The sequence below is a fragment of the Xenopus laevis genome, chromosome 3S (genome assembly GCF_017654675.1).
Source record: "Xenopus laevis strain J_2021 chromosome 3S, Xenopus_laevis_v10.1, whole genome shotgun sequence".
In the NCBI taxonomy this organism is placed as follows: Eukaryota; Metazoa; Chordata; class Amphibia; order Anura; family Pipidae; genus Xenopus; species Xenopus laevis.
In genome coordinates, this window is record NC_054376.1 from 24751986 (window position 1) to 24812933 (window position 60948).

Below are 60948 nucleotides of genomic sequence, written 5' to 3' on the forward strand. Positions count from 1 at the left end.
ACACACACACACACCTCAGCCCTTATACCACTGAGTCCAGCTGGTTTTGGTTTAAGGGAGCCTGATCTGTCCTCTCAGTTCTTCCCTCTCTCTCTGTTCAGAATTGAATCCCCCTTTTTACCACCAAAGTCGGCTGGTCATGCTCCTGGCCACAAAGTCTGTAATGGACCTAGGAATGGAAGCTTTGTCCCACCCAATGCTCTACAAAGCCTCCGGACTCCAGGACCCAAAACAGAAATTCTAAAAATAACTCGAAGAAAGCCCATAAGCTGGTTTTTCTCCCTATACCTATTCCATGGAGTCCCTTACCATGTATAGGTAAGAAACCTAGGTGAAATATAAACACCTAGACATGTATTACTTTTCCAGCCGGTGTCTCACATACCCTCCCCCTCTGCTCAGCCCTGTGGGGTAGAGCACTTTTGACCAACAAACAGTGGACTCATGGTAAAGCATCAGCAAATGCTTGCTGAGACCTGGGTATGTGCTCTACAGAGAACCTAAAGTCTTTTAAGGCCAGAAACCATCTCATAACCCTTCAATTATTCCATTTATTTCTAGACATCCTTCTTAAGGGAGAATGGTCAGACATCAATTTAAACTGTCTGCCCAACAAACAATACCTCAAGGAGTCCAAAGCCTATTTGACTGCTAGACACTCCCTTTTTACTATGGAGTAGTTCTTTTCTGCTAGAGTTAACTTTCTGCTGATATAAACTACAGGGTGCTCTTCTGAATTATCTGCCTGTGATAGGACTGCTCCTAGCCCAACATCAGAGGCATCTGCCTGTACCACAAACTCTTTATTGAAGTCTGGTATAATTAATACTGGCATTTTTCATAATATTTCTTTTAACCTTTGAAAGGCTTTTTCTGCTTCCATTGTCCACTTGACTTTTGCCTTTTGTAAGGTCCGAAAGTGGGGCGGCTGTAGTAGCAAATTTGGGCACAAATCTTTTGTAATAACCTGCAATCAAGGCTCTAACTTGCTTTTTTTAAATAGGCTGCAGCCAGGTTTATTTGCCACAATCTTATCTATTTGGGGTTTTGATCACTGGAACAATAACACTGGAACAAGGATTTCAGGAATACAGGAACAACGAATGCAGGTCATCCAGGAACAAACAAAATACATTCAATGACTCAGCCCTGAGCAAGGCGTTTATAAAGGGATGTGATTAGGCATGGGAGACACATGAAGGAAACGAGGTGGGTGGAGAACAGGGAGGAGACATACTGGAAACAGGCAGATATACAGGAACAACAATGACAAGGTGAGGACCAGCCCCAAGAGCCTCCAGTGGCTCACTTGGTAAGTGCAAGAGTCCTGGACAGTGTATACCAGAGTTCAAGTCTGGGCTAATCCTGACCGGATGATTGAAACAAAACTATTTTTCAATAAGAACAATTCATTTTACAATCATGTTCTCTTGGGAAGGGAGAATAAAAGTAATTATGGGAATTCCTGGGTAGATAAAACCTGGGGCCCACTTCGCTGGCAAAAGGGACTGCCTGATTAAAACTATTTTAGCAGGCACCTACACCATGATCCTAACAACCGTTCTACGTCTATAGAATGCCTACTTCTCTCAGAACTATAAGCTTTACCAATAAATCTTTCATGTGATTCTTAGGGGTCTATTTATCATGCTATATAAGAACTGGAGTGAAACATTACAGGTGATACTGCTCATAGCAGCCAAGCAGATCTTTTGTTTTCTAGCTGTCAAAATCTACTGATTGGTGTTGGCCCTCAGATATTTTGGAGGTAGATTATAGTAGAACTATACTTCTCAGATATATTTCAATAAATGGATGCTTGTGGTTCTTGAACTTAAACAGTTAGGATTTTATTAAAAAATCTACAAAGGAGTCTTGATAGATTTATGCAGGAGAACAAGATACAATGGATAGGCATATGACCCAATACAGCTTCAAGTATTTAGGGCTTTGCCCCCTCAAGGTCAATCAATGAACAGAGGACTTTTCAACTCAGAAGTGTTGCCCCCCGCTTTTAGGATTCCTCTCTGTCTGTATACTTGGTCCCTACAGTAGAGAACCCATGATTCTAATCCTTATTAATCTCCTTGGTGGAGCTTCAGGCTGCTCATATAGCTAGTCCTACTCCCATCTGTCACACCTAGTATTACCAATAGCAGAGTACATCCTAACACACCCACTAGGTCGGACTTAACTTGAGTTTGACTCTGGATTCACCTGCCTGCTCAGATGAAATTCCTCAGAAAGAACCCAGAGTACATGTGTGCTCCAGCTGATACTAAAGAACAGTGGCACCCTCTGGACATCTATGGAACTGCAAAGGTCACACTTTGACACAGAAAGGGGAACCTACAGTATTTGTACATACACACCAAATTTTAATTTATGTGGCTGCCGTGTGATGTGTTCTACTGCCTGACTCCAAGGGGCCGATTCACTAACTCTGAGTGAAGGATTAAAAGTTAAAAAACTTCGAATTTCGAAGTTTTTTATGGGCTACTTCGACCATCGAATGGGCTACTATGACCTTCGACTACGACTTCGAATCGAAGGATTCGAACTAAAAATCGTTCGACCATTCGATAGTCGAAGTACTGTCTCTTTAAAAAAAACTTCGACCCCCTAGTTTGCCATCTAAAAGCTACCGAAGTCAATGTTAGCCTATGGGGAAGGTCCCCATAGGCTTGGCTAACTTTTTTGATCGAAGGATATTCCTTCGATCGTTGGATTTAAATCCTTCGAATCGTTCGATTCGAAGGATTTAATCGTTCGATCAAAGGAATTATCCTTCGATCGTTCGATCGAACTATCTGCGCTAAATCCTTCGACTTCGATATTCGAAGTCGAAGGATTTTAATTCCTAGTCGAATATCGAGGGTTAATTAACCCTCGATATTCGACCCTTAGTTAATCGGCCCCCAAATGTATTAATTCTGTCTCATTTATCCCTTTGTTTGGGGTACATAAAATTCACTAAAAATAAATCAAGGCCTGTTATCATGCATTATTTATTCTACAGCAACATACAACAGCATATAACCCCACTCCTCTCATTCTGACAATTGTATTCTTAAAGGATTCTTTAAAATAAGTGAATGTAAAAGTGACGAGACTACTCTTCTAAGCACTTTTGTATTGACATTCATTATTTCTTTATTTTTATTCCAATGAATTTTGTTTGAACAGTGCCACCTGCAGGTCAGTTTCTGAGCAGTCTGACCACCAAGTAGTCAAGGAAGTTGTCAGGAGAAAGAAAGAGGCTGCTCTGATGTTCTTCTGGTTAGGAAAATAATTAGAAACCTTTCTCAAATCTTTCCTAAGCAGAATAACATCAGAGCAGCCTCTTTCATTCTCCTGATAACATATCTTGGAATAAAAAAATAAATAATGAATGTCAATGACAAAAGTGTAGCACCCTCGTCAATTTTACAATCACTTTTTTTAAACGTTTACTTGTCCTTTAAGGTAGTGACATCCTGATGCAGACAGACTGGATTGTGTTGTTATTTGGTTTGTGATTGTTGTGTGCTCTCTGGTGGTGAGTTCAGTGTATCGCAGTCACAATTTTAATCATTTACATGGAAACTCAGCCCCATCTGCTGGTCCATTTCTAGAATTGTAGACTGAAAATTAAAAATCACTATACCAAGGTGGACGCTTGATTGTACCTCTCTGTAAAAGCACAGCACAATAAATACTCAGTTTTATAGGAAAGTTATGACTTTATTTTTTTTACATATTAGTTACAGTGATGGGTGAATTTATTTGGCAGGCATGGACTTGCAGCGAATTTCCGAACTTTGTCACCTGTAAATTTAATGCAGTTGGACAAAAGAGTAGCATGTGTAAAAATCAGCGCATGCATAAACATTTTCGAGCATCAAAATCTTGACGCCCATTGTCTTTAATGCTTTTGAACAAAAGAGTTGCGCGTGTAAAAATTTTGCGTGCGTAAAAATAGCTGCGTGCGTAGGATCTGTTAGCTGGAATCCCATTATTCAGACTTCATTTTAATCAAATTGTTAAAATTTTCAAGAATTATTGGTATGTCATAAAAACAAAGACTGTACCCCATACTGTATTCCAATTTAAATATAATTAATCCTTATTGGAGGCAGAATAATACTCCTTTACTGTAAGTGAACATAACAGTATGATTAATTAAGAGTGATTAGAGTACACAGCACACACCTGGCGTTAATAAGATAATAATTTTTCCTGTAACTGGCAGATATATATATATATATATATATATATATGTGAGTTTCCAGAAGGTTTGGACAGCCCAGCCCATTGCTATAAAGAAGACAGAGCAGATAGACAGATAAAGTAATCCAGTAGCAACCAGAGGGAGTTGAATAATGGATGCCAACCTTTCTTTCGTTCTAGTAACCCATAGCAACCAGTCTGATATTTACTGATGATGTTGTAACAACAATGAGAAACCTACTAATTTCTTCCACTGCTGTGTGACATCTCTTCTTTATTTTACATGGAAGGGCTGAACTTGATACATCTTCATACAACCTAAGTTTTATATTTCTAACATCATCCATCAAAATCCAGACAACTTGCTTGTTTGTCAAGAAAAACTTTTATCAAGCAAGTAATAAGCGCAACATTTCGAATCTTCCGCTTCTTTATCAAGCAATAAACTATTAAATGACATCACATCCTTTTAAAGCCATACAGTAAGTATAAGCCACACCCATAAGTGGAATGTGGACTAGTATTACCATGTAATATGTACATAGACCAATACCCTTAAACATAGACAGTATAACACAATTGTGCAAGCAAAACATAGTATTAATAGTATTCAGTAATCAGAAAAAAACATATTGGTCAAAGTTAACAATGTAATAAGCAGAAAATAAGATATAAAGAATGTGTAGAATGTCATATTTAAACAGTCCCAAACACAACCCAGTGGAAATGTGTCATAATGTTTTTCCTTTATATGAAAGCATATAGATCATATTCTCTGTTGAGCCCCTTAGGGGACAAAGTTTGCAATGTATGTATCCAACACAAGAAATCTGAGGGTTGCAATGGGATGTCGTGCTGAGTGAAAATGGGCTGGTATAGGTAATTTTAATATCTCTTTCCTGATTGTGGATTTATGTTGACTGATACGATCCCGTATCGGTTGGACTGTCTCCCCAATATAAGCAAGTCCACAAGGACACTTGAGCATATACACCACATATTCTGTATCACACGTAAAGTGGCCTCATAACTCAAACTTCCTCCTTGTATATGGATGAGTAAAAGCATTGGTGCGAATAACACTGGAGCACCGATTACACCTACCACAGGGGAATATGCCATTTGTAAAGGGTGCCAGGACCCTTTGTGTGCTACCTCGTTGGGTACCCAAGCCTATCCCTAAGGTTCCGTGGACGCTTATAGGATAGTAGTGGAGGTTCTATCGATCTCTATTCATTATCTATCTATCTATCTGTCTATTTATCTCTGTCTGTCTCTCTATCTATCTATCTATCTATCTATCTATCTATCTATCTATCTATCTATCTATCTATCTATCTATCTATCTATCATCTATCTGTCTATCTCTGTCTGTCTCTCTATTGATCTATCTGTCTGTCTCTCTATTGATCTATCTATCTATCCATCCATCCATCTATCATCTATCTATTTATCTATCTATCTATCATCTATCTATCTATCTATCTCTCTATTCTTCTATCATCTATCTCTCCCTCTCTCTCTCTCTTCTTCTTCTATTTACCTATCTTTTTATCTATCATCATCATCATCTATTTAGCTATGTATCTATTAAGCTGGCCATAGATGCAAAGATCTGATTGTTCAAATCCTCAAACGATCGGACTTCCCCATCTCCCGACCTGCCACTAATCATTGAGATCAAATAAATTAGTAAAAGAACAGATCAGCCGATGTTCTGCCCCTGACAGCAATCGTATGAAAGTTATGTCCAACCAAAGCTAGTGACAGTCTCCCTCTGAAAATCATACGATCGTCAATACACGCAGAGATATTACCCGCAGCCGACAGAAATCTTCTAACCTGTCCGACCGAGCAAACGACCGATCTCCACCGAACGAAAAATGTCGGGACTCTCCACACACGGTCCGAAAATTGTACAAATCCTCGATTCGTACGATCAGATCTTTGCGTCAATGGCCAGCTTTATCTATCATCTATCTGTATATCTATTTATCTATCTATTATCTCTCTCTCTCTATTCTTCTATCTATCTATATATCATCTATCTATCATCTCTCTCTCTCTCTATTCTTCTATTTATCTATCTCTCTATCTATCTATCATCTATCATCTATCTATCATCTATCTATCATCTATCTATCTATCTATCTATCTATCATCTATCTATCATCTATCTATCATCTATCTATCTATCTATCTATCATCTATCTATCATCTATCTATCATCTATCTATCTATCTATCTATCATCTATCTATCATCTATCTATCATCTATCTATCATCTATCTATCTATCTATCTATCATCTATCTATCATCTATCTATCATCTATCTATCATCTATCTATCTATCTATCATCTTTCTATCATCTATCTATCATCTATCTATCATCTATCTATCTATCTATCTATCTATCATCTATCTATCATCTATCTATCATCTATCTATCTATCATGATTAGCTCATCTTTCGCATTGCAGTGTGTGCAGCACAAGTGGATAGTTTGCATAGAATTGAACGTCCAGTAGCACCTACGAACAACACTGTTTAAGGAAGAGGAGCTCTCTGTTAGAAGATAAGATATAGATAACCCATTTTATATGTAAATAACATTCTGTGGCCAGCATTAGCAGGGAGAATGACAGCAAGGGAGACTTGAGAAAGTATGGGGCAAAGAAAAATGGATGAAAGATATTGGGGCTAAACAAGGCATTAATGAGGGAACACAAAGAGAAATAAAGAGAGAAGAAAAGAAAAGCACAGAATGAACAGAAAATAAGAGAACCAAAAAAAGTAGACAGGTGACCAGCATTTTAGTATGATCAAGAATGCCCTATTTTTTACCCACTATATTTATTGATTTTTTTTATCTGATGTTTAAATGTTTTGGAAAACATTTTTACATTTCTAGCAACATTGCAATTGGTCGTTAAAATGGGGGTCACTGACTCAGGCAACAAATTCTTTTTTTTTAATGAATTTATCTGAATGGTGTATGATGCATGGATTTACTGGCTAACCTTATTATTGGAATTACCTCTAGCATCTTCCCTTTAATAGCTGATTTACTAACAGATGCTAAACTGCACCAGAGTGGTTCCTCATAACAGCCATTTGGACATTTACTTTAATTTTCAAGCTGTTGATTAATTTATTTAGGCAGCTGCACTGATAAATTATAGCACCTATGCTATATTTATCAGTACTGCTATTTTTTATTATTTTCAGTATTTTGAGGATTATTTTTGTCTGCATGCATGGAGGGTGGACAAACCCCACTAATTGGACACTAATATACAAGTTTTTACCAAATATACAAGTGTGGCTGAGTACAAGACCATTGTGTTTTTACATGTGGCCTGCTTTGATTTCTTTTTTTTTTTGCCGGGCTGCTTTTTACTCCCAGTCTGATTACCTGGTATCAGGTAATGTATCTATCTCTCTCTATCTATCTATTATCTATCTATCGATCTATCTATCATCTATATCTATCTATCTATCATCATCTATCTATCTGTCTATTATCTATCTGTCTATCTCTATTTATCTATCATCATCATCATCATCTATTATCTATCAATATCTATCTATTATCTATCATCATCATCATCTATATATCTATCAAATATCTGTTTATCTATGTATCTATCTATCTATCATCTCTCTGTCTATTGTTTTCTTCTCAGGTTGGGTTGCCATCCTTCCTGCAGAGCAAGAGCTCCCAGACATGTAAAAGAGCACAGGCAGGCCTTCAGGAATTACAACACTCTATAAGCCCACCTACCGGCCATTGGCAAATATGCCTGATCCAAACCCTTTATCCACATCTGACCAAGCGCAACCACCTAGTCCATTCACTGAACATGGGTCCTCCGACCTTACCCCCCCCCCACACACACACACTGCAAATATAATGTAGATTTGTTGCACTGCTATCCCAATATTTATCAATAAAGTGGTGTCCATTAGATGTGCTGTGATGGGTTTGTCCAGAAGTTGCTGACTCTACTCAACTACACAAGAGCAAGTTCAAGTGGTTACACTGCCTTCATTTCTTTGGAAGATTTTGGAAAAATGGAGTGCTGCATAGGTTTTCCCCCATTATTATCAGTGGGAATGAGTTTAGAGAAGATTTACCAATAGTGACTAATCCCTTTGTCTGTCATTGCCTTTAGGGTCACCAACATCAGAGTCTGGAGTGAATGAGGGCCCCTGGTTCCAGAGGAAACAAACCTTAAAGGAGATGTAAACTTTTCAACTGCTTAATACCTAAAACTTAATGCACTTAGTATAAACCCAAGATTTGGTGTATTTAGCTTTCCAGAGCACCTCTCTCTCCCACCTGACAGGGCAGCCATGAAGGAAGTCTCTCTACTTGGCATCTGTATTCTCCTTCCCATGTGTGACATCACCAGGCAGGCTTGCCTTTAATAGGTTTGAGCTTGCCAAATTCATCAAGAGAATGGATCATCTCTGGCAGCAGGACTTTTCAGGCATGCTCAGTAAAGACCTCTTTGCCTCAGAAAACTAAAAGGGGTTGGAGCTTCATGCGGGTACAGGAAGTAGAGGAGATTTGTGTTTGTGTGCTTGGAAAAGAGTTAGACTGAACGTCGAGGGTGAAGTATGTGATTTTGGGGGATTGATAAGAGTAATTTTAAACATTTTTTTATACAAATGTTTACTTATTCTTTAAGGCCACCGCCTAGAAGTGTTTCAGCATGATAATTTCCCCATGCGTTAAGTGGGTTTTCTATAAAATTCATTTGTTGAGCTGGGAATGGAAGAACTAGCCTGCCCTGCACAGATCCCTGACCTCAACCCAACTGAAACACCTGTGGGGTCAAGTGGAATTCCAATGTGAGACAGACCTTATTGCCCAACGTCACTAATAGTGTTATTCCTGAATGGAAGCATATACATTTAACATCTAGTGGAAAGCCTTCACAGAGGCGTAGCGGCTCTTATAGCAGCAAACCGAGGACCAACTCCATATCAATCTTTTGATTTGGGAATGGGATGTTGGACAGGCGGGTGTCCATTACATTTGGCTATATAATGCATTTTCTGACAATGATATCCTTGCAATCACATAATAACTTAAAGCAAAATAATTTAATGTTTTAAACCTGACCACTTGTTAGTCGACAAAGTGTCAAGTGAGGGTGGGGCCAAAACACTAAAAAACAGCGGAGATATGACTTAGGACTACGGAGCCATTTTTAACAAAATATAAAGAATGATATGGGGTGTACACATAGCGAACTACTGTATGTATCTGCATAACCCTGGATGGTTTCAGGAAGGCCCAGACTGGCAATCTGTGTGCTCGGGCAAATGCCCGGTGGGCCGTTGTATTTACGGGTGAAACAGGCCGTTTTGTGCAGTTTATCTCTAACCAGGTATGGTAGCGGCACCAGTAGCCTTTAATCTGCCTGCTAACTTTCTCAAGGCTCCCTTGTTGTCATTCTCCCTAGTCACAGAATGTTATTTATATTTATAAATAGCTTATCTTCTAACAGAGTGCTCCTCTATCACATTGCAGTGCGTGCAGCACGAGTGGATAGTTTGCATAGTATTGAATGTTGAACCTCTGTGCTCACCATCCAGTAGCACCTACAAACAACACTGTGTAAGGAGGAGGAGCTCTCCGTTAGAAGATAAGATATAGATAACCCATTTTATATGTAAATAACATTCTGTGGCCAGCTTTAGGGTAAGGTCACACTGAGCGTTTTTGGGAGATTTAGTCACCTGGCGACTAATCGCCTCATCTTTGCGGCGACCAATCTCCCCGAACGCCTTCCCTCACTCTTCAGACGACTTTGGAAAACGAATCGACGCATGTGATTGGCGCCGGCGATTTTTCATTTTAGCCAGCGCAGAGTGAGGGAAAAGCGCTCGGGGAGATTGGTCGCCGCAAAGACGCTCAGTGTGACCCGGCCCTTAGCAGGGAGAATGACAGCAAGGGAGACTTGAGAAAGTATGGGGCAAGTTTGCATAGTTGCAAAGAAAAACGGATGAAAGCTATTGGGGCTAAACAAGGCATTAATGAGGGAACACAAAGATAAATAAAGAGAGGGAAGAAAGAGGGAAGCACAGAATGAACAGAAAATAAGAGAACCAAAAAAGTAGACAGGTGGTCAGCATTTTAGTATGATCAAGAATGCCCTATTTTTTACCCACTTTATTTATTGCTTTTTTTTATCTGATGTTTAAATAGTTTTGTAAAACATTTTTACATTTCTAGCAACATTGCAATTGGTCTTTAAAATGGGGGTCACTGACACAGGCAGCAAATTGTATTTTTTTTTAATGAATTTATCTGTATGGTGTATGATGCATGGATTTATTGGCTAACCTTATTGGAATTGCCTCTAGCATCTTGCCTTTAACAAATACACTGGGGCTGATTTACTAACAGATGCTAAATTGCACCAGAGTGGTTCCACATGACAGCCATTTGGACCTTTACTTTTATTTTCAAGCTGTTGATTGATTTATTTAGGCAACTCCACTGCTGAATTATAGCACCTAAGATATATATCAGTACTGCTATTTTTTTTTTTATTATTTTAAGTATTTTAAGGATTATTTTTGTCTGCATGCATGGAGGGTGGACAACCCCCACTAGGTGGACACTAATATACAAGTTTAACCCAATATATAAATGTGGCTGAGTACAAGACCATTGTGTTTTTACATGTGGACTGCTTTGATATTTTTATTTGCCCGGGCTGCTTTTTACTTCCAGTCTGGTTCTGGTCTCAGGTAAAGTACAACAATCCTAAATCCCAAAGGGGAATAGGCAAACCATGAACCGTTTGGAAAACATGGCGTATTAGGAGAGTTTGTGTGACTCTGTGTATGGCCAAGTCAGATCAGGGGAGGGGCTTCAAATGTCCTGATTTTTTGTTTTCTACTGTTGCTATATATGAGCTAAGCTTAATAGTACCCAAGCCTGTAGGTTACTTAAGTGAGTGCCTTAAACTGCTGCCCCAGGGAATATTTTGGGTAGAGAAATGAGCACCTTGGTTGAAAGCACAATAGTTTATTATTGGATCCTGTGAAAAGAAATCAGAACACAAAGTGTTTACAGGGAAAAGACACAAAACTTCCGCAGGACATCAGAGAGAGCACATTTTCATTCTAGATACATTTATTAGCACCAGCACAACATCTCCTGCACTTAGGAACACAACCACAAATCTCACAATGGGTTAAAAACAGATTGAATGGAACATCTATCATTTCATGTCAGCACCCGGATCCCCTCTCCAAATCCTTCCTCTCAGTAAACTGCAATGTTTGAAGACACCAGCCATACTGTTCCCACCTGCACATGGAACGCTGTTTCTCAGTCTTTTTCAATCATTCCCCAGTTAAAGGAAAACTTTACCTTCACTTTTAGTACCTTATGAACCAGGCATGGGCTTACTATGGGCATTCAGAAGCAGCCATACGACAACTCACAGCATACAAACCGATGGGAGTTGTAGATCGAGAACATCTCAGTTGTCCATTCCTGATTTGAGCATCTTAAAATGATGCTTTCTAGTTCAATTCAAATCAACTTTTCCTTTAAAGGGCATGTAAATTCTAAAGTAGACTAAGGCTAGAAATGCTGTATTTTGTATACTAAATATAAACATGAACTTTCTGCACCACAAGCCTAATCAAACAAATAATGTATGCTTTCAAAGTTGGCTACAGGGGGTCACCCTGCTCCCCCTGCTGTTCATAAGTATGATTGTTTCCCTGCTCAGCAGTTAGGGACCATCTGACAATTCCTATCCACAGCAGTAAATGAAGGGAGAATTTCACTGCATACAGTCAGGTTTCTTATAAAAACGGTACACATTTTATAATTAAAGTATATTGGAGATAGGTTTATTTTTCATTAAAGAAAGTAAAAATGGGATTTTATTTTTTTGCCATTACATGCCCTTTAAAGCAGCCTTACCTACACAAAGAGCTCTGCATACACTGTAAAGATGTCAACCCACAGACGACAACAGTTAGGGGAAACTAGGGCACAACGTGGCAGAACAAGTGCTCAGTCCGAAGTTGTCTCACTGACAGACTGAATAGAGAAGTGAGGGACTAATTGTTATTAGAATGGTCAGTTGTTCAATGTCATAGTCCCACCTGTCTTCGGGGCTGGTCTGTCTTGTTGTCATTGCAGTGTCCAATCAATGTAAAATGCTCTGCTACTACGGGTCACAGCCACTGAGTGACCTGGAGACAACTCCAATGCACGGTGCCTACTCCTAAATGTGTCTGTGTCTTTCTCTGAGAACCATTGTAATGTCTTTTCTTTCACATCTTTAATTCATTACTAAATCCTTATCCATCGACTCCGATTCCTAGCCCTAATATCCTAATCACAATCGGCTTTATCCAGTATAAGTGAGCAGTACCTAATCTGGTCTTCCACTCTGGTGCTAGGCTTGTCAACATCACTCTGTAGGGCAAAGGGGGGTGCCAGGGAATCCAGAGAAGGAGGGGTTGGCAATAATGAACAGGGTGAAGGATGGGGGTCTTCAGTTCAGTGCAGTAAAACTCAGATTGCATGCGTGTGTATAAATACATGGATATATAATACACACACATACACTAAGCCACGATACACTAATATAATTAGCATGTAGCGCTCTGAATGTATAAGTGTGGCTTTTTCCATGAGCACATAGTAACAGGCACACTTATATAAATGAGTGTTGATTCCTCTTATGAAGTCTGTTTTAAAGTAGTCATCCCCATAGCTAGAGAAAATGTGGAGAACTGGTAACCCTTCGGAATGATTTAACGAAAGGAGAGGCCGGGGGGCAGTGTTAAAGTAGTTTGGGATTAGCCGAGGCTGGTAATGTTGGCACGGCCACCAGGGGGAGCAACGATACGTTGAGTAGGGCGACGAGGGATGTTGTCATCAACCTGGGCCCCTGCAAAACAAAAACACTGTGCATGAGGCAAGAAAACCCATTGGTGATTGAGAAGATGGGAGGAAGTGGGTGTTATATTTACTGGGAGGGGATCACTGAGCATTTTGTTATATTTTTTTATCAACCACATTACAAAGGGGCTTGTACCTGACAGGCTGAATCCAGACTGGTGCAGGTTCCGTACAGGCTGTGCTGGCTGTTTGGCTGGTGATGTCTTGGCAGAAGATGCTGGTGTGACAGCTTTAGGGGTAACAGAAACTTCACAGACAGGACCATCATACAGGCCACGGGGGACTCCTCGCAGCTCAGCAAGCTGGAAATATACAAAGTGTTACTATGGGTCAGATTATCTGTAATTTACTGTACAATGACATTTCAGCCCCTTGGTCCTAATATTTTCCTGTTCCCCTCTTGTCTCACCCTGCTCCTGGCTTTGATCCTCTTGTATACATAGTCTGGGAATGGTTTCCTTGGAATGTATCGCCCTGATCCCTCAGTAGCATGGAGAGTTCCCTCCTCCAGTACAATCTTTCCTTGGCTGATTACCACAAGGGGACTCCCACGGGACTCCATGCCTTCAAAGATATTATACTCCACATTCTGCATTGAGATACAGAGCACAAGACAAATGTTAGTCAAACCAAACTGCTAAGCCTAATACACTTAGTTGTCCTGCCGACACAAACAGAAGAGTTACAGATCATTTCCCGTCATTCCAAAAAAGTGACCAGATCACCAGGCTCTTCCAGCACTTACACTATTGTGTGTCTTGGCTGAGATTGTCCTCATACTGTCTGGGTCCCATATCACCAGGTCAGCATCAGATCCCACAGCAATGCGTCCCTTGCGGGGATACAGGTTGAAGATCTTTGCAGCATTTGTACTGGTGACAGCCACAAACTGGTTTTCATCCATCTTCCCAGTCACCTAAGTAATAGCCAAGAGCAGAGTTAAGTATTGACTGCTCTACCAAACCCCACATCCTCCTCAAGAGTGCCACCATCCAGGCAGGTCTCATTAATTGTCTAGGCTGGCCCCTCATGGGACGCTATATCAGTGCATTGGGTGAGGGACAGTATGAAGACCACTTATGGATGGTAATATCTGTGGTACACATATATTTAATGAACTACAACTATATTAATATGACAGTAGTCTCATCGCTTCAACTGTAAACTGTAGGAGGTAGGGATTTCCTTCTGGGTCTGTACTTATTCATAGCCATAGCTGTTCTCCCTGTCCATACTATTAAAGGAATTCTTCAGTATAAAAACTGTGCAAAATAAAAAATGTTTCTAATATAGTTAGTTAGCCAAAAATGTAATGTGTAAAGGCTGGATTGACTGGATGTCTAACATAATAGCCAGAACACTACTTCCTGCTTTTCAGCTCTCTTGGTTTCCACTGATTGGTTAGCAGGCACTAAGGGTACATGGGTCATAACTAGGCTTGGGCGAATTTGACCCATTTCATTTTGCCAAAAATTTGCTGCTGGTGAAATGTTGCCGACCGCCATTAAAGTCTATAAGCGTAAAAAAAATGTTGAAGCGCGGCACAATTCACCCATCCCTAGTCATAACTGTTGCTTTTGAATCTGAGCTGAATGCTGAGGATCAATTGCAAACTCACTGAACAGTTATGTCCCATGTGGCCCCCCTTAAAGTCGCTGACTAAATAAGAGTTATAGAGCTGAAAAACAGGAAGTAGTGTTCTGGCTATTATGTTAGACATCCAGTCACTCCAGCCTTTATACATTACATTTTTGGCTAACTAACTATATTAGAAACATTTTTTATTTTGCACAGCTTATCTAGTTACCCAGTTTTTATCTTTACACTGAACTGTTCCTTTAATGTATTGTCAAAATGTCATACAATTTCATAAATACATGTTTAACTTTAATATGAGTAAGGGTGGCCCAGACGATATTTTGGGGAACTTCAACTGAAAGCTACCTTCTGAACTTTCATTATACAGGTATGGGAACCATTTTTCAGAAACCTATTATGCAGAAAAATGTTTTCCTTTTCTCCTTATTGGAGGCAACGCAATCCTACTGGCTTTATTTAATGTTTAAATTAGTAGGCATAACGTATGGTGATTATGGAAAGATCCCTTATCCAGAAAACCCCAGGTCCAGATCATTCTGGATAACAGGTGCCATACCCGTATATTTATATCTCCCCAAACGTTGTCAAAACTTGGCTAGTTGCACATGAATATAGCAGCTGAGATTCAAAAATGAATCACGGTAATCCATGTTATTTAAACCATGCCCCCAAAGGTCATCTTGCCAAGCTTGTTACGCTAACACGCACCACAGCTCGGTCCCACACGATGCTCATCCTCTCTTCCACTCCATTGGTTCCCTCTGGGATTAACGTGAAATTGTCTTTTCCAACAGCTTTCTGAGCTGTGTTAAAGGTGCAATGTGCACTGCCGCACACCTGAAGGTCACCACTAGGAGAACAAGGCAGGAAAAACAATTTAGAGAGTGTGTGTGTGTGTGTGTGCACACCCTGGGAATTCTTACTACACTAATATCCACCAGTAACCCAATCCTTCAGTAACTTACTTACTCGCTACAGTAAGTACTCACCAGGACAGCAAAGCGTTTAGAAAATCTGGGGTGCTGGGGTCCGGACTGAGAGGTGGAGAGGTGACAAAGGCTGCAGCTTTCGCCCAGTTTTTGCTCCAGTAGTGTGAACCATCAGTTCCCAGACTGGCTGTGATTGGTTCTCCGTAAACCACCGCACCTACAGGAATAACCGGGCTTTAGTCTGAGAGCCTTAATATTATACCAGTAATGCATTCATTGGGGAAAATTCACTAAAGGGCGAATTTTCGCCTTAGAAGGCTCCACCGCACTTCACGCCACTTTGTCAGGCGCAAATTCACTACTTCATTAAAATGCGAAGTTGCGTCTCTGCAGCCTAATGCTGGCGAAGTTTTGCTAGTGTTAATTGGGCAGCGCAAGCATTTCATAGCGAACTTTAGTTCGTTTTTGCCTAGCCATACTTCGTTAGTACTCTTACACTTAGGTCATTTTGAATAGGGTGGGTACATATAGGTCGTATATATGTCTTTATTAGAGATGTTGCAAATGCTTGAAGTGGCCACTTATTATCACAATTGCCCAAGGAAGAAGACAAAAGAGCTCACCCTAAAACAAATGCCCCCCCCCTGAAATGGTGGGAAAAAAATGTTAACACAAACATTTTTAATAGTTAGAACTTTTGAAGGCAATCCCACTTTAAAATATAAAAAAAACGCCAGCGTTTTTTTTTAGAACTTTTATGACTTTTTTGCATACAGGATATGATGTCACTGACATATGATTGAGGAGGATGTAGCTTTACCATGTCAGTTATCCAGGTCTAAGCTGGTGAAGGAAACTCTGGTGAAAGAGGTAACGTTCTATAGAATTTGCACTTTAGAGAATTTGCGGAGTAACTATCGTTCACCTGACCGAAAATGCACCTGACAATAGGCACGAAACTGTGCTAGTGACGGTCTCTTTCGCTAGCGTATTGTCTTCTACACCTGTTAGTAAATTGGTGATGTCCCTGCAGGTGGGATTTCTGCCAAATTTTCGCGAGCAATGGACACTTTAATAAATCTGCCCCATTGTGTGTGCCCCATTGTGTCTAAGAAGGAGCCATATACTTTTATTCCAATGTGTCACAGTGCTATAACTGATGAATAAATAATTCAGAAGCTGCCTCCAAACCCAATGTATATCATTCACCTTTCTTCCTGGCCTGAGCAATGACCTCAGCAGAACTCTTGCTCATCACTTTAGTGACATACAAGGGGCAGTTGGTCTGGTTGGAAATAGTGATAGAACGATTCACAGCTTCTGCTTCCACCTGCACATGGAATAAAAACCACATTATTATGTATAACTTATGGCACCATCAATAATCAATTCATGTATCAACTGCATGACTTAATCATTTACTCCTGGTCTTGAAATGCTAAAAATCTTACTTCTTCTGGTCGACTTAAAACATGACCTTCTGGGCCAGTGATTCCTTGTTCCAGAATCCTTAGTTGCTCCTGAAATACAAATTATGTACATATTTAACATTTGGAGCCAATGAACTTTCTCAGCATCCCCTATGCCACTGAACATTTACCCAATAATCTATTAAAGGAAAAATAAGATGCGCTGCCTAAGAGGGAAAAAAGTATATTTCTAAACCCTTTTACTGCCACCCACTGTAGAATTTCAACATAAATGTGGTCCATCTTATGGTCCTGTGTCATGTTTAATGTCAAAACACAATGCAAGGAATGTAGAAGAACAAGGGTACAAGCAGGCATAGTAACATTCAACAACCAATCAGATGTATGCTTTCATACAGCAAACTGTGTATGCTACAAGATGTTTGGTTGCCAATAGAGCTGGAACAAATTCTGCACTTATTCCATTATACATGATAGTATTATACTGATATAAAGTTTACATGTGGTGCATGCATACTAACTGGAGTGCCATCAAAAGCCCACTTCTTTTTATGGGACCATTATATGCACCTAATAATATCAATAATTGCTTATTGTGGGGCCCAAAAACAATAGGGCCCAGTAAATGTGCATCCCTGCTATGACCAAATGCCTGTCTTGTTAACTGGGATTCAATATACCCAGTCGCTAGGCCTCCACAACCAGGATTATTACTATAATATATTGTATATTGTATACGATGTTACAGGTATTACAGGTAAGGGACCTGTTATCCAGAATGCTTGGGACATGGGGTTTTCCGGATAAAGGATCTTTTCGTAATTTGGATATTCATACCTTAAGTCTACTACAAAATCATATAAACACTAACTAAATCCAAAAGGCAGGTTTTGCTTCCAATAAGGATTAATTATATCTTAGGTGGGATTTATTATTACAGAGAAAAGGAAATCATTTTTAAAAAATTGGATTATTTGGATGAAATAGAGTCTATAGGAGACGACCTTTCCGTAATTCGTAGCTTTCTGGATAACGGATCCCATACCTGTAACATATTAACTGAAGGGTAAAATACCATGAAATACCTAGAGATGTATGACACAATTAATGAGCCACCAACAAGCAGTTTCTGGACCATGTCAGCAATTGAAAGCATCAAGCTGAACCCAATAACACACATACCTCAGCGATAACATCCCCATTTTCCGCATGGACCTCTGCAATGGCACCAATATCACGGATCACGCTAAATACCTCGTAAATCTGTAAACAAGCAGAAAGAGTTGAGTTTTGCCATAGGGATTGCCTGGCATTACTCTGTATAATACTAAGGGGCAGATTTATCAAAATCCAATGTTTTCAGATTTTTTTAAGTAACAAAAAGTCTGACCAAACTAGAATCCACGATTTGACCTTATTTATCATTGAAAAAACTCGATAAAATCGGGTCTGATAAAGACTCGAAATTGCTTAAAAAAACCCAGATTTTTCCAGGTTTTATGCCTGAAATGCTCAAATTTTTCCTTGAAATTGCTCAAAACCGCCAATTTTTTCGGATTTTTGGCCGAGATTCTGCACAGACCATGATATCATCCAATTTGCCATTGACTTCTACAGGACCCTAACAGCTTGGAGGTGGAGTATTTTTGGAATCAGACTGTTAGCACCCTCGGGATATAATAAAAATTCGGATTTTATAGTAAGAAAAAATGTTTTCGAGTTTTTGGCATTCGGATTTTAATAAATAACCCCCTTAGTGTAATTTTAGGTTCGGGCTCTCCATCTATTGCAAGACTAGAAATCCTTACATCTCTCCAACCACTGAATTAATATTTGAAACAGCAACAATGCATAGAGCTGCCATATATCTGCGATGCAGGGGTGTAGCTGGAGGTGGCAGAATAGTGCACCAAGTTGTGATCCAGATAATCAGTTCACAATGCATTTGGTCCAAATTGGCCGTCCATGTGAGCTCCTAAAATCCATTTTCTGTTGAATTTAAGGGAAAAAAGCAGTTCATCTGCGTTGAGTGCTCTCCTCCTTACATCTAATGCTGGTATTTTGGATGTTCGGTAAATCTATTCAAAGAGGATTGGAGCATTCACCACAAGTTACAATTGGCTGTGTGCAGATTCTTCTACTTTCTTGTTTTTTAAAATGGCAATTTTCTATTTATGATTACCCAATGGCACATATTACTAAAAAAGTATATTATTATGAAAATAGTTTATTTACATGAAGCAGGGTTTTACATACAGTATGAGCTGTTTTATGCAATATCTTTTTATAGAGACTTGCATTGTTTCGGGTATAGTTTCCTATCAAATACTTAACTTGAATTCTCGAATTTGTTTTAGATGTCGAAATTCACACATTCAACTTTTAATCCCCATATTTGAATGTAAATTAGAATGTGAGATTCGACCATGGAAAAAGTTCTAATTCGAATATTCGCCACCTAAAACCTGGCAAGTTCATTTACAGGTCAATGGCAGAGGTCCATTGAGTCATTTGAATATGGTATTTGTCTTCCTGATATTCATATTTCAAGGGTAAATTTGTTTCAAATTCGATTTGAATTATCGGGATGGGACTATTTGATTGAATATTATACGTTTGAATTAAGCTCTAGCACTAAATGTATCTAGTGCTTGTGAGACCAATTTTGTTATAAAGGTAAATCAAGTTTATTATCAGTATAATAATAATCAGAAGACATTTTTGGGGGGTTCTGGAGCACACAGCAATATACCAGATGCCTCCCTGCCCACCCATGCACCTACAGCAGTGCACAATTTTTCAGGGACTAAAGTAGCTATAGAGGAAGCAGATCCCCTGTTCCCTGGGAAACCCTGGTGACCACGGTTTTTGCTTCCTCTATGGTTACTCCTCTGGTACATAGCCTATTTTGTTATGGAACGGAGGAGACAACCCTTATATAGAAATAAAAATTTCAATGCCCAATTTAAAAAAAGAGGGGGTTAGGATGTTTGACACGGCAAAGGAAAGTATCAATACACTGAAATACCACACAGTAAGCAGGTTACTGGCACCTCCTATAGAAAAGCTATAAAAACGCTTCCATTGCATTCCAGTGTGTTGGGCCAACTGTTCTTCTATGTTAGCACTCTCCCTCCTCCTCAAGCTGTGGCGACAGAGCCTCTGCAGCCAGATCCATCATTTTACCAGGTCAGTCCTTAACCCAAAGTTACCTCCTGGCACAGAATTCTCTTTCTATCAGTGGCGTAACTATAGAGGAAGCAGACCCCGCAGTCGCAGGGGGGCCAGAGGAACAGGGGGACTGTGGGGTCTGCTTCCTCTATAGCTAATAAAAAAAACCTCCTCCCCAGCCACTTTCTTACCTGCGGCGAGGAAGGGGCAGAGTCAAGGTAGGCAGAGGCAGGACAGGAAGTGGGCAGGATTATTGGGGATCGGAGTGCACCGGCCCCTCTGAAGATTTTGGAACCTACAGTATGCACTCTAGTTACACCACTGAGGATTCAAACATTCCCTTTGTGTCCCAAATAATGGGCAATAACTGTATAAAATATACCATAATTGAAAAACAGTAATTACCTGTGAGTCGGTAAGCTGGTACTGGTCCTTATAAGCCATGTAAACCAGGAAGGAGTTCACTCCTAAAGGGATGGCAGATAAGAATGAAACACAACCTACACTTCAGCACAATGTCTATACAGCAAAATGCACTGCCTGATGCCTCATGTACTGGTTTTGTCATGTTACCCCACAAGATTTAGAAGAATTTGTAATCATACAGGGGATGGAACCTACGGCACACTGTCATTCACAAACCCTGGTATCTAATTGCAATGCATAAAGATGCATAAAAGCTGGGTCCCGAGCCTTGAAAAAAAGCAAAATGTCTTATAATTCGTTGATTCCATTTTTTGCTGTATCCAGGTGTGTTTATTTTTGGAGAATCCTTTCAATCCAGATGGTCTGTTGATAAATGTTTAATGCTGAGATGAATCCATAATGGAAAAGGCAGCCATCTTATCAGAGAAATTAGGTCTCATGATTCTAGCTGTAATAGTATAGGTGGTTATGTTCTATTTCGCAATTCTATTATATTCAGCAGTTCCTCACCATGATCCTTTACAAGAGCTTCCATCTCCTCTTGAACACCCTTGTGCCATTCAGTGATATCTACATGCAAGGAGTAGTCGCAGCATGATTTGGCCTCTGCCCATTCCCGCCACTGATCAAAGGCGCTGAGCAGGCTGGAGCCAGGTTCGGGCACAACATGATCAACTGTCAACATCAAAGGAAAGAAAAAGAAAGATGAATCGAACCATAGGGTTCCATTAATCCAACACATTCTCACGCAGAGGTGTGATTAGAAAGACACTGAAAGAACGTTCACGCCTGATAAGGAATCACGTTGATTTTCAAGTTATTTAATTATTCAGCATCATTTAATTTTATAGCACTGATTCTGATGGTCCAAATAAGTGAAGCTTAAAGGAGACGGAAAGCTACCAAAGCAATTTACTGACAATATAATAACCACAATAGTGCAAGCTATAAGACTATATTTATTCTGCAGAATGCTTTAACATACATAAGTAAACAGCTCTAGAAACTCTCTCTGTTTGTTTAGGATAGCAGCTGCCATATTAGCTTGGTGTGACATCACTTCCTGTCTGAGTTTCTCGTTGCTCGCTCATAGTTCTTGGCTCAGATTACAGCAGGGAGAAGAGGAGGGAGGGGGAGAGAGAGAGCGAGAGGAGCAAACTGAGCAAGCTCAAGCCATAGCCCTGGAGGTTTAAGCTGAAAACATGAAGTCTGATAAAGAAGCCCATGTGTGCATAATAGAAGGAAAGAAATGTGGTGTTTCTTTTGACAGAGGACTCAGAGCAGCATTACTTTGAGGGTTTACTTGTGTATTTATATAGACCTTAATTTTAGCCTTTCCTTCTCCTTTAAGGGAAGCCGAAGGGACCCACGATACTTCCGGAGGAATGAATTGAAGCATTAGCATACTGAATGCAGTATTGATGCCAACCCTCCGTTCTGTCAGTCCCTACTTACTGATCATTGTGGTGCCCCCTGCCAGCGCTGCCTTGGTTCCCTGGAAGAAGTCATCAGAAGACACCATGCCGTTGCACGGTTTTTGGAAGCAAGTATGGACATCGATTCCGCCAGGAACCACCATCCTGCCATGAGCTTCGATGGTCTTCACTCCTCCCGGCACAATCAGATTTTCACCGATCTGCCTAGAACAGACCCCCATATATAGATGAGAAACACAGACCTCACTTACAGGTCACACATGCAGAGATCTGAGAAACTGAGTAGATCATGAATGTATTGTGAGAAGCAGAGAGAAGAGGTCATCATCAAGAATATAATGACAATTTTCCAGTAATTGTACAGACAACTCATCAGTGAAACATCCTAAAAGACTACATCAATCCAAAAAATGCAATATTATATTAGAACTACCCTGAATTTTCGCCAGTGAATACTCCGCCACACTTCTACAGGTGCAAATTCACTACGACTACGCTAATTCACTAAAATGGGAAGTTGCATCTCTGTAGTCGAATGATGGCAACGTTTCACTTACGTTAATTCATCAGCGCGAGCATTTCATAGCGAATTTTCCCGAACGTTCGTTTCTGCCTAGCGAATCTTCGTTAGTAATCTTAGGTCAATCTGAATAGGGCGAATACATATAGGCCATAAATATGTCTTTATTAGAGATATTGGTGCAAATGCTTGAAATGGGCACTTATTACAGGTATAGGATCCCTTATCCGGAATCCCGATATCCAGAAAGCTCCCATAGACTCCATTTTATCCAAATAATCCAAATTTCTAAAAATGTATTTCCTTTTTCTCTGTAATAATAAAACAGTAGCTTGTACTTGATCCCAACTAAGATATAATTAATCTTTATTGGAAGCAAAACCAGCCTATTGGGTTCATTTAATGTTTAAATGAATTTCTAGTAGACATAAGGCATGAAGACCCAAATTACAGAAAGATCCATTATCCGGAAAAACCCAGGTCCCGAGCATTCTGGATAACAGGTCCCATACCTGTATTACAAATGTCCAAGGAAGCAAAATAAAGACAAAAAAGATCCTCTATTATCCTAGACATGAGCCCACCCTAAAACAAATGTGGCACCAAGGCCCCTTCATCAGGCAAAATACCTAATTTTGCCTGACGAAGGGGCCTTGGCACTCTGAAAGCTTGCAATGTATTTTTATTGTTAGCCAATATAATTATCACTTCGACAATACTTTTTGTATTTGTTTGTTTTTTAATTTGAATTTAAGAGAGTTTAAAAAAAAAAATCACATAAATTCGAAATTCGACCCCCTGTCAGTGTAGTGCTAAGAAAATATTGCATCTATTTGCTTAATTTGTTTTTGCGGATTGGATTCCCTTTGATAAAAAGATTAAGCTGAGTCTCTGTTTCCAGCACTTGATGCTCTGGAGCTTAACACGTGAGGACTTTTTGTTATATTGCACTGATACCTACTGCACAGAATATGTATTTCCCAATTAAAAAATCATGCTACGGAATGTGCCCTGGGGTTAGAAGGGCCTTATATGCTGACAGATTTGTGTTGGCATTATATGCAGACTGATGGAATGCCTGAGGAGTGCCTGTTGGAATTTAGGGTGAGCAGTTCTACAGTGGAGGGAGTAAAAGCAATTTAATCGTTAGATTTCCTGCCGGATATGCTCCTGGTCTCCTACTCACCTGCTCTTCCCATGATCTCTAGTTCATTAATAATTAAGCATTTGCTTATGGACAATGTTGTGCAAATCACACATTTTGACAATTCCCTGAGTTCCTCTATACTTTCTGTTGTTCTCTAACTGAAGATAATGATGCTCCTTGTTGTAGCGTCGGGTGGAAGTTGTCAGCGTCAGATTTAAGGTTGAATTTGACAGTTTTGACCATAAAGAAGTTTCAATATTAGAATTTTCAATTTTCAATTTGACCCTTGATAAATCTGCAAATAACAGAAACAAAAAAAGCAGGTGCCAAAAGCCAATGTGGGCACTACCACAGTAAATGGAGTTGCAATAAAGCAAAAATTAATAAAAGGAGGAGGATATACTCACAGTTCACCCCGGCCCACAGGTGCATATCCATAAGAAAACAACAATAGTTGTGAGTTGATCCAAAAATCAGTCAGAGGGAGTAAAAAGTACAAAATGTTTATTAGGACATAGTCAACAGCGGCCTAACGTGTTTCGTGCCTGTTGGAGCACTAACTCATAGGCTCTATGAGTAAGTGCCCCAACAGGCACGAAACACATTAGGTCGCTGTTTACTATGTCCTAATAAACATTTTGTACTTTTTACTACCTCTGACTTGATTTTTGGAGGGACTCACAACTATTGTTGTTTCCTTGATAAATCTGTCCTTATTGTTATTGCTACTTTTTATTACTCATCTTTCTATTCAGGCCTGCTTTGACTAAAAAGCTCTAGCATCAGCACTGTTACACATTTTCAGGAGGACTGGAGGCGGCAGTATCGTTTTGGAGGTCTGGGAGTAACTCACCGGTAGGATGCAATGAAATGTGCCTGTCGATGAGCACACAGGGTGATTTTCAGCTCAAAAATGTACAAGTGCCAGGGAGTGAATTGGTGTTTTCTCCGCTGGCACAGAAAACGACACATTTTTGTTTCAAAACTTCACGGGCTGATATATTTGGCTCTCACTGAGAACAGCCTTCCTTCAGCAGAATTTGAACACTCAATTTAACCCTGTAAGTGCTAAATGCCAGTGATAATCCTCTTTCCTTTCTCCCTGCAGGATTAGGTCATGTGTTCTGCTGAGCTGACTCCTACAATTTGCTTGGTTTCCCAACTGTTATGGTTCCTCCAGATTCTTTACACAGTGCTGTGCATGCCCGGGGAATGAAGTATGTCCATAATGTAAAATACACATATGTAAAGCATGAGCGTAACGTAAACCTAGATGCCAAACTGAGAATTTATTTATATTAACATACATTTAAACTGATGGAAACACTGATATGACAAATATACAGCAGCATGGATTGCTTTCATATGACCTAAAGTCAGAGGGATTATTTTATTGACCTGTCCATGTGTTTGATTTTTAAACGTAATATTCACACATACATAACATCTACAACAGCCTGCTGCAGGGATACTGTCATGGGAAAACATGTGTTTTATCCAAATACATCAGTTAATAGTGCTGCTCCAGCAGAATTCTGCACTGAAATCCATCCAACAAAGCAAACAGATTTTTTTATATTTAATTTTGAAATGGGGCTAGACATATTGTCATTTTCCCAGGAGCCCCAGTCATGTGACTTGTGCTCTGATAAACATCAGTCAATCTTTACTGCTGTACTGCAAATTTGAGTGGTATTGCCCCCCTCCCCCCCAGCAGCCTAACAACAGAACAATGGGAAGGTAACCAGATAACAGCTCCCTAACACAATATAACAGCTCCCTGGTAGATCTAAGAACAGCACTCAATAGTAAAATCCAGGTCCCATTGCGACACATTCAGTTACAAAAAAATTTGTTAGTATACATTGAAAAAAAAACACCAAGATAAATTAAACTTTAAAATTGCAAAGTCTTTATTAAGAAATAACTAGGGATACACCGAATCCCCTATTTTGATTCAGCTGATTCGGGATTCGGTATTCTGCCTTTTTCAGCAGGATTCGGATTCGGCCGAATTCTTCTGCTTGGCCGAACCGAACCGAATCCGACTCTTAATTTGGGGGAAAATATTTTTTACTTCCTTGTTTTGTGACAAAAAGTCATGCGATTTACCTCCCTGCCACTAATTTGGATATGCAAATTAGGATTTAGATTTGGTTCACCCAAGCAGAAGGATTCGGCCGAATCTGAATCCTGCTGAAAAAGGCCGAATCCTGGCCGAATCCCGAACCGAATCCTGGATTCGATGCAACCCTAGAAATAACTTACCGAAACTCCGCTTGCGCTCCTCTTCAGAAAGGGATCAGGAAATCCATTGTGCGGCGCTCAATTTCTCCTCCTTGCCTTCCTTATAGGAGACAGTCAAGGAGAAATCGAGCGCCACACAATGGATCGTCGACCTGTCGCCATTTCTGAAGAGGAGTGGAAGGGGAGTTTTGGTAAGTCATTTCTTTACAAAGGCTTTGAGATTTTATTTTAAAAAAAAAAAATTATGTTGCTGGTCCTTTAAGTGGGAGAAACAACAGCCTACCAGAAAGCAGTTCCATCCTAAAGTGCTGGCTCTTTCTGAAAGCACATGACCAGGCAAAATTACCTGAGATGCACCTACACACCAATATTACAACTAAAAAAAATACACTTCAGGAATTAAATTTTATATTGTAGAGTGAATTATTTGCAGTGTAAACAGTGTAAGAAAATAGAAATAAAAACTATACCATAAAAATCTTGACATAATCCCTTTAATTGCTACACTACAGCCTTCACTACAGCCACTGAATTGCAAGTGCCGAAGCGCCCCCCAGTGGGTGTTGTATGACATAAGCAAATGGAAACATTAATGTGTATCTAGGGTTGGTGTTCACAAAGTGTAACTCCTGATGTCTGTGACCTTTGCTTTTTGCTGTGGGGGTGCAGCTGGATTCTCTGCATCTGACAGCTGTTGGTATAATGTGTGTGCCACTCCTCTTTCGTTAAATGTGTGCACAAGAAACATATGAACTTTGCTTCCAACTTGCAAATATATATTCCTGCATGCCAGTTTGACAAACAAGAGAGTATGTACCAGTGATTAATGAAAGGGACTGTTCACCTTCAAAAAAAATTTAAGTTCAGTTGGTTTCAGATTGTTCACCAGAAATAAAGACTTTTTCCAATTACTTTCTATTTGTGATTGTTTTTCTAATATTGCAGTGGAAAGTTTCATTTTTCATCTTCTCGTGTATTTCTGAAGTAGCTCTGGGAAGGAAGGAAGGGGAGGGGGGGTCGCCGACTCTAAACTGTTCTAAATTGATACATTCCAGATTATAGCTCTGATGCCTGTACATACATCAAGAGGAGGGAACTAGGAAAAGCAAATATGAATGTTGCTGATGAAAGGGATTTATTGTATTGGTTTGGCATTGTCAGTGCTATTAATCATGCTGCTATTATAAAAGTCTATTCCCATATACAAACTGAGTGTCAGGCTCTGCTTTATATTGCATTGCCCCACAACCCAACTCAATGACCAAAATGAAGAAACCATATTCCTGCTGTACTTACTTGATCACTCCATCCTCCATGTAAATGTCAGCGTGAAACGACTGGTCATCATTAACGATTTTTCCACCTTTAATGAGTAGCCGATCACTCTGAAAAATAAGGTAAGGAGTTTGTTCCATTATTGGCTTCCAACAAAACATGGCGGCCCCCTATTTAACAAGAATCCGAAATCTCCCAAATCCCACTGCTGAAGGCTAACAATGGACTGTGTGAGTTGTGGGTTCAGAAGTAGCAGACTATAAGCAGACATCTTTCTGACCATACCATAGAAAACCCAAATAATGCTGCAAGAATTCTCTAGCCACTATAATGAGCATGGCGAATGTATTGTAAAGCACATGAAAATTCAGATTTTGATAAATAACCCCAGAAGACTGTAGTATTCAAAGCGCTGGATCACATCTACATTAACTTTTAGTATGTTACAGAATGGCCAAATCTTAGCAACTTTTCAACTGATCTTCATTATATATATTTATATATTTTATTTACTATTTATATTTTTTATTTTAATATATTTATATAATTACATAATGTGTACAGGGTGTCCCAGGGTGCCCAAATTGTGTACAGCATAAACAACAGAAAACACATTAAAGGACTTAACCCCCAGGCGACTGTAATATCATCCGCAATTTTTTTATTGTGCTGGTATATTATGATATAGACTAATAAATTGTACTTTATTTTTACATTGTAAGTGGATGATATTACAGTCGCCTGAGGATTAAATGCTTTAATGAATATTTGGCTACTAATTCTGTGGTCATTGTTAAATTTTAATACATATTTTTCTATTCAGGTCTTCTCCGGTTCATACACCAGTCTCTCATTCAGGCCACTCCCTGGTTGCTATGGTAATTTGAACCCTAGCAACAAACTAGCTGTTGAAATTCCAAACAGGAGAGTTGATGAGCAAAAAAAGTAAGATAATCAAAAAAAAAACAAAACAAAACACAAATCATTAAAAAATTGCAATTGCAAATTGTCTTAGAATATTACTCTCTTAATCATACTGTTTGTAAACTCCCCTTTAAGTAATTGTGGGACTAAACTGTGGGTTCCTGCTTTACATTATTTTTGGTATTGTATGGATAGTCTTAATAAACCCCTCCTTTAAATAGCGTACCTCCTGAGATGGTGTTCGCATCCCATAGTACACTAGCACTATCATATATTTATATTTATATATATATATATATATATATATATATATATATATATATATATATATATATATATATATATAATATATATATATAAATACACTCTTCTGCACCCATGTGAGCTCAGAAATAACCCCACGTCATCCTACATTAAATCAGCTCAGTATCCAGAGCTGAACTCACCAATATTTGCCCATCATAGGATCTCATTAGCCAGTGCATCCCCATAATGGCTTCCAGTAATGTACAAACAATTACACTGTTCACTGCACACTCAGGACATATGAAGCTAATCCGGTATTGGCCCCAGGATCTTGCTTTCATCTCCCATAATGCCCCAAACATTGTACACAAAGTACGCACCCTCGTTGCTCTCTATCACTACACAATGCATTGTTTTGACCCGGTACAATTTTCCAACTATAAATATGTAACTAATTCAAAGACAGAGAGAGGGCGATAGATACAGAGAGACAGACTGATAGTTAAATATATCCATTAGAACCCTGATTTTACATTTCCCAAGGGGCCTTATCAAAACGGCATACATCCCAGGAAAATGTTAAATCTGGGAAAGAATGCAGCTTTCCTGAATAAGAGAGGTGACATAACGGCATCCGTTACAGGAAAATGTAAAATCCAGGGATATAGAACGGGATTCTACTGTGTGCAAGAAGCTACACTTAGGGGGGTTATTTACTAAACTGCAAAAATCACGAAAAAATCATAATTTTTTTTTTTTATAAAATCTTAATTTATTAAACCCCGAGGATGGAAAAGTCTGAATCAGAAAATCCGCCATCTCAGATCTGTCGAGGTTGCATATAAGTCAATGGGAGAAGTCCCAAAAAATTTTTGATGTTGAAAAAATCTTGAAAATTGGATGAAAAATCCGAAAAAATTGCGAACATCGAATAGGCTACTACGATTTCGACTCGAAGTAAAACCGTTCGAATATTCGACCATTCGATAATCTAAGTACTGTCTCTTTAAAAAAAACTTCGACTTCAATAGCTCGCCAAATTAAACCTCCCGAAGTGCTATGGTAGCCTATGGGGACCTTCTAATGCATTTTTTAAGTTTTTTTGTAGTCAAAATAAAATCGTTAAATCGATCGCTGAAATCGTTCGAAACAAACGATTTAATCGTTCGATCAAACGATTTTACTTTGACCGCAAAACGGCCAAATTCGGTAAAAAAACGTTGACTTCGATATTCGAAGTCGAAGCATAGCCATTTGATGGTCAAATTTTGAAGTATATTTCACTTCGAAATTCGACCTTTGATAAATCTGCCCCTTATTGTTATTACTCCCCTTTCTATTCAGGCCTCTCCTATTCGTATTCCAGTCTCTTAGTCAAATCAATGCATGGTTGCTAGGGTTATTTGGATCCTAGCAACCATAACTAAAAAATCACATATAATAAAAAATGTAACTAACTAAATGCAGATTGTCTCAAAATATTTAGCTCTACATCATGTTAAACATTAATCTACAGAAAAACAACCCCTTTAAGCATAATTTCTAAGGATATACTGTAGCTTAGAGGATATTTGTGGTTCTTGCATATTGTATACATATACAAACATAGACATTTAATGGATGTATAATACATAGATCAATACTATGCTAGTACAGTACAGTACAGTGTGTTCCTATTCAGCTCAATGAAGTACGCGTTTGGCTTTTGGCCTGGGTGTTTATCAGCATCCCAGCAGCACTGGGTACATGATTATGGCAGGAGACAGTGCCAGAACACACACACGTCTAAAATCCATTCATGACAGAGCATACTCTGAATTACAAACATTCCAGCAGCACTCTTATGGCTAGACTTTTTCTAAATTTGGTGTCACCCAAACACCCAATATTGTAACCCACAGCATTCCCCTTTGATGTTAAAGGGATTGTTCAGATTTAAGTCAACTTTTAGTATGTTATAGAATGACCAGTTATAAGAAATATTTCAATTGGTCCTCATTATTTATTTTTTATACTTTAATAATTTCCCTTTTTTATTCTGACTCCAAATGGGGGGGGGGTCACTGACCCTATCTAAAAACAGATGATCTGCAAGGCTACACATATTTGTTATTGTTACTTTTTATGATTCATCTTTCTATCCAGGCCTCTCCTGTTCATATGCCAGTCTCTTATTCCAATCAATGCATGGTTGCAAGTGTCATTTGGACCCTAGCAACCAGATTGCTGAAATTGTAAACTGGAGAGCTGCTGAACAAAAAGCTAAATAACTCAAAAACCGCAAATAAAAAATGAAAACCAATTGCAAATTGTCTCACAATATCGCTCTCTACATCTAACTAAAAGTTAACTCAAACTTGCAGATGTTATACCTAGCAACATAGTGAGTAATGTTGAAAAAAGACACACGTCCATCAAGGTCAACCATTTAAGTCTATTTATAACCTGACTAACTGCTAGTTGATCCAGACGAAGGCAAAAAACCCATTTGAAGCCGCTTATATTCTGTTTATATAGTCTGAAAGGTCATATTCTCTCTGCCCTGCTAATTTAAATTGTGCTTTCTCGTTCCCACTGTATTGCCCTCGAGCAGTCAGGGTCTACATCCCGAAATAGTATGTGGGTGGTAAAAAGCCAGTCTGTAATGTATATATTTTATTATGTACTGAATATCAGTATATTATATTATTGTAGAAGTGTAGCAGTCAATTTGTTGAAATTAAAAAGAAAAAGATTCTCCACAGACAATGACTTTGTTTTAGTTGTTAAAGGAAGGAAACAAATAAAGGTCCTGTGAACACAGGGAAATAAGGAAGGGAGACTTGTAAGGAATGTGGCTAATTGTACTTAAAAGAAACTGTGGAGAATGTAAGAGAAGATGCAGACACTGAGCTGGTATTTTCTGTCACTAATATCTGTTTTATCAACATCCCCCCCACACACACTCAGTTTGGTCTAGTTTAGTAACAGCAAATCAGACGTTTGCTTTCATAATACTACCAGCTCCAAGCTAACTGCTGATTGGTTGCTAAGGAGGTACAACATCACTGCTACTACATCATTACAAGATGGAGATACGACAGCTAAAAAGCTGTGACAAAAACACCACAACCTTTTATTTTTCTCCTCCTGTCTCCATTATGTGATGATGCAATAGCAATGATGGCGTACCTTTTTAAGCGGTCAGGTCACACAATATCTGGGTGCAAATACCACCAATATGAGAGCTCACAGTTATTAACCTGGCTACATGAGGGGGGAGGGTGTTGTTTTTTTTTAGTACAATGTAGTAAATCCTCTGGGGAATCAGCAGGCATACACATAGATTTTATTGGAAACTGCATGTCCATATCTGCAAACAAAGCAATTTGTGCTACAGAGAATCAATAGGACTATACGAGAATGGGCAGTAATAGCAATTGAACTTCTGTCATTTTGACAATATGTGGTACATTTCAAGGCAGACTATTTACAATAAAGAGCCTTTATTACTGATAAGCTATGGTATTTCTTTTAACATTTTAAGGAGGAACTAATCCCGTGAGGCATTTTTCTACTGTCTATTCCTGGAAACAGTTTTGACTGAGCAATCGACAAACACATCAGCCCCACAGTACCCAACTTATCAGTCCTCCCTTACTGGTTCCCCAGTATTTGATCTGCCTGACTGGTAAAATGGATACTTTTTTCCATTTAACAGGGAAGATAAAAATATACAGAGGTTGGCATTTTTTTCTACAATATGTGGAAATCCAAGTTGGCAGTGGCAGCCAAGTTTAGCTCAGGTCTCAGATTCCACAAACGTGAAGAAGAAGAAGAAGTATGGGCATTGCAGAGTGGCCTGTGGCCTTGGCCCAATTTGAATCCATCTGGTCACCAATCACCACTCTGGAACCTGCTGGGAGAAGTAAAGTGGCCAAAAATGGCATCACTGTGGGAATGACGTTGTTTGGGGAGGCAGCATTACATTTCCTTGCCTGAAGGAATAAGTTCCCCTTGAAACTACTTATACAATAGCTTTTCAGCAAAATGTTTGTGTGGTTTAGAAAACTGTTTGCCTTGAAATGTATCCCACATTATGGCCCATGAATTTACAACAGAATGTTGAAGGATTCTCACACCTAGAAATGCCCAACAGAGATAAATCTAGGACAATCGAAATAATATAGAGATATCACAGTGAAATTTCAATTTTACATCCCCTGGTTTTAAGTTTATTTTACATTGTTGTTTTGTGGTCCCACTTATATATGCATATATTATGCATAATACATTTCCCCGATTTTACATTTTCCTAGATTTTACACCATTTTTTTCTGGTCCCCTGAAAAATGTAAAGTGGGGGTTCTACTGTAGTTCATATATAACAGTGCTAAAACGCACCAGGGCGGTTACGAACTGCAGCCAATCCGCATTTAGTTTAGATTAGGGATGCATCAAATCCACTATCCTCTAATCCTTCGTGAAAGATTCGCCTGAATACAAACCGAATCCAAATCCTAATTTGCATGTCCAAATTAGAGGAGGGAAAGAAAAAGTGGGGGGGAACATTTTACTTTCGTGAAGAAAAGTCATGTGATTTCCATTCCCTCCCCTAATTTGCATATGCAAATTAGGATATGGTTTGGCCAGGCACAAGGATTCTGCCAAATCCGAATCATGCTGAAAAAAGTCGAATCCTGGCCAGATCCTGAACCGAATCCTGGATTTGGTGCATCCCTAGTTTTGATCAATATACAGGTATGGCTTTCATTATCCAGAAAGCTCTGAATTACAGGAATCTTCCATAGACTTTTTTTCTCTATAATAACAAAACAGTACCTTTTACTTTATCCTAGTAACAAAGATACAATTCATCCTTTCTGAAGACAAAACAATCCTATTGGGGTTATTTAGTATTTAAATTATTTTTAAGTAGACAAGGTGTGGAGATCCACAATATGGAAAGATCCCTTATCTGGAAAACCCCAGGTCCTGAATACTCTGGATAACGGGCATATACCTGTACCTGAACTGCAAGTTAGAAAATGAAAGCAAATATTTATTTTGTTAATAAAGGAAACTGCACTGGTACAAATCAGCACATACATTATTACATCATCCCCCCAGGGTTCTGGTACTAGTAAATCAAAGCAATGCCAGGATACCAATTGGGCCTTGGTCTGAAGGAGTCACAGTGTGCTGCACAGTCAGAGTTGCCAGGGTCTAGCTGGGGCGTGGGCTTCCTGCAGGACAGTCAGAGCCGGGCAGAGAGAAGGGGCACAGTGTGCCAGCTCTTCACAGGCAACAGTACTTTGTGCGTGAGTCACATATGGAACATTAACCCACTGTCTGGTTACCCCTAGATACCCACACTCAAGCAAAAGAATGAGGGACTAAGCTGGTTTGGGAATGCTGAGTAGGTTACATCTAATCATTTCAGGGGGGCATTCCCAGGGACTGACTGGATGCTACCTTTATTGTCTCAAAACTGAGGCACACCCCTATGAATTTAGAAATGCATGTACAAGACACCAGAGCACAAAAGCAAAAGGGATACAACATGTACCACACTATTAAAAGCAAGCTGCCCAAAAAACTATTTTTTGCATAATTAAAAATACAATTGTTGAAAATGACATCACGTAAACATCTTAACAGTTTTAAATTTATTTGTAAATGTACAGTAGCACCCCCATTTTACATTTTTCAAGGGACCGGAAAAAAAATTGCGTAAAATTCGGAAAAAAAGCAGGGTAATGCATTTTGCATTATATATTGGTCAGACCACAAAAAAATATTGGAAAATGGGGGAAAACTTAAAATCAGCCTATGTAAAATGTGAGTTTCACTGTAATTTCTTATGCAAGCAGTATCTGTCAATTATATTCTCTGCTGGGTCTGATTGGTGCAACAATAGGCTACTGACTATAATTCCCTTTTTTTGATCAAATGTTATTTGCCAACAGCACTCAGTAAATCCCATGGCACAAAAGAAATTATCAATAATGCCCACCCTTGTGGCTGGACTCCCAACAGAACCATCTGCACAGATCAGTGTTTGAAAGGAGCAACGCACCAAAATGCACAGTGCTCTCTAAATACACACACAATGAATATGAATACTCTTACTCATTCTCACACATATCACACATTTTATTTTGAGTTATTTAGCTTTTTATTCAGCAGTCTGGTGGCTAGGGTTACCCCAGCAACCATGCACTTAATTAAACAAGAGACTGTAATATGAATAGGAGAGGGCCTGAATAGAAAAATGAGTTATATAAAGTGGCATTTACAATAATTGTGTAGCCTCACAGAGAATTTACTTTTTACATGGGGTCAGTGACCCCATTTGAAAGCTGGAAAGAGTCAGAATCAATAGGCAAATAATTCGAAAACTATAACAAAATAAATGATGAAGACCAATTAAAAAGTTGCTTAGAATGGGTCATTATATGACATATTAAAAGTTAACTTAAAGGTGAACCACCCCTTTAAATCGGTAATACTTGACAGCATGTGAAGTTAACACACCACTTATATTATCCACAGTTCTTCCATGTACAGGGCACACATTTTTCTTGAAGTGCCTGACAGCACCAATTAACCACTCACTAGCGCTACTTTTGGCTAAAAAGTATCAGTATTAACACTCCAACAGTGACCTTGGTCTGTATGCAGCAGCTACTATACGGCTTAGGAGTAATGATGGGCGTATCTGGCCCGTTTCGCTTAGCCAAAAATTTGTGAAATGTCAAAAATTCGCCAAAATGCATTGAAGTCTATGGCCGTAAAATTTTTATTTTCCACCCATTGCAGTCTATGGGTGTCATCACTAATTAGGAGGGCTGTTAGAGTAAGCAGTCGTTTGGCCCGGAGCATCGGAAAATAATCACAATCAGTGTACAACAGAAATATTAGGAACTGGCCAGAAATCCCAATGAGCTCTGTAAATTCTAGTGGAACAAAGCAGCCAATGTTCAGTTTCATAAGTTCTAGATATGGAATGTCCAGCCTGAAACCTTCCTGCTGTTGTCAAACTTCAGTTCTGACTTCCAAGTGTTCCAGAATAACCAAGGGGGGCATCTGTGTTCTAGAATGATTCTACAGTTTTCACAAGCAGGAGCCCAGGATACAACAGCTAGGATTCAGTAGGGGACACTGACATTATTTTAAGGGTTATATCTTCTGTTTGGGTTGTCTGCCTGAGGGCCCACTCACAATCTACAAATATAACACATTATTAGCAATGACTGGAACCACACCTCAGGCTACTATGACATAAAAGCATACTTTATTTGGAACGTTCATGGCCTCATTATAGACAATACCTATGACAATACTCACAATCAGCTCTATAACACAGGGGTTTTAATGCTTTATAGTCTCAAGACCTCATCTGATGTCCAACACTAGGACAGCAAGTAAGTATTTACCCCCAATAACTGCTGTGGGCTACCTAGGGTTGGGAGCATTGGGAAATACTTTAGAAGTAGCCAAGTGAATAGGAACTTTACAATCTCCCCTTTTGTTCAGGTTCTCATATGCCTCCTGAACTGTCAGGGCCAGCAGCCGGCACGGCAACAAGCAGAATGTGATCTACTACAGCCAGAACCCACACTGCTAATTGACTGATTCCCAGCACCAACAGACTGGTTCTTACTACTGAACCAATGAACTGTAATTAAAAACACTTCGTAGAGCTGCGGGGCTCCCTCCCATTGCTCATTGGGAATTAAAGCACATAGCTAGAGCCAGAGGCGTAATGCTTTATTCTAGCTCTGCCTCCCTATTGGGAACTATTTTTGTCTTATAATTCTGCATAAAATCTGGGGGGGGGATTCAACTCGCAGAGAAACTGTCAGATTTTAAATGTCTTTAAAGGGGTGCCATGCATACATGTGCACACAGCTTATTTATTGGCAAGAGACCATGTACAGTATCTGATATGCCAATAATCAGTTTAGAGCATGCAGGATAAAAATAATGTCTATAATGGAAGACTCCATTGTGCTCACGAGAGCAGTTAGTATGGCTGTAAATATAAAAACTCAGGTATGTTCTCTGTCTTATTTTGAGGTTCTAACAGCGTCTTACTGTTTGAGTAGTCGCTCACAACTACAACTAGGAAACAAGGAAAACTAGAATTAAATGTCACCACTTTTCATTTACAGTAGCCAGATGGGTGGGGCTACAGTTTTTACCTGCCCCTTACTTGAGCAGGACTGTCCAACTAAAGGCCCGTAAGGCGCTTCTAAACCCCCCTGTCTTCCCATGAGATTCAGAGGCAGCATAAGCATTTTTACACATTTCAGCTCCCCCCAAACATGTCTTCTATCTCAATAGCCCACTTCAAGGAAGAACCTATACAGGGTACCACTCATGCGTGAATCACTATCTATGTGTCAGTACCATTCTCTTGCACGCTTCACAAATACATAAAGGAAAGGCTCAGTCATGAGGTGTATTTACTGTCCGTGCTTATCCCATCTGTTGCAGCAACACCTGCTCTGCTTCAGTTTGCTGTATAATCTAATCGCTATAAATGTATATTACTTGTGTATCGACAACCACCTTGTCAAACAACAATCTCCGCCATTTGGGAACTGCCTTATGGCATTTCACACCCATAAAACCTACAGGTTGCTGCTGCTTCTGTCATGTGGCATACAGCACTGAGATCAATGTAACCAATCCTCTAACAGATAAGTCATTGGTCCTTGCCGGTCACCAGAATCACCAGAATCTACATTCTGAGCTGGGGGAAAAGAGGAAGGCAAAATATTTGAAATTACACTCATGCCATTGGGTGAAATCAAATTTACACCGATTATAGTAAAGTATTATGTAGTATGTGTATAGTGCGAATGATACATTATAGAGACAAGCAGATTTTTGCTCAATTAGGCCGATCTTCCGGCCACAAATCAGATTGAACGGGAAAGGCAGAGCATTGCAGTTGCCCCTGGAGGGCACACAGACAAATGCAGTTCTTGCTAAAAACTCCATATGTTCTATGTATATAATTCATGTGATTTAGTTGTATAATCACATTTACTTTACAGTGCTACGCAATATGTTGGCGCTATATAAATACATGTTAATAATTATAATAAAATAATAATTTTCTGCAATATATTAAGTCATTCAGTTGCCAATTAATAATGGTGACTATTTGGTTCCATAAATGCTTGAGGGGTGCGAATGACCTGAAAAATGTTTCCTTTAATGTTGACCTTCATACATCCGTGCTCTCATAATCTGTAATATATGGCTAGTAAGAGCTAATATCGAGCAAAAGGGAGCCTGGGCAAAACCCTCAGGTTCATTTAATAAATGCAATAGGGGAATGTGCCCTGAGCAGTAACCCATAGCAACACATTCTCAGTTTGCTTTATCAGTCAGCAGCAGGACCAGTAATAAAAGTGAATATCTGCTTGGTCTCTATAGGTTACTGCACAATCCCTGTAAATCCCTGCACGATATATATAATTACATGATAAAAGGATATACATAATTTTAAGCAGTGGTTCTCAAAATGTGAGGCTGGGAGAGGGGCCAGGAGGGTTCAGCCAATTAGGATGAGATTTGGAGAGATTGTCTATTTGCTATGGTTAAAGTGAGTGGGATTCAGCTAAAAGTCTAAGGGGGGACCTCCAAGGGGGGTCTTGAACCAAAAGAAGTCCAGTAACCACTACGTTACAAGTATATTCAGACTAGGGAGTGTACTCTAATAAAACACATGCTGTAATGTTCACATGGATGTAGCATGTTCATGTGTAGCAAACAGTTACAGAACTGAGATAAACTCCAAATTGGGTCGCTGGGATTCAGCTCATAAAGATGCGGTTGCAGCACCAAGGGAAGAAGCGGCTCTCATCCCTCCCGCTCCCATCAGGTGGCAGCAGTTGCCATGGAAACAAGACTTTAATGCATTGTATCAAGAGTCCAATCCTAAACTGTTCCCAACCCTGGTGCTCACACCCTTCCGCCCCCTCCCTTAATCCAGATACAATGGCAACGTGTGTGTCTGTGTGTCCATCATTAGAGTGTGTGTGTCCATCTATCAGACACAATGAACTGACTGAATGATGAGCAGGGAACAGTTGCAGCTCTGTGATAGGCCAGAAGGATGCTGATCTGTCGCATGCTAATTGGTGTGTGTGTTTCACGGTCGCAGGGTGTGTGTCAGCGACAGGGTGGCAGCTGGGAGTCCAAAATTAGGGCTGTATAGAGACAAGTGTCCCTGCAATAGGGAAGCCATCATATGGACAACAATATACATATGGAGCGAGTACATCTTGATCGAGAGGGCTGCACAACACAGAGATGCTTTATGGTGTGGGTGCCTAACATAGGCAGAACAATGGGTAAAAAGTATTTCTAAGGTGTCTATGACAAAAATGAACAGTGGGTATCTGGAGTCCTATAATACGATGGAGGGAGCTGCACACAGATAGGACAGGTAAAACAGTGTGTACTTGGGAGATGATGACAGAGTAGCGTGTTTATGAGTGTACCACATGCACACAGATACCACAGGCACACACATACTATAGGCACACAGATACCATAGGCAAACAGATACTATAGGCACACATATACCATAGGCACACAGATACCACAGGCAAACAGATACTATAGACACACATATACCATAGGCACTATATACTATAGGCACACAGATACTATAGGCGCACAGATACCACAGGCGCACAGATACCACAGGCGCACAGATACCACAGGCGCACAGATACCACAGGCGCACAGATACCATAGGCGCACAGATACTATAGGCACACAGATGCAATGCCAGTGTGTCAGAGAGATGAAGGCAGAGCCAGGCACAGCAATGACACAAAGAGCAGTGTGTGTCTGGGAGAGGAAGGCAGAGCAGAGTGTGTCACTGCCATTACTCTCTTGTACAGCGCTGCTGCCTGGATATGTTCCCACTTCCCGTGTGGGTTGGTGCATTTGTGTCACAGTCAACCCATCTGTTCCTCTGCAGAAAGATAAACCATTTTATGGGAAATGACACTGAATTCTCTCATGAGCTGCACACGGTGGATCGGACACATGCACATATATATATATATATATATATATATATATATATATATATATATATATATATATACACAAACCAAACAGATCCGCACTCCTCCAATTAACTTCTTAATCATCCGCCCGGGTGCTGCTCCTGGGATTGAAAATGCAGAAACGAAAAGATTGGTAGCGCACTCCAGGGACTTGTATATGATTCTTTATTCTTTATGGCATAATGATCGACGTTTCGGCTCCCCTCTAGAGCCTTTTTCAAGGCTCTAGAGGGGAGCCGAAACGTCGATCATTATGCCATAAAGAATAAAGAATCATATACAAGTCCCTGGAGTGCGCTACCAATCTTTTCGTTTCTATATATATATATATATATATATATATATATATATATATATATATATATATAAAACATATCCTCAGAGAAACATCTTCCCAGCAGTGGCCAGTAAAACTGGAGACTATGATCTATATTTAGAAATAAAACACACTCAAAATTGTCCAAATAGGATGCGCTACATACAAAGGGATTCCACCCCTTAAAAAATTGCTAAAAGTCAGATTTGTATGCGCTTCCTTTCCAAATCAAGTACACCAACTCTCCGTTTCCCTTCACTTTCCAAACCGCTCGACTGTCTTTGAGCTTGTGCAGAATTTCAGAAATGTTTATCTGTGCACTGTACCCAGTCTTTAACTCGAAAGATGTATTTTAGCTTAAAGACAAAAGGGGACACAGAGGCGCACCAATGTGCATTATGGTAGTGCCGGCACCAAGACCCTGCTTAGTTTCTACTTACAGGATTATTTGTGCACGATCGCAAATTGCAGTATTCCCGCAGTACGATACCTCTTCTGCATGCGCTGTGTGTACAGAAGAGGTATCGTACTGCGGGAATACTCCAACTTATGATCTATATTTACCTACTGGGTTGTCCAACTGTGGCCCTCCAGCACACTCCCAGGACCCCGCCACCACCAATAGCGGCAGATTGGTCGTTCCTGATTTAAATGGACAAGCAGCAATCAATATTAATAATGCAGCAAGTGACACACGCAGGGGCAGGAGTTGCTACATGTGGCTAAACAAAAAAAAGCTGTCCCTGGCCAGATACATGGATCAGCTCCTCATCTCTCTGCATGGAACCCAACTAACTGGCCCAGCCATACTGGTACCCATAAGCCTTGGCACACTACTATACACAGATATCCTACCCTCGGGCACAGCACCCTGCCAATTATCCTATACAGCGAAACCTCAATTTTTCATCTCCTGATTTTAAGTTTTCCCTCATTTTAAATTGTTGTTTTGTGGTACCACCTATATATTATGTATAATACATTTCCCTGATTTTACATTTTCCTGGATTTTACACCATGTTGCTCTCCAACCTCTTGGATGTTGCTCACAGTGGCCTCAAAGCAGGTTCTTATATTTGAATTTCCACCCTTGGAGGCAAGTTTTGGTTGTATAAAAACCAGATGTACTGCCAAACAGAGTCTCATGTAGGCTGCCAGTCCACATAGGAGCTACCAATAGTCAATCACAACCCTTATTGGCACCCCAGGAACATTTTTCGTGCTTGTGTTGCTCCCCAACTCTTTTTTACATCTGAATGTTGCTCACAGGTGAAAAAGGTTGGGGACCACTGCTCTAACCTTTACTGACATAAGAGCTGTATGTGCAGCTGCAAATTAGGCTGCAACACAGCATCCTCCTCCCCTCTACTACACTGCACTACTACATTACACTACTGCACTACTACATTCCACTACTACACTGCACTACTACATTCCACTACTGCACTACTACATTACACTACTACACTGCACTACTACATTCCACTACTGCACTACTACATTCCACTACTACACTGCACTACTACATTCCACTACTACACTGCACTACTACATTCCACTACTACACTGCTACATTACACTACTGCACTACTACATTACACTACTACACTGCACTACAGCACTACTACACTGCACTACTACACTGCACTACTATATTACACAACTACAATGCACTACTACACTGCACTACAGCACTACTACACTGCACTACTACATTCCACTACTACATTACACTACTACACTACTACACTACTACATTACACTACTGCACTGCACTACAGAACTACTACACTGCACTACTATATTACACAACTACAATGCACTACTACATTACAATACTACACTTCTACACTGCACTACTATATTACACTACTACACTGCACTACTACATTACACTACTACAATGCACTACTACACTGTGCTACTACATTGCACTACTATATTACACTACTACACTGCACTACTACATTGCTCTACTAAATTACACTACTACAATGCACTACTACATTGCACTACTATATTACAATACTACACTGCACTACTACAATGCACTAGTAGACTGCACTACTACATTACACTACTACAATGCACTACTACACTGCGCTACTACATTGCACTACTATATTACTCTACTCCACTGCACTACTACATTACACTACTACATTGCACTACAATATTACACTACTACACTACTACATTACACTACTACACTGCACTACAGCACTACTACACTACACTGCACTAATACATTGCACTACTATATTACACTACTACACGGCACTACACTACTACATTACAATACACTACACTGTGCTACTACATTGCACTACTATATTACACTACTACACTGCACTACTACATTGCTCTACTAAATTACACTACTACAATGCACTACTACATTGCACTACTATATTACACTACTACACTGCACTACTACAATGCACTAGTAGACTGCACTACTACATTACACTACTACAATGCACTACTACACTGCGCTACTACATTGCACTACTATATTACTCTACTCCACTGCACTACTACATTACACTACTACATTGCACTACAATATTACACTACTACACTGCACTACTACATTACACTACTACACTGCACTACAGCACTACTACACTACACTGCACTACTACATTGCACTACTATATTACACTACTACACTGCACTACACTACTACATTACAATATTACACTGCACTACTACATTGCACTACTATATTACACTACTACACTGCTCTAGTACATTACACTGTCACTACTAGTCCAGGCTACACTGTGGATGATTCATATTATAAAACACATACATTTGACTGTGCAAGTACAATCATACACAGGGAGAAGGTTCCCCCAAATAGCGGTACATCAGAGAGAGACATGTCCATCAGGCTGAGCATCATTTGCGGCCAGAGATGCCGCAGCAACAGCAGCCAGGGAATCCCTCCCTTCCCACAATACACCGGGACAAGATGCGGATACCGGCTGAGCTCGGGTGCAGGTTTCCCGGCAGGCAGGGCCAGTGCAGAAGAGGCGAATGTGACACATTGACTCACCGTGATGCGGGGAATGTTCTTCTTGCCCTGATAACCTGACATGTCTGCCTACAGCTGCTGGGCCCGGGGGCGGCGGCGGACACTGGAAGAGACTGAGGACGGAGGGGAGATCAGGAGGAGGTGGAGGAAGATGAAGAGGATGCACTGCCCCCGATTTTCCTCTGCTCAGGCTGCAATAAAGGACTTGCAGCAGGAGGCCGGTGCGCACGCGCGGAACCACTCCCTGTCCTCATCCGAGGCAACAGCTTCTCTCGCCGGCCATTGGTTGGGAAAGAACCGCTATGCAAATGAGGCTTCTGCTTAGGGGGCGTGGCTATCATGGAAGATGGAACGACTGCAATGCAGTGAGACCGAGATTGAAGCGCTGCAATTCACTGGCCACTGCCCACTCATGCCTCGCTCTCATTTCTTCCTGCTTCCAGTGCTCACACACTGCTCCCTACACTACACAATGGTATAACCCCAGTGCTGCCGTCACACACACTGCTCTCTACACTACACAATGGTATAACCCCAGTGCTGCCGTCACACACACTGCTCTCTACACTACACAATGGTATAACCCCAGTGCTACTGTCACACACACTGCTCTCTACACTACACAATGGTATAACCCCAGTGCTACTGTCACACACACTGCTCTCTACACTACACAATGGTATAACCCCAGTGCTGCCGTCACACACACTGCTCTCTACACTACACAATGGTATAACCCCAGTGCTACCGTCACACACACTGCTCTCTACACTACACAATGGTATAACCCCAGTGCTGCCGTCACACACACTGCTCTCTACACTACACAATGGTATAACCCCAGTGCTACCGTCACACACACTGCTCTCTACACTACACAATGGTATAACCCCAGTGCTGCCGTCACACACACTGCTCTCTACACTACACAATGGTATAACCCCAGTGCTACTGTCACACACACTGCTCTCTACACTACACAATGGTATAACCCCAGTGCTACTGTCACACACACTGCTCTCTACACTACACAATGGTATAACCACAGTGCTGCCGTCACACACACTGCTCCCTACACTACACAATCGTATAACCCAGTGCTGCCGTCACACACACTGCTCTCTACACTACACAATGGTATAACCCCAGTGCTGCCGTCACACATACTGCTCTCTACACTACACAATGGTATAACCCCAGTGCTACTGTCACACACACTGCTCTCTACACTACACAATGGTATAACCCCAGTGCTGCCGTCACACACACTGCTCTCTACACTACACAATGGTATAACCCCAGTGCTACTGTCACACACACTGCTCTCTACACTACACAATGATACATTGCCCTCCAGGGCTTTTGTCATGATTTCCTTTGAAAAAGATCAGTTGCTAAATCATACAGGATTTTTTTTGTTCTCTGGTACTGACACAAACTGATCCCAGGCCACATTGTTTCTCTTCCAAAGGCGGCCCACAATAAAAACTAATTCCTTGCCCCCATATTGAAACATGGTTGCTTTCCAGTACAGGCCCAGATCTAATGTTGTTGGCCTGCAGGGACTCGAGTTCCAGTGAAGCCCCCATTGTTCTCTAATACCGATTAGTTATGGGCTTATCAGTGCCAGTTTTATTCCAGTGCCAGCTTTATTCCAGTACCAGTTTTATTCCAGTGCCAGTTTTATTCCAGTGCCAGTTTTATTCCAGTGCCAGTTTTATTCCAGTGCCGGTTTTATTCCAGCAACGGTTTTATTCCAGTACCGGTTTTATTCCAGTACCAGTTTTATTCCATTAACAGTTTTATTCCAGTGCCAGTTTTATTCCAGTACCGGTTTTATTCCAGTGGCAGTTTTATTCCAGTGCCTGCTCAGATTGATACCTAGCTCTCAATGTGTTGTGAGCACTGCTCCCTTGTGTTTTATGTTGTGAGTCTGAGGCAACTGATGTCATGGAGAAGAATCCAGCAGGGAATAGGAAGAATTCTGACAAACAATACAAGCAGCACAATGTTCTTGGTCAATTTTAAACTGCCTCCCATACAGGCTTGGATTTGTGGAAAGGCCACCAAGGCCCGGGCCTAGGGTAGCACACCCACATGCGCAGGAGATACAATATTTTTTTTAATTTCCTGCGCGCCAATCCCCATTGCTCCGGTCCCAGTAATGAACATTTGCACAAATAAAGTGGAGGAGGCAGTAGCGACAAACGGCAATGGACCTAGGGGCCGTTTGCTAAAGGTACAAACTGGAGAGCTGCTGAATAAAAAACTAAATAGCTCAAAAACCACAAATAATAAAAAAATTAAAACCAATAGCAAATTGTCTCCGAACATCACGCTCACATTACATGTTAACTCAAAGGTGTACAACTCCTTTAATAGATATCTGGCTTTGGGTCACAGATTGCAAAGCAGGATCAACCCCCTGTGTTTCTTTATGGCCACTCCAGTGCAAAAATCATAAAGTGATGCTGCTGTCAATGATTCACTCTGAGTAGAACAATACTATACTAAAGTTTCCACAGTCTTCAAATAAATGGGCAGAAGGGGAACATTGCCCCACTGAATTGAGGGAGGGGTGAGCATCAGCCATTTTAACCGCAAGAATGGAAAACTTAAACTCTACAAATTCACACTCAAAGTATATATTAGAATATATTATTACAATATTAAAATATCAATATATAAATAATTAATAGCAGTCAGGAGAAGCAGCGCAGAGAATCAATATGCCAGACCATGGCCGCCATCTGAAATCACCATTAGTTTAAAAAAAAACATTGGTGGCCGGGCCCCCCTATAAGTTAAAAAAAAACATGGGTGCCAGGGGCCCCATAGAATATTAAAAAAAAAACATTGGTGGCCAGGGGCCTATATAGTATTAAATTATTACATTGGTGGCCAGGGGTTTAAATGAAAAAAAAACACATTGGTGTGGTACTTACCTTTGGCTCCTTTCGTGGCTTTGGGTCTTTTCACGACTTCAGGTCTTTTTGTGGCTTCGGCTCCGTAGCTTCGGGACTTCGACACTTCAGGTCTTCGGGACTTTGGATCCTCAGCTCTTCAACTATTTGGGACTTCATAGGTTCGGCGCTGTCAAGGGGGGCCCAGCTAATTTGAAAAGTGCAGCACAGCTGGGTCCCTCTTTAAGCCCGGGCCTGGTACAAATGTACCCCCAATCCCCCCTGATGGCGGCCCTATGCCAAAGAAGAAGTTTTCGTACAGCACCAATCAATTTAAAATGCCTTTATTGGTACATTTTATGGCAAACAGCCTGGTCTGCGACGTTTCCGGCCTTCAGGCCTTTTATCAAGGAGCTTGATAAAGGGCCTGAAGGCCTGAAACGTCGCAGACCAGGCTGTTTGCCATTAAATGTACCAATAAAGGCATTTTAAATTGATTGGTGCTGTACGTAAACTTCTTCTTTGGATCAATGGTGGAGGATGGACCACTGATGGTACGTGCACCTTACATCGCTTTTATATTAAGGAATCCAGCTGACTCAAGCATACAAGTATGGCGGCCCTATGCCAGACAGATAAGGCTTTCACTAGCAATTACATTTACCCAAATCATTTAAATAAATGTATATTGGACAGTTAGAATTACGTTTTCTTTCATTATACAAAATGTCCTTATTTCTTAGGTGAATTCCCCCTCTAACAGCTGAGCTTACATGTGCTTATGTGTGTGAGCTGGACATGTACAAAATACATTTCATTCTCAAAGGCTTTATTTCTGGGCAGGCAGAAGAACCTAGTGAGTTCGTGTTTTGGGTCTAAAGAAGGCAGAAAATAGCACTGCCCTTGGGACAAAAGAGGGGCTTTGGCTGATCCTGCATATGAAGCAAAAAATGTGTCTCCCCTCAGCTCAATACCCTATGGCTTCTGCAACACTTTGTACAAAAGCAAAGGGCAGGGATAATTTTATGGAGCAACAGAGGCAATTTGTTCTGGGTCCCTCTAGCCTCACATGGGACCCCACTTTAAGATAATGCTGTGGGTAACAGTATATTATAAACCATGAGAGGGGGCATCCAGGGGAAAGTCCAAAGACATCAAAGCAGAATAACTACAGCTAAATGGCAGACATGGCTGGCCAAGCCAATAAGAATGCAGCTTCGGTAATTTTGATCAGTCTGCACGAAGGAACAATAGTAAAGCATTTGTAGCATAACCTAGACTCACTTGAGCCATTCAAGGATAAGTAAACCTTTAAAGAGATACTTTAACTGACATGTTGAGATGGGACAGTCAGGTTGGCAAAACAGTCAGATTTAGGAACTTCAACTAACAATTACTTTCAAAAACAAACCTCTTGGCAAAAAACAATCAACATGACCTATAGGTAACTTTTAATGTACATTCATATTTTAAAAAGTAGTTTTTTAGTGTCAGTATCACTTTAAAACAAGTGAATGTAAAATTGATGATTATGCTATTCAACAAAGTTGTCAGGAGAAAGAAAGAGGCTGCTCTGATTTTCTTCTGCTTAGGAAAAAAAAAAATACAAATCTTTCCCACATCTTTCCTAAGCAGAAGAACATCAGAGCAGTCTCTTTCTTTCTCCTGACAACTTCCTTGATTACTTGGTGGTCAGAGTGGTCGGAAAATGACCAGCAGGTGACAATTTTGTAACAAAAATAATTTATATTAACAGTACATGTATCCTTTAATATCTTGAATTAAAAAATTTATGTAAATTACAAAAGTGCTTAGAATAGCACCCTGATCAATTTTACATTATTACATTATTACACTTATTTTAAAGGTTTATTTATCCTTTCAGTAAAAATAGGTGTCAAGAAAACCTCCATATCCCACTGGTGTTGTGATGACCCTATCCCCCCCCCATCACTCTATCCCACCCCTCCTCATCAGGGCCCTTTCCAGGTCTGGGAACAAATTCCTGCTGTAGTTTACTGTCTAGTAGTGACATCATTAATGCCATACTATGTCTGCCTGCTCACACCTATCATTATACAGCCACCTTTACACTTACAATCCACAATACTACATAAACACAAATCTGTCCCTATAAGTAAGAACTCTTTATCCTGTAATATACGCCGGAGGCCACTGAATGATTGGACAGGAGCTTAGCCAATAATCCGGCACACAGAGCTTGTAAGAGGGTGAACCAGATGAAAAGTGTGATATGTGAAAAATGTTGTTATCTTGTGAGTGACAAAAATGTGTTCGACTGTAAAATGTTTGTGTTTAAAAATGTTGGGTATAATTTGTGTAAGTCGCCACTAGATGGCAGTAGAGTTTTTAATTTAGTTTAATTGTAATTTCTTCCATAGACACTAGAAGCCACTATAGAGCACAGGAGAGCTATTAAAGGAGGTGCCCCCACCCAAGGTAAGCTGTTTTGATGGGAGGCCGTGGCCGAAGAAACATCAGCTGGTGGGTGAGTGAAGACATCATTGACAGATGAGAAAAGTTAGAGTAGGAAAGATCTTAAGTAAAGCGAGCACTAGGTGCACAAGATAGTGAGGATAGTTAGTAAGGGCAGCTGTGGCCCCATCAAGGAGGAAAGTGGAATTAGTTTCCTACGGGAACTCCGTAAGTAAGGGAATCAGTGATAGTTTAGGACAAGGTAGGAAGGACACCTGGGTCTCTGGACAGGAATTGGATGGAAAAGGTCCTAACCTGGAAGAGTGGAGGGATATCAACCAGAAAGTATTGGGCCAATATTGTGATCCAAGATCCTAAGGCAGGTGTGCCTACTCTGAACTGATTCCTTGAAATAATTGTAACTGAATGTGTTTGAAGAAGTGTGTACTGGAGTGTGTAAAGTGTGCCTGTCTAAAGAAACCTTTGCTATCCTGTCTGAATAAAAATATCCTGTTTAATTTTTACATCAAGTTTCGTGTGGTGAATAACAAGTGGGGTTAAGTTCCCCTTTAAAATCTGTAAGCCCCTCCCACAAGCTGCTACAAAACACAATAACTTTGTCCAGGATTTCTGCTTCACAACAATAATAATTACACATGTAGTTAAAAAAATAACATGTAGGATAAACAAATTATTATAAATGTTTGGCATTTTAGCAGGGGTAACTACATTGGACGCAGACCCTGCAGCTGCAGGAGGGCCCGGGAGGAATAGGGGCCCCATGAGACCCTTATTCACAGGGCCGGAACTAGGGGTAGGCAGAAGAGACATCTGCCTGGGGCGCAACGACAGTGGGACACTCGGCAGGTACCTCTTAACTGTCTTCTGCCTATAGCATGTCCATTATCACAGCTCTCTTTGGTTTCCCCCTCCCCTCCGCCACTCTCTCCCCTCTGTCGCTCTCTCCTTTTCTTCTCCTCTGTTGCTCTGCCCCTTTCCCATCCTCTCCATTGCTCTCCTCCCCTGCATTACCTCCCCTCCATCCTCTCCCCAAAGTCGATCTCTTATCCTACGTCCCATCCCCTCCATCGCGTTCACCTCTTTCCCTGCTCTCTCCCCATCCTGCGTGTGCGCAAGTTGCAGTCCATCTGGGGCTAGGTTGCCTAGGGTGCCCAGCCGGCTTGGCCCAGCCTTGCTTATTCACATACTATTCCAATAAATATTAATAAAAATGCTCAAACTTTAGACAAATTTAGAAATTTAGAAAAATTATTTGCTGTGGATGCCAATGATATCTAGTTATGCCACTGGTTTGCAAACAGATTTTTTTATATTCAATTTTGAAATCTGACATGGGGGCTAGATATATTGACAGTTTCCCAGCTGCAACCAGTCATGTGACTTGTGCTCTGATAAACTTCAGTCACTCTTTACTGCTGTAATGCAAGCTGGAGTGATATCACCCCCTACCTTCTCCTCCAGCAGCCTAACAACAGAACAATGGGAAGCTAACACAAGATAACAGCTGCCTGGTAAATCTAAGAACAGCACTCAATAGTAAAAGTCCCACTGAGACTGATTCAGTTACATTAAGTAGTAGAAATAACAGCCTGCCAAAAAGTAGTTCCATCCTAAAGTGCAGGCACAAGACTGGGGGCAGCTGGGAAACTGACAATATGTCTAGCCCCATGTCAGATTTCAAAATTGAATATAATTGCTCTTTTACGGATTGGATTTCAGTGTAGAAGTCTGCTGGAGTAGCACTATTAACTGGTGTGTTTTGAAAAAAAACATGTTTTCCCATGACAGTATCCCTTTAAGGCTCTGCAGAGCTCCTTTTTCCTTGGGTTAACCCAAAGCTTCCCCCAGGTTTTCATCAGAGTAAAGTTTTCAGGGAGGACCGGATCCTAATGGCCACTCAGTCCTCCCCTAGGTCTGAGGAGCAAAGCCCTAATGGGTCCACTGCACCCTCAAAATCCAATGTAGAGAAAAAGACAAAAAACAAATGAAAAGTATAAGGCTTGTGTGGGGGGAGGAGGGGGTTGCGGTGCAAGTGGTTGGAGGACTCCACAACTGAGGCAGGGGCCCGGGGTGTATGTGAGGGTTCCTGTGGGGGTTTCACATGAGCCACACAGGGGAACACTGGAGTGAACTTTCATCTGTAAGAGCCCCAAGTCATTCCCCTGTAGCCAGACTCAGCTATCAGTCGTGAGTGCTTCTCATGGGATTGTGGTGCATCTCTTGTCACACACACACCACACATGCACAACAGTGATGAGCCTTCTGGTGTTATAATACACATTACCCATCAACACAACCATGTCTGTATTTTGCCCTGATGTTTATGCTGCCTCCAGCCCATCAGGAGATTTATCCAAATGCAAAACATAACATTCTTGTTTGAATCTGTTTCCCCTTTATAATGAGCAGACTGAGTGAATACACAGCAAGGAGCGATTTTCTGTACTGGGTTTAATACATACAGTAACATGTTCAGCTTTGCCCAGGAGGCAGAACAGTAAATGTCACTTTCATGTACATGATACTGCTCTGTGGATATTTTCTGTGAGCCAGAGAAGGGTCAGACTGAACTGGCGGGACACCAGGAACAATCCAAAGTAGGGAAGAAGCACACCAATTCAGCTAGGCAATGCCTTTAGCACATTTATTTGCAGAAGTATTGAACGCACAAGCTTTCAGGGTCCAACCACCTGAGGAAGGGATTGGACCCCGAAAGCTTGTGCGTTCAATACTTCTGCAAATAAATGTGCTAAAGACATTGCCTAGCTGAATTGGTGTGCTTTTTCCCTACTTTGTATTGTTGCAGTGTTGAGCTTGGAAGCCGCCTGGGATATGGATGCACCCGGTAATATGAAGTAAGTGGTGTGCGGCAAATTCAAAAGTATTGGGAAACCAGGAAAACACCCGGTGGGCCCCACCTCTCATAGGCCCCGCCAGTTCAGACCCGCTCCCTCAAGCTTTACTGCTGCCCCATTTCCTCCCTGACCCTGGTTGCCGTCCGATCTCCCTCCCTTGCCCTGGTCACTGCCCCGACCTCAATCCCTGGCCCAGTCCAACACTGAGCCAGAGCGTATCCCAGCCATGAAGCAAGAACGTCATTCATTTAAAGGAGAACTAAACCATAAAAAAATATGGCTTGAAAATGCCATATTTTATTTACTGCACTTAAAGTTTCAGCTTGTCAATAGCAGCAATGATCCAGGATTTCAAACTTGTCACAGGGGGTCACCATCTTGGAAAGTGTCTGCCAGGGCGCCAGGGCCCCCCATAAAAGTTTTTTTTTAAAAAAAAATTGGTCATCAAGGCCCCCTTACAAGTAAAATAAAATAATTGGTGACAAGGGCCCCCCCATAAATTAAAAAAAAGATGTTTGTAAAAGGGCCCCCCATAAAAGTTATTTTAAAAAAAATTGGCGCCAAAACATTAGTGGCAGGGCCTATAGAGTTTTAAAATAATACATTGGCAGTTAGGGGGTTTAAAAAAAATACAACAAACACACATTGGTGTTCAGTAAAACTGAACTCGTGACTTCAGGTCTTCAACTGAACTCAAAGTCCTTTCGTGACTTTGGGTCTTTTTGCGGCTTCGGGACTTCAAGTTCAGCTCGTTTCATGGCTTCGGGGCTTTTCGCAGCTTTGGGACTTCGGTTGTCCTGCTCTTCGGCTCTTCCGTTTATAAAGAGGCGACACGGCTTTGGCGCTGTCAAGGGAGGCCCGGCTATTTCGAAAAGTGCAGCATAGCTGGGCCCCCTTTAGGCCTGGGCCCAGTACAGGAGTAGCCCCTGTGCCCCCCTGATGGCGCCCTGTGAGCAGCTGTTGAGAAGCTAAACTTAGGGGTCATCACAAATTATTAAGCAGAAAATTAGGTTTGTCTGTAATATAAGCTGAAGCTACAGGGCTGATTATTAAATTCTGATGCTAATTGCACTGGTTTCTGTGCTGCCATGTAGTAATTATCTGTATTAATTACTAATCAGCCTTATATTGTGACATTTCTATTCTATGTGTACTGTATATTGTGAGTGGGTCCCTAAGCTCAGTAAGTGACAGCTGCACAGAGCATGTGCAGTGAATCAGCAGAAAAGAAGGTGGGGAGCTACTGGGGCATCTTTGGAGATACAGATCTTCCAAAGAAGCACATTTCTAGCCAGCTACAAGTTGCAGCTACTAACCATCCAATCAGGTCAGGACTAAGATTCAAGATAGGCCCTGGCATTCCAAATACACAGAAGCCCAAATAAACCCCACCAGCCCAATAAACAGTGAGTGTCTGTGGCATCTTATCGCAGCCACTTTGGCATTTGCCAGAATCCAGAGATTGCTAGTTCATGTGACATAAGCCAATGACTGTAAAGAGTTTTACATCACCCGCTAGGCTATAGATGGTATTTTAAAGGGGAAGCTATTCATGGGAGATGCCTCGATAAAATGTCAAACTCTCACTTGCATTACCCTTTTTCACCTCTGCTGTAAGGAAAGCACCACCACTGTGGATAAGCCGCACACTGTGAAATGCAATATCCTGTCTGACATATCAACTTGGGACATTTTTCTGTTAAATCAGCAGGTGGAGCCCTACAAAATAAATGTTTTCAAAAAAGTATGTTTAACTATGACATCTTGGACATGCATTATGTTTCAACAATGGAAGTTGCACAGACTCCTTGAAGTCTAGAGGCCGCAGACCTTCCCGAGGACTCGCTTGGCTGATTCCCTTGGGACAGTCACAGTATGAGCCAACATGCGGCAATGGAGCAGCAGATACTGGTTCTGGCTCCCGGCAGATGTATGCCTATGTCACTCATACAGTGCGAGTTTTATGTATTTACAGACCCAGGAGCTGCCATGTGCGTTGTTTAATAGAGATACTAACATACCTCCCAACATTTTGAAAATAGAAAGAGGGACAAAAAGATTTGCCACGCCCATTTTTGTGGCCACCCCCTAATTACCATGTTATTTTTCAAAATGTGGCAGGTTATGAAAGTTTGAACACCTTTCTGTGGTTTTTATGTGTTATTACAGTTTTGCTAATGAAGGTGAATTGCCCTTTAAAGGAGAGACAAACCCATAACATAAAAAACACCTACCCCCCTACCCTTTGTAGACCCCGCTCCCTCCCTCCCCCCCCCACCTAGGTGGTACCCGGGGCAAATGCAAGTCACATTCCCCCAAGAGATCTGCTTATCTTTATTTGTAACAATAGTTTCTTTGCTTATCTTAAATTGTAACAAATGTATCTAAAGTGCACCTGCCACATATTCTGGGCTCTCTGACAGAAGCCAATTAAGTTTTAGAAACTTTTTCTGGCTGTTCAGTGCTGGAGATCAAAGAGAAAGTTGGGACATTTCAGTAAGAAACCCAGGACAGTGGGTTGAGCTGTCAAAATCGAGACTGCCCCGCAAAAAACAAGACAGTTGGGAGGTATGTACTAGTGCAGTGCTGTAAGGACTAGATCTATTGGACTGTAACTGGTAGGACAGTCTACAGTTGTTTTGGGTTATTTACTTTCCCTGGGCCACAAGAGTACTAAGGGGCACTAGCGCATGCTGGGGCGCAAGAGCACTTCCCTTAGTACTCAAATAGCACCTCTGCCCCAGAGAATACTGCATTCTGCTCTTTGCCAGATTTTTTCAAAAAGTAGAGATCAGGAAATACAGGCCAGCCCTGTCATTTACACCTGCAGTAAGGATAGAGTCCCATTGTGGCATCTCTTTCCATTAGTATGGATACATTACAGTTAGCTGTGCGTATCTTGGGCCTCTGGCTGTAAGAAATCTTATTTAAAGGATAAATAAAGCTTTAAAACAAGTGAATGTAAAATTGATGATTGTGCTATTCTAAGAAATTTTGCAATGTACATTCATTATTAGTATTTTGTTTTTATTCCAAGATATTAAGGGATACATGTACTGGTAACATGAATGAATCTGAAGTGGAACTGTCACCCAGACATAAAAAGTTGTATAAAAAATGTATAATGAAACCCGAATTATTTTTTTTATTTAAGCATTCATAGCTGTTGTAAACTCATTTAAAAATCTCAGCTGTCAATCAAATATTGCCTGCCCCTCCTCTATGTCTATGCGCATGCACGCATGCCATTTCTGCACATGTACAAATGACATTACTACGCATGCCGTTTCTGTGCATGCGCACTCGAGCTCAGTTTCGCACATGCGTGCTCGAGTGCGCACTCAGCTGGCGCCATGCCCGCCGGGTTGGCCCGGCTCTGGATCCAAGCAACCATGCATTGATGTAAATGAGAAACTGGGATATGAATAGGTGAGGCCTGAATAGAAAGCATTAACAACATATTTGTTGCGTTTTAAAGCATTTGTTTTTTAAATGGGGTCAATGAGCCCTTTTTGAAAGCTGGAGAGAGTCAGAAGAAGAAGGCAATTCATTCAAAAACTATAAAAAAAAATAAACAATGAATAATGAATAATAATAATGAATAATTGGCCATTCTGAATCAGCATTGAATCAGCAAAAAGCAGAAAGAAAAGATTCCCAAAACATAATGTGCAGCATTTATACCTCTTTGCTAAGATTTAGTTTTTATTTAAAGGGGCAGTACCTCTGTGCCTCTAGTTACAAAACCTCTGCCCAACATGGATGAAGGTGTAAAAACGTCCACATGACTACACTGGCCAGAAAGTCAGATAAACTGGCTAGAACCCAGGAAACTAGACAGAAAGATGGAACAAATGCTCAGCACTTTTTTTATAAATGGTCTCTGGCATCTTCTCTTATACTTGAGCGTATTCAAAGATTCAGTTTCCCAATAACCATCATCATCTTTCTTCCTTTAAAAGGCTCAGTGGCTGTTATCCACGGCACCAATCCTGCAAGGATCTGCATCTTCTGCACTCTGGAAGAGATACTTTATTACACTATATATATATATATATATATTAACACACTAGAATGCAGCTCATTCCAGTTTTTTATTGGGTGCACATAGGTGTGGCTGTGGCTGTAATAGAGCTCACTCAAATAACTGATTCCAGTACAAACAAAATCTAACAAAATAACTGCCTTTTGCACAAATCCTGCATGTAGAGAGACATGATCTCTGGTGATTTTAATAGAGAGAGCTCTAATACATCTTCTAGGCAAAAGGAGCCCCCTATAAGATATATTGGATCTTACTGTCAATGAATATCTGACACCCAACTCTTACATGAAGAGAGAATGAAGAGAAACAGATGCTGAAAGAAGAATAGTGAAGATAAACTTTACTATCATAGAAACGGTAGAGAATTTTTAATTGATCATATTTAGAAAACTTATTTTTTTCAGTATGCTAAAGTTTATATTAAATGTTCATTTTCGTGATCGTTCCCCTTAAAGGACTAGTTCAGCGTGAAAATAAAAACTGGGTAAGTAGACGGCTGTGCAAAATAAAAAATGTTTCTAATATAGTTAGTTAGCCAAAAATGTAATATATAAAGACTGGAGTGACTGGATGTCTAACATAATAGCCAGAACACTACTTCCTGCTCAGCGACTTGAAGGGGGGCCACATGGTACATTTCTGTTCAGTGAGTGAGTTTGCAATTGATCTTCAGCATTCAGCTCAGATTCAAACAGGTATGACCCTTGTGGCCCCCCTTCAAGTCTCTGATTGGTTACTGCCTGGTAGCCAGTCAATGGAAACCAAGAGAGTTGAAAAGCAGGAAGTTAGGCTATGTTTCTGTTATGTTAGACATCCAGTCACTCCAGTCTTTATATATTACATTTTTGGCTAACTAAGTATATTAGAAACATTTTTTATTTTGCACAGCCTTTCTATTTACCCAGTTTGTATTTTTACACTGAACAATTCCTTTAAAACACATTCAAATACACTGACACTAAATTCAGCTCATCCTATACTACTGTACCAAGATCACCTCCATTCTATTACACTTTCCCCAGCTTTTGTTTGGTCATTACCCTTAACCCATAGACTGGGGTTTAGTTGTGAGGCCATCCAACAATTTAAGCCAATTGAGCTTTCTACTGGACTATCAGTTTAAGCCAACACACACCAGTTACCCCTTTTAAAACAGCTTGATTCAAGTTAGAGAGGCATTAACTATTTCTTAATGGAAAGGGAGGCAGTTTAACCAAGGGTAGGTAGGGCTGAGCAGATTGGAAATACCTTGGGCAACAGAATGGCTTTTGAACAAAATGATTGCAGTGAAAAGCTGACTAATGGAGGCTGGGAAAGTGCACAAAAAGCCTAGCGGATTGCAATGTGGTCACTGAAAGCATTAATGTGCAACTAGATGTACAAGTGGTTTTCAAAGATAGGGTTGTAGAAAGTGAGTATATGTGACCAAATGCAGTTGATAGTAGAGAGAGGAGGTATGGGTAGGAGAAACCAAAAGTAAATGAGGAGTGTGAATAAAACCCCTGATGGGGTTAGAGAAGAGAATGTTACTGTACCACCAGATGAGATGACAGGTCTCCCAAACAGAAGCTCTGTGATCTTTGCATTTCTTTGTGCATTTATATTAGTAATACATAGAGATAAAACAAGGGACTACAAGACAATGGCTGACGGCCAGATAACCCCAGTCCTTAAACCAACGATGAGTTAGACCTGGAGGACGTGCTATGGGGCCATTAGATTTTAGATGTCATCTTGGCCAGAACATTACCTAGATATATGAACTAATTGCTTTTAGTTGTTCTTTCCATTAGGTCAGAAAAATGTGCACATTTCCAGGCTTCATTAAACTGCCAACCCCAGAACCCTACATCCAGTTGCCGGGCTTCAGACTTGATGCAGATATTTGTTTTGGGGGAGCTTGACCTGTTCTTTTCTGTAGTGGCTTGCATTTAAAGGGGTGGTTCACCTTTAAGGTAACTTTTAGTATGTTATAGAACAGCCAATTCTAAGCAACTTTTCAATTGGTTTTCCTTATTTATTATTAATAGTTTTATAATTAATTGCCTTCTTCTACTGACTCTTTGCAGCTTTCAAATGGGCGTCACTGACCCCTTCTAAAAAGCAAATGCTCTGTAAGGCTACAAATATATTGTTATTGCTACTTTTTATTAGGGATGCACCAAATCCACTTTTTTGGATTCGGCCACACCCCCGAATCCTACGGGAAAGATTCAGCCGAATACCAAATGAATCCGAAGCCTAATTTGCATATGCAAATCAGCGAGGAGGGAAAAATAGTGGCGCGGAAAAAAAATTTTACTTCCATGTTTTGTCATGAAAAGTCACATGATTTTAAGGATTCGGTTCGCCACGCTCAAGGATTCAGCTGAATCCGAATCCTGGATTCGGTGCATCCCTACTTTTTATTACTGATCTTTCTATTTAGGCCTCTCCTATTCAAATTCTAGTCTCTTGTTCGAATCAATGCATGGTTGCTAGGGTAATTTGGATCCTAGCAACCAGATTGCTTAAAATGCTAATTGAAGAGCTGCTGAATAAAAAGCTAAATTACTCAAAAACCTTAAATAAAAAATGAAAACCAATTGCAAAATGTCTCAGAATATCACTCTCTATATCATATTAAAAGTTATCTCATAGGTGAACAACCCCTTTAAGGTGCACAAAAGAGTGCAGGATGGCTAAAAACCACTCATATAGTGGGCCAGACTCAACCAATAGGGCCCACCAGAGAACACAGCATCATGGGCAGATCTCTTAGAAAGTATTAAATGCAACAGGTGTTCTATAGATCTATGGCAGAAATTAGAAAGGGCCAATAGGAATTGTCCTAGGCTTTCCTATGGCCATGGCCCAATTGGGAGATCCTCTGAAGTCCAACTCTCTATTATGAATAATTGGGGATCACAACCACTCGGTACCACTTTCATGTGGTCTTGTCTCACCAACATAAAGAAGATTGTGGCGAATATTTTAGTGGTGGCCCAGCATGGAATTTAGCACAACGACATGACCTTATGTGGTGATAATCCAAAGTCTTAATTTATCTGGAACCTAATACCCAAGTAGTATGACTATGAACATATATGATACTATATAATATAAAATAATATTAATGTATAGTGAAAAGTGAGAAACATACACCTTTCTACAATGACTGACAAACTGGAGGCAATATATCCAAAATCAATATACAGGGACAGACTTTGGATGGTTTAACCCATTTGCCCAGGTGCCAATCTCCAGTGCTCCCGAAATAATGATGAAAATTTGTTCATGTACAGGAATGAAGGGTAGGGGACTGGGGTGATGAACAGCAGCAGGCCTAGGGGTTCCCGCTATGTAAATCCGACCCTGATCGAGGCAACCAGATCTATAGTGTAAATGTAAAACTGCTTCATGGTACGTTGATGGCACCTTTCCCATTAATGAGTGCCGACAGAGAACAGGGTAATATATATCCACATATAGATATGCATTAGGACTTTCCACGAGTCATCCCTCTAAACTCTCCCAGCCTATGCAGTTGCTGTCCCTCATGGGTGGAGGATGAAGAGATCCATTTACAGAAACATTTGAACCCAGTGACGTAACTAGATATTACTGGGCCCCACGGCAAATAATTTTTCAGGTCCCCAAAATGTCTAGAGGTTGACTTGTTTTACCAATATGTATTTAAATTGAATATGAATTAGAGCCTCTATACCTCCTGGGCCCCCTGCAGCCTCAGGGTCTGTTTGGACCAACTGAAAAAAAGAGAACTGATTGAACAGTTTAGGAGACTGAGACAAGCAATTTTTGACCAGGGGTGTACTTAAAGTATGGACAAGGGGAGGAGACAGACAAACTTCTCTACTTAATCTTATTTTTATTCCCTTTATTGCTGCTTTCATTTTTAGCGGTCCCCATGGGTAAACTGTCATCCCCCTTATTATTAATATTCCCCACAGTGGTATATCTAGTCTAGTTACAGGGCCAACAGCAAATTCATTTTAGGGCCCCCAACTTAACCGACGAGTTTGTCCTTTTTATACAATTATATGTTGAAATTGCTCATTAATTAAGACCTCATGGGGCCCCTATACATCCTGGGCCCCCCTGCAGCCGCAGGGTCTGCTTCCTCTGTAGTTACACCCCTGATTCCCCATTGTGAGTTAGACCCATGCACAATTAAAATGTTATGTACCATAAAGTACATGCCATCACCAATAGTGTGCATCAAGTGCCTCCAAATGGGTGTGTTATATCATGCACTATTCACCAATGACCATGCATACACACACTGAACAAAAAAAGTTGTAAAAAGCGTTTTTGCATTATTATTTATGGTCCCCCAGCTCTCAAATTGGAAGGAGTACAGTCTCTAACCTATATACAATATTCACAGGCTTGGGTGCTTAATGATAATCTAAATCACAATATCCACCCCTACTCCACTCAATGTATACAGCGCCTCCACTGGGGATACAACGAAAGAACAATGATTTGTAATGAGGTTGGACCTCCGCTTTTGCACCTGTTGTACCTTCTCCGAACCAACTCTAATCTTTCGATTGGGCCCCTTTAAAAAAAAAAACCTGAAACAAAGATATATTAAAGGCTTTTTATAAACTAAATAATGAATATCTATAAATATATAGAGAGACTAGTGGCTGAATGCAGCTGTACATAATACAGCAGTGCACATTGAAAGCTGTCACCAGAACTGCATTGGATTTCAGCTGCAAAGGGTGGGGTCCAGGGAAACAGCAATATAATCAACGAATTAAAGTCACTGGGGGAAGCGGAATAAAAAATTGGGATTTGTAGTGCAGGGGATTAAGTTTTGGTGTAATCATAGCAATAATATTCCCCCCCCCCTGCTGATAGGATAGTGGGTGCATTCAGGCTCTCCAGTGAAAGGGAACTGGGTGCTGCTGTAGACTAGAGAGCAGACACAAAGGTTCATCATTGCTGAGATCTCTTTACAAAGTTTGATGAACAGGAGGAAGATAGTGGCACCCACACCCACCTTATCATTGAGGTTCTGCAGGGCTTCTTTGCCAGAGGAACACTTGATCTCCACTTTCCTCCCCACATCTGAAGGTGTCACATCCCTTTGCTGGACAATGACTTTGCCTGACCCTCTTCCAGCCGGCAAGGAGTCAAAATTTATAGTCTTGTTCTCAGAAGATCCTTCCACCGGGCAGAACATGCCACAGAATTTCTGCCTGGGCTTGGGACTCCCTGATCCCAATTTATTGAAGAAAGCTGGCACTTGCTCCCCATCATTCTGACGGTCAGATTGCTTCTTGTCAGCCATCCCCACAGACTCCACAGGATGGACAGGCTCTCAAATAGAAATTTAAAAAAAAAATCAGAAAATGGAGAAAAATGGTAAAGCTGCAGAGGAAGGAGTGTAATGAGATGGGAGGAGGAGAAGCCACTGCAGGTTAAGGGCAAACAATAGAAGTAGCTGCTGCTCTCACTCTCACACCATTCTGGGCTCACTGTGCAAACTGCGCTCCGGCACTAGCGCCGCTCCTGCTGGGATCTCCTCCACTGCCTTCCCTTCAACTTACAGGGCATGGGAGGGGGTTCTGCAGTAGAAAGGGGAGATGGATCCGGAAGTGATGCGAACAAGGCAATTGGCACATGAGATTGATCCGACTGGGTTCTACAAGTTGCAGCAGGAAATCGCTGCGCTACTGCGGATGCGCAATCTGCGCTCTCATTGCCTCCTCTATCAATTATTATTTCT

The 60948-nt window shown here is 40.6% G+C and overlaps 1 protein-coding gene across 2 annotated transcripts; it reads right to left on the reverse strand.

Annotated features, from left to right (window-relative positions):
* Positions 1 to 11243: 11243 nt before the first annotated feature.
* On the reverse strand, positions 11244 to 60663 carry LOC108712711 (dihydropyrimidinase-related protein 2). Of its 2 annotated transcripts, none has more exons than XM_041588107.1 (14): positions 60220 to 60663; positions 27363 to 27451; positions 22172 to 22356; positions 21227 to 21391; positions 20696 to 20757; positions 18302 to 18382; positions 17141 to 17209; positions 16899 to 17019; positions 15750 to 15906; positions 15469 to 15610; positions 13907 to 14077; positions 13571 to 13750; positions 13298 to 13463; positions 11244 to 13150 (listed from the first exon to the last, which is right to left on the reverse strand). In XM_041588107.1, exons 1-14 carry the CDS (start codon positions 60508 to 60510, stop codon positions 13059 to 13061), a joined length of 1971 nt encoding a protein of 656 aa, XP_041444041.1. In that variant the 5' UTR covers positions 60511 to 60663; the 3' UTR covers positions 11244 to 13058. The 2 variants fall into 2 exon arrangements, with proteins under 2 accessions (XP_041444041.1, XP_018110560.1); XM_018255071.2 differs by lacking the exon at positions 60220 to 60663 and adding an exon at positions 42970 to 43193.
* Between the last annotated feature and the right edge of the window lie 285 nt (positions 60664 to 60948).

What these genes read in the sequence shown, in the direction of transcription:
- LOC108712711 (XM_041588107.1), bottom strand. Translation starts at nt 60,510, where the DNA reads ATGGCTGACAAGAAGCAATCTGACCGTCAGAATGATGGGGAGCAAGTG. An exon ending in ACCAGCTTACCGACTCACAG is followed by an intron (nt 18,383 to 20,695) that starts GTAATTACTGTT and finishes GCTTGTTTACAG; the next exon opens with ATTTACGAGGTATTTAGCGT. An exon ending in CAGCCAAGACACACAATAGT is followed by an intron (nt 13,751 to 13,906) that starts GTAAGTGCTGGA and finishes ATCTCAATGCAG; the next exon opens with AATGTGGAGTATAATATCTT.